Source organism: Ursus arctos, unplaced genomic scaffold (genome assembly GCF_023065955.2).
Source record: "Ursus arctos isolate Adak ecotype North America unplaced genomic scaffold, UrsArc2.0 scaffold_5, whole genome shotgun sequence".
NCBI classification, from domain to species: Eukaryota; Metazoa; Chordata; class Mammalia; order Carnivora; family Ursidae; genus Ursus; species Ursus arctos.
The window spans coordinates 6,537,226-6,609,314 of NW_026623067.1; the positions used below are offsets into that span (position 1 = coordinate 6,537,226).

At 36.5% G+C, this 72,089-nt stretch overlaps 1 protein-coding gene and 1 pseudogene across 1 annotated transcript; one reads left to right on the forward strand and one right to left on the reverse strand.

The window, feature by feature from the left end:
- Positions 1-32,931: 32,931 nt before the first annotated feature.
- LOC113261864 (olfactory receptor 2AK2-like) lies at positions 32,932-33,897 on the reverse strand (annotated as a pseudogene).
- Positions 33,898-53,548: 19,651 nt separating this feature from the next.
- Positions 53,549-54,487, forward strand: LOC113261865 (olfactory receptor 2AJ1-like). Its single transcript, XM_026508184.2, has one exon. The coding sequence runs from the start codon at positions 53,549-53,551 to the stop codon at positions 54,485-54,487; it is 939 nt and encodes a 312-aa protein (XP_026363969.2).
- Positions 54,488-72,089: the final 17,602 nt, after the last annotated feature.

The window sequence follows — 72,089 nt, forward strand, 5'->3', positions numbered from 1 at the left end:
CAATCTATAGAAACAAAGACATTATAGGTAACATGACATCATTAAAATCATATCTCTCAATAATCACTCTCAATGTGAACGGCCTAAATACTCCCATAAATGCCACAGAGTTGCAGATTGGATAAAAAGGCATGATCCATTCATTTACTGTCTACAAGAGACTCATTTTGAACCTAAAGATGCATCCAGACTGAAAGTGAAGGGATGGAGAACCATTTTTCATGCCAGTGGACCTCAAAAGAAACCTGGGGTGATAATTGTCATATCAGAAAAATTGGATTTTAAACTAAAGACTGTTGTAAGAGATAGAGAAGGACACTATATTATTCTTAAAGGATGTATCCAACAAGTGGATATGACAATTATAAATATCTACGCCCCCAACAGGTGAGTAGCAAGATACACAAGCCAACTCTTAAACAGAATAAAGAGACATATAGATAATGTACGTTAATAGTAGCAGACCTCAACACTCCACTCTCAGCAATAGACAGTTCACCTAAGCAGAAAATCAACAAGAAACAAGAGTTTTGAATGCCATACTAGACCAGATGGACCTCATAGATATATAAAGAACACTACACCCCAGAACAGCAGATTACACAGTCTTTTCGAATGCAGAAGGAATGTTCTACAGAATAGATCACGTGTTGGGTCACAAAACAGGTCTCAACCAATACCAAAAGACTGAGATTATTCCCTGCATATTCTCAGACCACAATGCTTTGAAATTGGAACTCAATCACAAGGAAAATTCTGGAAGAAACTCAAACACTTTGAAACTAAGAACGATCCTGGTCAAGAATGATTCAATAAACCAGGAAATCAAAAATCAATTTAAACAATTTATGGAGACCAACGAGAATGAAAACACAATGGTCCAAAACCTATGGGACACTGCAAAGGCAGTCCTAAGGGGAAAATACATAGCCATCCCAGCTTCACTCAAAAGAATAGAAAAATTTAAATGCTGTTTTTATATTCTCACCTCAAGAAGCTGGAACAGCAACAGAAGAACAGGTTGAACCCATGCATGAGAAAAGAGTTGATCAAGATTAGAGCAGAGATCGATGAATTAGAAACCAGGAGCACAGTAGAGCAGATCAACGGAACTAGAAGCTTGTTCTTTGAAAGAAGAAATAAGATTGATAAGCCACTGGCCAGACTTAATTCAAAAGAATAGAGAAAGGACGCAAATTAAAAAAAAATTATGAATGAAAAGGGAGAGGTCACAACCAACACCAATGAAATAGGAAGGATTATTAGAAACTTTTATCAACAGCTTTATGCCAATAAATTAAGCAATCTGGAAGAGATGGGGAACTTCTTGGAAACCTACAAACTACCAAGACTGAAACAGGAAGAAATTGATTTTTTTAAAAGACCAATTAGTTATGAAGAGATTGAATTAGTGATCAAAAACCTTCCAAAAAACAAGACTCCAGGGCCTGATGGATTCCCTGGGGAATTCTACCAAACATTCATAAGAAGAAATAATACCTTTTCTCCTGAAGCTATTTCAAAAAAATAGAAACAGAAGGAAAACTACCAAACTCATTCTATGAGGCCAGTATTAACTTGATTCCCAAACCAGGCAAAGACCCCACCAAAGAGAATTACAAACCGATTGCCCTGATGAATATGGACGCCAAAATCCTCAACAAGATCCTAGCTAATAGCATCCAACAGTACATTAAAAGGATTCAACATTCGCAAATCAAACAGTGTGATAGATCATATCAAAAAGAAAAGAGTCAAGAACCATATGACCCTCTCAATAGATGCAGAAAAATGATTTGACAAAAGACAGCATCCTTCCTGATTAAAACCCTTCAGAGTGTAGTGATAGAGGGTATATTCCTCAATTTCATAAGAGCCTTCTATGAAAAGCCTAGAGTGAATATCATTTTCAATGGGAAAAGTTGGAAGCATTTCCCTTAAAATCAGGAAGAAGACAAGGATGCTCACTCTCGCCATTATTATTCAACATAGAACTAGAAATTCTTGCAACAGCAATCAGACAACAAAAAGGGATAAAAGGTATGCAAATTGGCAAAGAAGAAGTCAAAATGTCTCTCTTCACAGATGACATGATACTCTATATGGAAAACCCAAAGGAATCCACTCCCAAACTACTAGAAGTTAAAGAGCAATTCAGTAATGTGGCAGGATACAAAATCAATGCTCAGAAACCAGTTGCATTTCTATACACGAACAATGAGACTGAAGAAAGAGAAATTGGGAAATCCATTCCATTTAAAAGAGCACCAAAAATCATACGTTATCTCAGAATTAACTTAACCAGAGACGTAAAGAATCTATATTCTAGAAACTACAAATCACTCTTGGAAGACATAGAAGAAGACACAAAAGATGGAAAAATATTCCATGCTCATTGATCGGAAGAATAAACATAGTTAAAATCTCTATGCTATCCAGAGCAATCTACACTTTCAATGACATTCCAATCAAAATACCATTGACCTTTTTCAAGGAACTGGAACAAAAAACCCTTAAATTTGTGTGGAACCAGAAAAGGCCCCGAATTGCCAAAGAATTATTGAAAAGGGAAAACACAGCTGGGGGCATCACATTGCTAGATTTCAAGCTGTACTACAAACCTGTGATCACAAAGACAGCATGGTACTGGCACAAAACCAGACACATAGACCAATGGAACAGAAGAGAGAACCCAGAAATGGACTCTTGGCTCTTTGGGCAACTAATCTGTGACAAAGAAGGAAAACCATCCAGTGGAAAAAAGGCAGTCTCTTCAATAAATGGTGCTGGGAAAATTGGACAGCTACATGTAAAAGAATGAAACCTGACCACTCTTTCACACCATACACAAAGATATACTCCAAATGGATGCAAGACCTCGATGTGAGACAGGAATCCATCAAAATCCTAGAGGAGAGCATAGGCAGCAACCTCTACGACATTGGCTACAGCAACTTTTTTCATGACACATCTCCAAAATAAAAAATGAACTTGTGGGACTTCATCAAGATAAAAACCATCTGCATAGCCAAGGAAACAGTCAGTAAAACTAAGAGGCAGCCCACGGAATGGGAGAAGACATTTGCAAATGACACTACAGATAAAACACTGGTATCCAACCTCTACAAAGAACTTCTCAAACTCAATACAGAAGAATCAAATAAACAAATCAAAACATGGGCAGAAGTCATGAACAGATACTTTTCGAATGAAGACATACCAATGCCTAACAAACACATGAAAAAATGTTCACAATCATTAGCCATCAGGGAAATTCAAATCAAAACCACATTGAGATACCACCTTATGCTAGTTAGAATGGCAGAAATTGACAAGGCAGGAAACAACAAATGTTGGAGAGGATGTGGAGAAAGGGGATCCCTCCTATTTTGTTGGTGGGAATGCAAGTTGGTACAGCCACTTTGAAAAACAGTGTGGAGGTCCCTTAAAAAGTTAAAAATTGAGCTACCCTATGATCCAGCAATTGCACTACTGGGTATTTACCCCAAAGATTCAGATGTAGTGAAGAGAAGGGCCACATGCACCCTGATGTTCATAGCAGTATTGTGCACAATAGCTAAATCATTAAAGGAGCCAGGATGCCCTTCAACTGATGACTGGATTAAGAAGATATGGTCCATGTATACAATGGAGTATTACTCAGCCATCAAAAAGAACGATTTCTCAACATTTGCTGCAACATGGACAGGACTGGAGGAGATAATGCTAAGTGAAATAAGTCAAGCAGAGAAAGACAATTATCATACGGTTTCACTCATTTATGGAACATAAGAAGTAGGAAGACCAGTAGGAGAAGAAAGGGAAGAAGAAAGGTGGGGTTAAACAGAAGGGAGAATGAACCATGAGAGACTATGGACTCTGGGAAACAAACTGAGGGCTTCAGAGGGAAGGGTGGGGAAATGGGATGGGCTGGTGATCGGTAGTAAGGAGGTCATGTATTGGATGGTGCACTGGGTGTTATACGCAAGTAATGAATCATGGAACTTTACATCAAAAACTAGGGATGTACTTTATGGTAACTAACATAATATAATAAAAAATATTATTATTAAAGAAAAAAAAGAGTCTTATTTTACACCTATCAACACCTGCAGAATGAAAGTGAGGGAATGCAGAACCATCTATCTTGCTAATGGACATCAAAAGAAACCTGGAGTAGCCATACTTATATCAGAGAAGCTAGATTTAAAACCAAAGACTAAGGGGTGCCTTAGTGGCTCAGTTGTTTAAGCATCTGCTTTCTGTTCAGGTCGTGATACCAGGGTCCTGTGATTGAGTCCCACATTTGGTTCTTTGCTCAGCAGAGAGCCTGCTTCTCCCTCTGCCTGCCTCTCCCCCTGCTTATGCTTGCCTTTTCTCTCTGTCTGACAAATAGATAAATAAAATCTTTGTGGTGCCTGGGTGGCTCAGTTGGTTAAGCCTCTGCCTTTGGCTCAGGTCATGATGCCGGGGTCCTGGGATCGAGTCCCACATCAGACTCCTTGCTTGCCAAGGAGCCTGTTTCTCTCTCTCCCTCTGCATCTCCACTTGCTCATGCTATCTGTAGTTCTCTCTCTCTCTCTCAAATAAATAAATTAATTAATAAGATCTTTACAAAAATACATAAAACCAAAGACTAAAAAGAGATGAAGAAGGGCACTGTATCATAATTAAGGGGTCTAACAAGAGGATCTAAAAAATGTAAATATTTATTCCCCCATCTTTGAAGCACCCAAATATATAAATCAATTAATAACAAACATAAAGAACTTGCTGATAATAATACAATAAGAGTAAAGAATTTAACACGCCACTTACAGCAATGGATAAATCATCTAAGGAGAAAATCAACAAGAAATAATGGCTGTGAATGACACACTGGACCAGATGGACTTAAGAAATATATTCAGAACATTTCATCCTAAAACAGCAAATACACATTCTTGTAGAGTGCACATAGAACTTTTTCCCAAATAGATCACATACTGGGTCACAAATAAGCCGTCAACAAGTACAAAAAGTTCCAGATCATACCATAAATATTTTCAGATCACAACACTATGAAACTTGAAGTTCACCACAAGAAAACATTTGGAAAGACCACAAATACATGGAGGTTAAAAAAATATCTTATTCCTGAATAGATGGATTACCCAGGAAAATATATAAGAAATTAAAAATTACATGGTAGCAAATGAAAATGAAAACATGACAGTCTACAACCTATGGGACACAGCAACGGTGCTCATAAGAGGGAAGTATATAGCAATACAAGCCCATCTCAATAAACAAGAAAAGTCTCAAAATACACAAGCTGACCTCATATCTAAATGAGCTAGAAAAGGAAAAGAAATAAAATGTAAAGCCAGCAGAAAAAGGGAAATAATAAATATTAGAGCAGAAATAAAGGATATAGAAACAAACAAACAAAAAACAGTTGAACAGATCAATGAAATTAAGAGGTGGTTCGTTGAAAGAATTAATAAAATTGATAAATCCCTAGCCAATTCATCAACAAGAAAAGAGAAAGGACCCAAACAATTAAAATCATGAATGAAGAAGGAGAGGTCACAACTAACACCACAGAAAAACAGAAACACAAACAATTATAAGAGAACATTAAGAGAATAAAATATGGGGGCGCCTGGGTGGCACAGTGGTTAAGCGTCTGCCTTTGGCTCAGGGCGTGATCCCGGCGTTCTGGGATCGAGCCCCACGTCAGGCTCCTCCGCTATGAGCCTGCTTCTTCCTCTCCCACTCCCCCTGCTTGTGTTCCCTCTCTCGCTGGCTGTCTCTACCTCTGTCAAATAAATAAATAAAATCTTAAAAAAAAGAGAGAGAGAATAAAATATGACAACAAATTATTTAATCTAGAAGAAACATAAATTCCCAGGAAAATATAAACTAATAAAACTGAAACAGGAAGAAATTAAAAACTTGAAGAGACCCAAAAGCAGCAATGAAATTGAATCAGTAATCACAAATCTCCCAATAAACAAAAGTCCTGGGCCAGATGGCTTCCCTGGAGAATTCTACCAGGTATTGAAATAAAAATTAATATCTATTCTGAAACTGTTCTAAAAAATAGAAATGGAAGGAAAAATTCCACACATTGTACATGGCCAGCTTTACCTTGATTCCAAACTCAGACAAAGGCCTCACTAGAGAAAAGAATTATAGGCCACTATCTCTGATGAACATGGATGCAAAATTTCTTAACAAGACACTAGCAAATTGAATTCAACAGTACAACAGAAAGGAATTATTCACCAGGATCAAGTGGGATTTATTCCTGGGCTTCAGGGTGGTTCAGTGTTCACAAATCAATGTAATACACCACATTAATAAAAGAAAGGATAAGAACCATATAATCTTCTCAATAGATGCCAAAAAGCATTTTATAAAATGTAGCATCCATTCTTGTTAGAAAACCCTCAACAGAGTTGGAATAGATGGAACATATCTCAACTTCATAAAGTCCATATATGAAAGACCCACAGATGATATCATCCTCAATGGGGAAAAACTGAGATCCTTTCCCCTATGATCAGAAACATAGGATGCCTACTCTCATTGTTACTATTTAATATAGTAGTGGAAATCTTAGCCTCAAAAATCAGATGACAAAAATAAATTAAAGTCATCCAAAATTGCAAGGAAGAAGTCAAACTTTTACTATTTGCAAATGACATGATACTATATGTAGGAAACCTGGAAGACTCAACCAAAAATGTGCTAGAACTAATACATGATTTCAGCAAAGGTGCAGGATATAAAATCAATGTACAGAAATCTGTCATTTCTATATACCAACAATGAAGGAGCAGAAAAATAAATCAAGGAATCAGCCCCATTTGCAATTGCACCAAAAACCATAAGATATCTAGAAATAAACCTAACCACAGAGGTAAAATGTCTGTACTATGAAAACTATAAAAGACTTAACAAAGGAATTGAAGAGGACAGAAAGAAATGGAAAAAATATTTTGTGCTCATAGATTAGAAGAACAGACATTGTTAAAATGTCTACACTACCCAAAGCAATATACACATTTAATGCACTTGTTATCAAAATAACACCAGCATTTTCCATGGAGCTAAAACAAACAATCTTAAAATTTGTATAGAATCAATAAAGTCCCTGAATATCCAAAGCAAACCTGAAAAGGAAAAACAAAACTGGAGGCATCAGGATTCTGGAATTCAAGGTATATTATAAAGTTGTAGTCATCAAGACAGTATGGTACTGGCACAAAAAACAGACCCATAAATCAGCGGAATAGAAGAGAGAACCCAGAAATGGACCTACAACTCTATGGCCAACTAATCTTTGACAAACCAGGAAAGAATATCCAATAGGAAAACCACAGTCTCTTCAATAAATGGTGTTGGGAAAACTGGACTGCCATATGCAGAAGAATGAAATTGGACCACTTTCTTACACCATGCATAAGAATAAATTCAAAATGGATGAAGGGCCTAAATGTGAGACCTGAAGATACAAATATCCTAGAGTAGAACACAGGAATCAACCTCTTTGACCTTGGCCTTAGCAACAGCTTATTAGACACATCCTGGAGGGAAGGAAAACAACAACAACAACAAAAAATGAACTATTGGGACTTCATCAAAATAAAAGCTGCTGCACGCAAAGGAAACAATGAACAAAAGTAAAAGCCAGCCTACAGAATGGGAGACAATATTGCAAATGACATAGCTGATAAAGGGTGAGTATCCAAATTCATAAAGTGTTTATCAAACTCAGCATCCAAAAACAAATAATCCAGTTAAGAAATGTGCAGAAGACATTAATAGACATTTTTCCAAAGAAGACATCCAGATAGTGAACAGATACATGAAAAGATGATCAACATCACTCATCAGGGAAATACAAATCAAAACTGCTATGAGATACTACCTTACACCTGTTTGAATGGCTAAAATTAACACAAGAAAATACAGGTGTTGATGAGGATGCAGAGAATGGGGAACCCTCTTACACTATTGGTGGGAATGCAAACTGGTGCAGCCACTCTGGAAAATAGCATGGAGAGTCATCAAAAATTTAAAACTAGAACTACCCTATGGCCTATCAATTGCACTGCTAGGTATTTATCCAAAGGATACAGAAATACAGTTCTGAAGAGGTACATGAACCCCAATGTTTATAGCAGCATTATGAATAGCTAAACTATGGAGAGAACCCAAATGTCCATTGTATGATGAACAGATAAAGAAGATACAGCATGTACATACAATGGAATATTACTCAGCCATCAAAATAATGCAATCTTGTTTGAGAGGAGGTAGATGGAGCTAGAGTGCATTATGCTTAACGAAATAAGTCTATCAGAGAAAGACAAATACCATATGATTTTCCTCACATGTGGAATTTAAGAAAGAAAACAGATGAACGTATGGGAAGGGGAAAAGAAAGAAAAAGAGAGAGAGGGAAACAAGCTATAAGAGACTTAATGATAGAAAACAAACTGAGGGTTGATGGAGGGAGGTGGATAGGGGATTAGCACTAAGGAGGGCACTTGTGATGAGCACTGGATGTTGTATGTAAGTGATGAATCACTGAATTGTACTCTTGAAACCAATATTGCACTGTAGGTTAACTAGCTGGAACTTAAAAACTTGAAAAAAGTAAAATAAATAAATAAATAAATAAATAAATAAATAAATAAATAAATAAAATAAATAAATAAATAAAAAACAAAGGTTTCCTTAAATTTCAGAAGCCATCACCTTTAGCTATGGCCTGAGAGATACAGATGAGTGTGCTATCTTTCTAGCCAATGCCAAAATAAAGGAAAGGAAAATGTGTCATGTTTATTTATGTATTATTTGTTTGAGAGAGTGAGAGTCGGGGGATAGGGGCAGAGAGAGAGGGAGAGAGAAACTTTAGTAAACTCCATACTGAATGCAAAGCCCATCACAGGGGTTGATCACACAACCCTGAGATCATGACCTGAGCCAAAATCAAGGGTGAAATGCTTAACTGACTAGGCCACCCAGGCACCCCAGTGTCATGTTTATTGAAAGTGTGCTGCTGAGCCATCATCTTGGGTGGAAGCAGTCTACCTCAATGTCAACTATTTCTTTTCTTTGTCAATTTGATTCAGAAGTCTTCAGCTTCTATACAGGACCATATTTCATGTGAAGCCTTATTTTGCGGTGAAGTGTAAAACCAAGGCTCAGTGCCTTTAGTTTTGCAGCAGTTCCAGTCATCAGGACCACTTGGTAAGATCTCTCCCAATGGGGCTCCTGGGCTATCTTTCTCTGGTAATATTTCCAGAATTCCTAATTACCATGTTCTAAAGTGTGACCAACAGGATAATTTGAATTGTGATCTACGAATGCTTCTTTAACTTGTTGACGACAAACTTGAACAAAAGACATTAGAAACTTAAAGTAGCTAATTATACTAGCAGGGAATAAAAGGATCATCAGATGGTTGAAGACACTGAAAGGATTCCAAGAATTTTCTAAGATTTTTGTTAAGGCTCATGTGATTTGCCCAGCGAAGTGGGTGCCTCAATCATTAAAGAATATAGAAGGTATACCTGAAGTGGAAAATATATTTTTAACCCTTTTTTCCCCTTGTCACTGTGAGGGCATCAGCCTTATAGCAGGGAAAGGATTTATCTATCTGGAAGACATACAAATGTTAACAAGAATATATGGTAAATCATACTAAGTAGCAGTTGAATGAAGTCCAGCTGTACCTATTCAAAGGATAGAGAGAGAGAAGGTCTGAGGCTTCTGGAGGAAACAAAACAAAACAAAACAAAACAAAACAGATCTTTTCTAGTATTAGGGAGTTAAGTCAGACAGTACTGGTAGACATTTTTTTTCTGTGTGCAAAATTATAGAAGCCTCTCCACTAAAATCTTTAATTTGATTCATTTAAAATGCCCTATGGTGGATATAAAAACTGAAAAAAAGAATAGGGACAGAGAGCTAGGAATAACCAACAGGCTGTCATGGTTTACCCATAGCCTCAACTGTTTATTTGATTTACAGATAGTTTTTACTCATCTTAATTTCTCTGATTGAGGAGCAGGCTGTTGTCATGTTACAAGGTATCAGGATAGTGAGTCTGGCACTTAGGGGTCATTCTTTGTAGAAGCCTAATGGAATGGACTTTATCCACATATATGAAAACTCCACAAATATAAAGAAAAGTTAGCATTACTTTTTTATTTGACAGTGTTGCCTGAGGCCTGTCCTGGCAGCACTCCATAAGAAGTCTCATCAAACCAGACTGGCTCAAGATAGCAAGTGCCATGACAGGAATCTCCTGACCAAATAAGGAAGAAAAGGCACCAGAGCCTGCTTCCAAGAAATTCCTGCCCCAGTGGTGAATATTCAACCCCCTCATTAACAACTGTCAATAACAGATAGAAGCCCACCCCTCTCTCTCACTGTCTCTCTCTTGCCCATGCTCAAATCTCAAGAGTGTAGTCTTTGCTTTAATAAACATTCCCACTTCTGTTGTTTGTCCTCTGTATTGCATCTGCCCTTGAATTCATTCTCATAATGAAACCAAGAATCTTTGGAAACATCCTTGGGATGATCTGGGTTGAGGCCCCAGTGACCAGGGTCTCCCCAGTCCACTTGGCAACATGCTTTTGGTGACCAAAAGGGACAGTGTAACAGCATGTTGAATGAATCTCTTCATTGGTGGGTCTCCAGCTCTTGCAGCCCTTGTGGTGGATAGTTGCTTAGTCATTCTTCTTCCTTTGTTCTTCTATCTTTCCTATCTACCTGGGAACTGGATCATGCGGTAGCATTTATGAGAGACTGATTTTAAGCATTGAAGAATAAAGGGACACTGAAATGTGTTCTTAGGTGACTAGAAACCTAGGTGAAGTGTCTGAGATGATTCCTCGTGATGTGCAGTGGTTGCATTAGGGCTTTCCATCTCACTGGCATTTAAAACCTTGGCTTATGTGGGGATGAACACATAAGGACTAGTTCTCCAGTGCTCTGAGCCACCTGGCTGTCTGTGACTTCCAGTGGGAGAAACTGAGGCAAGTGGAAGAGTGCCTCATGGCCACCTCTGGGAGTGACACAAATGCCACACCAAGATCCATTACAGCAATTCCTAGGTGACTGTCTGACATCCCCAGGCTGTCTTTATCTCATCAAAAATCTTTCTTTTGGTCCTTCTCTTATGTATTAGCATCTTGTACTTATTTCTCTCATCTTTTCTGAATGACTATGGACTTACTCCTCTCTGTCCATTTGCATGCCCACCCCTTGTCTCTTTTGTAAACAAGTTGCTGCCAAGATCATGTACTGCCTCCTAAGTCTCTTGTCTCCTTTTTATTTGTTTCTTCTGTGTGTCAGATCTGAAATATACTTTGAGAACTCTGACCTTTGTTGTATATGGGGGCTTCTTTCACATTCATTTCCAAGGCTAATGGCTATAAATGGAGCCAATTATCTATGGTTAGTTTACCTCAGGATGGGAACTTTGAAGAATAATCCAAAGCAGCTGCCAGAACTCCCTTTGTTTTGGGGGAGTTTTCCTGTTTTCTCCAGCCAGACACAGACTGCCTGTTTTCATTTTTCTTGGTGGAAAGAAAATGCGCATCTGTTCATCTATTTGAGCTGATGATCTTTAGGAATAAGAGTTCTTTTTCTCTGGAATCTGGGGTTTTATCTGCCTCCAGCCTTTCTGTCAGCACCTCACCAACTGTGCCTCCACTTCCCCTCTTCCTGTTTCTGCACAACTATGGGTGTGGCTTGCATAACTGGCTCCTACACCATCCCAGGTGCCTCCAGGGCCACTGGCTCCTGCTCTGCCTACCCTCAAACACCCCAATCTATTGGAGTACCTCCTTGTGAGGTTCAAACTGAGGCACCTCCCAAATCAGCATGAAGGGGTCCAGGGATTCCCCCAAACTTAAACCACTTACTTCAAATTTCCCCACAAGAGCCCAAGTACAATTGACAACAGGAAGCACATTGATTGATTTTTAGAGGACACAGGCACTGCATATTCACTATTCAACCTCTGAAACTAATTAAACAAAAAAGCTAATTTAAGTTTGTAGACTTAATTAAAATAGACATATCTTTAGAGTTGTCAGCATTAAATATAAAACCTATTCTTTGAAGATGTACTAAAGATCAAATAAGCTCATGTAATCTCTGTTGCAATTTGTCAGCAAGCAGATGACTTAAAATGATGGTTAATTCTGTCTGCACATAAAAGTTTTCATGGGTAATTGTTAAAAACAGTAAATAAAAAAATGTGTATAGCTTTCAAAATCTTTGGTAACCTACAATCTTGAAGTTTTGCAAAGTTAAATTATAAATTGGGTTGAATTTATTGGATATCTAAATTTTTTCCAAATAAGAGAGAATACTAAAACATTGATCATGGAACAAAGGCTTGTCTGTTTTGGGCTTCTTATTACAGAGAAACTGGGGATACTTGGGTCTATCGGTATACATGCTCTATTGCAAGTTGTACTATGAAAAAATATATCTCTAAAATATGAAAATTATAAAATATATTCAAAAATGTCTGAACTAAATAATTCTGGTGTAACAGACTGTTCAGAATTGGTTATCACTTAGTTTTCACTGGAGACTAAAGTTTCTAAAGGTAAAAATTCTAATAAATGTAATGGAGACTGCTAGAAATGATAAGAGGAACAACTCCTGTGTGTGAGAAAAATAAGATGTGTTTTTGATAAGAAAGGTAAGAAGAATGGAAATACATTTTCTTAAAGATTTTATTTATTTATTTATTTGGCAGAGAGAGAAGCAGTGAGAGAGGGAACACAAGCAGGGGGAGTGGGAGAGGGAGAAGCAGGCTTCCCGCTGAGCAGGGAGCCCAATGCGGGGCTCCATCCCAGGACCCTGAGCCAAAGCAGACGCTTATGACTGAGCCATCCAGGCACACCTAGAAATGTATTTTTGTTGAGGGGGGAAAAAGTAATTTAGTCCTAAAATGAGATTATTTTTTTTTACAGAATGAGAAGGCTTAGGACAAAATCAGAATGAAAAAGACATTTGTAGAAGGCTCGTGACTGAAAACATTTGAAAAATAATTTTATATGTGCTCAGGACTGACTCAGGCTGAAATGAATAAGTTTTAAAAAGCAAGCTGTTAAAAGATTAAATTCTGATTTTCTGTTTAAAAGACACAGTTTCTTGGATTGATGGTCTGCTCATGATGAGAAATTATAAACAAAGTCTTCTTTTTTGTCTTTACTACCCAGAAACCCAAAGTTGTTGTTGTTGTTATTTGCAAAAAGCAGTTTATTACATTCACAGCTGGGAAAGCTAATAAACTTTGGAAGATGTTTTCCATCCCAGTCCAACTCAAGTGATAGTGTCTACATCTTCATTTAACAGAAAATAAATCTCAGAGAAAGAGATTAATCTCTAAATCCCTGTCATTCATCTTCAAGGGCAAATTAGGTAATTGCTTGCTTCTTGTTTCACCATTTCAACAGTTCATAACATTCTCCTGCAAAGCCTACTTCGCTTAAGTCTCTGGAAGTGTGTCTTTACATTGAGTACATGAGGGGTGGTTTAAAGAACTGACTTTGATGTTTCATGAACTAAGTTATAGCCAATTCAAATGCAATGAAACATCATTCAACTACAAAATTCATTTTGGCCCAAACTAAGAAAAAGGGGAATTTTTCCTTGTTTTTGTCAGGTCTTTGATAACTTAAGAGAACTGAAACTTCTCAATATTCTCAATATTAAAGCTAAAAGAGCTAATGGCTGTACAATAAACTTCTGTACAATTCTTATTACCACCTTGGTTAAATACAAAGTTTATAATCATCTGTAGTCCTGCTTAGGCATGTACTCTAATACCTTCTGAGGTTTTTAACAAAAATTTCCAAGTATTCAAATTCTAAAAGAAGTCTTCTTGACTAATTAGGCTTGTTAATTTGGTTTGTTAAGTTACATGGGAAACATCAAACAATTAATGATAAAATGTTTGTAGATTGTATTGAATGGGTAAATGCTACAACCGTTTTAGAAAATACATGAAATTCCTGAAGTTTTAATATGTCCTGGTATAAGGTCATCGTTTGACATTCTAATTATTGAAATGTTATGTGTCACAGAAATAATTGGATTTTCTTGTCAGCTGCATTATAATGAACTCTCATCAGATCTTTAACCATGTCCATTTTTTAGTCTTTTTGTCATTTATATTACTGTTCTCATGCTCTTGCAAAATGTATTCCATATTCAAGGGAGATTCATGAAGAGGACTTTCTGACAAACACATGTTTCTGATATATTTAAGATAATAAAAACTGAGTAAGAGCTTTGGAACTAATGGGAAACTGCATTCAAACAAAACAAGAATTGGGGCCCCTGTGTGGCACAGCGGTTAAGCGTCTGCCTTCAGCTCAGGGTGTGATCCCGGCATTATGGGATCGAGCCCCACATCAGGCTCCTCCGCTATGAGCCTGCTTCTTCCTCTCCCACTCCCCCTGCTTGTGTTCTCTCTCTTGCTGGCTGTCTCTATCTCTGTCAAATAGATAAATAAAATCTTAAAAAAAAAAGAATTAATAACATGGGACTGAATAAAGTGGGGAAGATGATTATAGGGTTTTTTTTTTACTCTTATTAGAAACATTATTGGTTCTCTAATGTGTTCTTCAAGATTAAGGAAGTATTCTCTTAAGATATCTATGACTTTGGGCACCTGGGTGGCTCAGTTGGTTAAGCAACTGCTTTCAACTCAGGTCATGATCCCATGGTTCTGGGATCAAGACCTTCATTGGGCTCCCTGCTCAGTGGGGAGCCTACTTCTCCCTCTCCTGATCCCCTTGCTTGTGCTCTCTCTCTGTGTCAAATAAATATATAAAATTTAAAAAAAAAGATATCTATGACTTACAAAATATGATAAAATATTTTTGTGTGAACAAATTAAATCACAACTTTTTCTCCCTAACTAAACCCTCTGAAATTCAGAAACTCTGGGTAAGACGTCTTTGTTTCATGGAAAGTACAATCATTTGCAGAAGTTCAATAAGAGTCTGTTCTCCTTATAACAGGACACCATTGGAAACATTGGTTATATTACCTAGGCTTTGACTGGAAAGTCATATTTGAGAGAGACATGGATAGACTCAGATATGACCAAAGGGCTTTAGGGAACTAAGGTTGACTTTATAGACCCAATAAAAGTCCTTTGGAAATGCCACCCTGATACCTTGCTTACAGAGTTCCCATCAGCCTTACCAGGTGAGTACAGAATGTCACTTACTGTCAGGTGCAGGAAACCTCAGGATATTTTGGGGATCTGGAGAAGAGGAATTCACCAAATCTACAGGTATTGCAAATAAATCTAAAGCAAGTGTTGGGCTTGGCTTCTGGCCTTGAGAGGCTGTTAAAGGCTCAATCTGAAGTTCCTCATAAATTTCCAGCAGAGCCCATTTATAGAAAACTTATGTGGTCAATCACTTTTGCTGCTGAGCTTACGTAATGATTAGACCAAGTCTATTAAAACTGGACTTGTTTTATAAACTAGTTAGTCTTAATTTGGTTATCTTTGATAGAAGTGAGGGTGATTTTAGAAAGGAAAACTATGTTTCAACAGCACACCTTATGGATGTTAGATTCTAGTTTCAATTGTCTTAAGTGTTTATTGGTTGACTATGAAACTGGGGTGAATCCTAAAATCTTCTGGTATCCTTAAATATCTGGCTATGACTCTTCAAAGTAATGTTTCTAATTTTGTTTCATACTCTTGACTTAGAATCATTAAAACTAAAACTGCACCCCCCCCCCACGGCCTGCAAACTGAAGCTGAACAATTTAAGGTCAACTTCAGAGAAAGTGCCACAAACTCATGTATACAAACAACCTTAGTGCTTGTTGTTCTATGGGTCCCTCAAAAGGATCACCAGGAACATTTAAACCAGAAAAAAAATCATCAGATTGCCGCTGCCTGCTTTCACTCCATCTGAGGGACTTTGAGCCTACCATCCAGAAAACTTCTCACTGCAGCACTAGGGATGTAAACACTGGGTTTTAATTTGTTTCAATCATTACCCTAGGTTTTTCTTTTGTTTCCATAGATATGTCTATTAGTTATCTATTTCTCCATCCCCTCACTTTAAATCTGAAGGTGTCTTTAGGTCTAAAATGAGTCCCTTGTAGGGCTCATATAGATTTTTTCCCCATCCATTCTGACTCCTTATGTCTATTGATTGGAGCATTTAGTCCACTACATTCAGAGTGATTTAGTCCATTACATTCAGAGTGATTATTGATAGATATGAATTTGGTGCCATTTTAGTACTAGTTGTGTCATCATTTCTGGAGATTTTCTCTGTTTCCTTCCAGTCTTTGTCACTTTTTTTTTTCTTCCCACTCAACAAGTCCCATTTAGTATTTGTTTCAGGGCTGGTTTAGTATTCACAAACTCCTTTCATTTTTGTTGGTCTGCAAAACTCTTTATCTCTCCTTCTATTCTGAATGACAGCCTTGCTGGATAGAGTATTCTTGGCTGCAGTTTTTTTTTTTCCCATTTGATATGTTGTGTACATCATGCAATGCCTTTCTTGCCTGCCAAATTTATGTGGAGAAATCTGCTGCTAACCTTATTTGCCTTTCCTTGTAAGTTAAAGAACTCTTTTGTCTTCCTGCTTTTAGGTTTTTTTTTATCTCTACATTTTTCACATTTAACTATGATATGTGTTGGTGTTGGCCAACTTTTCTTGATTTTGATGGGAGTTGGGAGTTCTCTGTGCCTCCTGGATTTGGATATCTTTTTCCTTCCACAGATTAGGGAATATTTCTGCTATAACCTCCTCAAATAAACCTTCTGCCCCCCTTTTTCTCTCTTTTCTTCTGAGAATGCTATTATTCCAATATTATTATGCATCATGCAGTTACCGCATTCCCTAAGTCTACATTAGTGATCTAATACTTTTTTTTCTTTCCTTATTTCAGCCTCATCATTTTCCATAATTGTATCTTCTGTATCACTTATTTGTTCCTCTGATTCTTCCATCTTGTAGTTATTAAATCCAATTGGTTTTGAATCTAGGTTATTGCATTTTTCATTTTGGCTTGACTAGATTTTAGGTCCTTTATCTCTGAAGTAAGGGAAACCCTGGTGTCTCAAGCCCAGCTAGTATCCTTATGATTGTTGCTTTAAATTCTGAATCAGGCATATTACTTTGATCTGTTTCAAGTAGATTCCTGGCCATGACCATTCCTTGTTCTTTTGGGATGAATTCCTCCATCTTGGCATTCTGTCTAGGTCTCTGGCTTCTTCTGTATGTTAGGACAGCCTATTATGTTTCCTGCTCCTGAGAGTCATAGCTTTATAAACAAGAGATCATATATTATCCAGGGGCTAGCTTCAGGAAGTGTCTGTGGGGTATGCTCTGTGCCCTCTACAGCTGTGCTTGCTTTTCCCTTAGGTCAGTCCTCTGCAGAATTTCTCCTTGACTGAAGCAAAGAGTGTTTGAACCTTGGCCAGAATGTGTCAAGTTTTAACTAGGAGTGCTCTAGTGTGCTTGTAAAAGAGACCTAATACTATTTCCACTAGAGCTGAAGCATTCAGATCTCTATGGTCAGTAGACATGGTGTGTGCAGGGTTTCTTTTTTTTTTTTTTCTGGTTTTCTAGGGGTGAGAACTTCTTCTCTGGTTCTCAGGCACACTTACCAGGGAAAAGCAGAGTGCAAGGGGTGGGGCATGACATATGCAATTTAGGCCACCACTATTGGTGCTGTGCTGCTTACTAAAGCAAGTTTATGCTGAGGGGTGGAGGAAGGAAATGGTACTAGCCCCCTCCCTCATCGCTGGAATTGGGAATTTGCACCTGCCACTCTCTGTTCCCAGAGCACAAACAATCTCGCCTCAATGTGTCCCTGGCATCCCTCAGATTACTGACCACACCCTGTTTTGGTCTGGACAGTCTGCCCACCTGGCATACAGTGCATGTGTGTTCTATCCCATTAAGGCCAGCTGATTTTAAAACTCCAAACTTTATGGATCTGGTGTGATGGGGATCCTTGCTAGTCCTCTGGGGGAGAAACTCACCATGCTGGGAGTGATGTAGGTTTATCCCAGAAGGGCAGTCATACTGAAGCACAGGGGCATGGAGTTTGAATTAAAGTGCATAAAGAACAAGTGTCCAAGTTAGCTGTCCTCAGCAGGTGTTTCTGTGCCTATACTTGAGGGACAGGGGAATGTAATGGCACCCCCTGGCTCTTTTGTCCCAGAGAGGCAATGCAACCTCTCCCAGTTGTACTCCAAGAAGGGGGAACCATCTCTTCCAGTGCATCCCAGAGAATTCTCTGATCATTCTGTCTGCTTCTGGACTATCTGTTCTTCCCCACGTGAGCACTGCAACACCCTTAGGGCTCCACTATGGCCACTCCACAAATCTCTAAAACTCCAGTCTCTGAGTGCTGGTAGTTGCTAAAAATCACAAGAATCAACCCCTCTTATTTTCCCAGTCAGTGGATTTGGGGAAATGTTTTCCTTGTGCATTCTCCTGTGTGCTCCTCCCTCTCTCTCTCTCTCTTCTCCATGACTAGGGCTCCCTCTGTTCCACACCACCTATGATGCATTACCCTTTCTGATCACATCTCCACATCTCCTACCTTCCAACACGTGGCCTCTTCTCTTCCTCTAGTTGTGCAGTTTCTTCTGTCCATCCTTGGATTGATTTTTTGGGTATTTGGAATGGTTTGATATTTATCTAGCTTTGTTGGAGGGATGAGGCAAGCTTAGGTTCCTCCTACTACTCTGCCATCTCAGGTCCCCTTGCAAACACTCAAAACTTAAAAAAAAAAAATATATATATATATATATAATTTAAATTCAATTAGTTAACATTTAGTGCATTTCTAGTTTCAGATGTATAGCTCGGTCATTCATCTGTTGCATGTAACACCCAGTGCTCATTACATCACGGGCCCTACTTAATGCCCATCACCCAGTTACCCCATCCCCCAACTTCTCCTTCCCTCCAACAACCCTCAGTTTATTTCCTATAGTTCAGAGTCTCTTCTGGCTTGTTTCCCTCTCTGATTTCATCTTATTTTATTTTTCCCTCCCTTCCCCTATGATCCTCTGCACTATTTCTTGTATTCCACGTATGAGTGAAACCATATGATAATTTCTCTGAACATGGAAAACATGTGTTTTTTTATAGTATGATCTTTTAATAAGGCATAAACCATGTTTACTAACTGGCCCAACTTTTTTTTTTTTTTTAGTTTCTTTGTAACAAGGAAGCCAAAAGTAGATAAACATAAGCTCATTAATTAATGATTCATTACTGGGAAATGATCAAGATATTTAATGGATATAAGCCAAGCTGAAGTAAGCAAATGAGACAAGTATGAAGGCAAAACTCTCCCTGGGAGAGAAAAGATCAATAACAAATGGATCTGGAAATGGAAACGAAGGGGGACTGCAAGTCTAAAGCCAGCAGAAGGAAGTTGATATTAAAGATTAAAGTAGACATAAATTATACAGAAACAAACAAATGAACAAACAATATGACAGATCAATGAAACCAGGAGCTGGTTCATTGAAAATAATAAAATGTATAAAGCTCTAGTCAAACTTACCAAAAAGAAAAGAGAAATTATCCTATAAATATCATTAGAAATGAGAGAGGAGAAATAACAATGAACACCACAGAAATACAAACAGTTATAAGAGAATATTATGAAAAATTATATCCCGACAATTTAGGCAACCTGAAAGAAATGGATAAATTCCTAGAAACAGGAAGAAAAACCAAAAACAAAAACAAACACAAAAACAAACAAACCAAAAAAGCTTGAGAATACAGACAACCAGCAAAGAAGTTGAATCAATAGCAAAAATCTCCCAACAGGGGCACCTGGGTGGCTCTGTTGGTTAAGTGTCCTGACTTCAACTTGGGTCATGATCTTGAGATCCTGGGATTGAACCCACATCAGGATCTGCCTGCAGCAGGGAGTCTTACTTGTTGCTCTGTCCTTCCCCCACTTGTGCTCTCTCTTTCTCTCTCTTTCAAATCAATATATCAATAAATCAATAAATCTTAAAATCTCCCAACACACAAAATTCCAGGACCAGAGGGCTTAACAGATGAATTCTATCAAACATTTAAAGAAGGGTTAAACTGTATTCTTTTCAATCTATTCCCAACAAGAGAAAAGGAAGGAAAATTTCTGAATTCGCCCAATGAGTCCAGCATTACCTTGATACCAAAACCAGAAAAAGACTACAGGAAGGAAGAACTGCAGGTCAATATCCTGGTAAAAATGGACCAAAATATTCCCATTAAGATACTATTAAACTGAATTCGATGGTACATTAAAAAAATCATTCACCATAATCAAGTGGGATTTATTCCTTAGTTGCAAGGGTAGTTAAATATTAATTTAAATTCAATACTGGAACCCAAATAATAAATTAAAAACACTATCTGCTTATTTTTTGAAGAAAAAATCATGTTCACCAATAGATAATAGATTGTAAAAAATTAATTAAATTATAATAAATTAATAAATAGAAAGTATATATGGAGCATACAGGTCAAATCATTAAAAATAATAAGCTGCTGAAAGTGGAAACTGTCAATTGGACATAAAATAATATGTTTTGAGAAGTGATGTATTCTATAGATATAAATTTGTGAGTAATCGGATTGCAAGATACTAAAATACTGCAAGATTGTATATTTCTTTTGATGTTCTGACCTAAGGACAGGGTTGAGAACACATTATCTAAAATATGGCATCTTGCCTTAATGAATATTTCAGGATGAAAGAATGTAGGAATGTCAGCTATATGAAGGACAGACTTAGCTTCCTGTGAAGGAAGTCATAATCCACCCTGTGAGAGGTGCCATCCCTCTGCATGAAAGAAAGAAATGTTTATCTACAAGACTGCAGAACAGTGAGAGCACTCCATACCTGCTAGGCTTCCTCAAGTTTTCTATATTCGACTTATATCCTTTTTTGTCCTGTCACATTTCCCATGACTTTCTACTCTTTACAAAACTAATACAAAATCACTTAGGTTTAACCGTATCTATACTTCTTCATTTCCTTATCAAAGCTCCAGTGTACTGTAAAATGTTCATCAAATATTTGTATTATTTCTTTTGTCAATTTGTCTTTTGTTACAGTGACACTATCTGATAATTAGAAGAGTAAAATAAGATATTTATCTTCCCCTACACAGTTACATTTTTGTTTTGCTTTGCTTTGTTTTTTTCTGGTTTATACTGAGTGTAACCTAAAGTTAAAGAAAAATCAATGAATATTTTATACAAAACAGAAAGAGTTCACATGTATAAGAAATTACAAACAAGGAAAACATTTGAAATTAAATAGTATTTAGATCCATTCAATTTTTGAGAATTAAAATGGCCATTCTGAATTTTGGAGATGCTGATCATTGAAGTAACATATGTTTCTCTTACAAATGAAAATTGTTATAACCACTTTAGAAACAAATTGGTATAGGACGTGGAGTTAAGATGGTGGAGGATTAGGGGTCCCCTTTTTCAGCTGGTCCCCTGAGCCAAGCTGGATAGGTACCAGACCATCCTGAAAACCCACAGAATCAGCCTGAGATGCAGGAAGATACATCTGGATCTCTACAAATGAACATCTCCAGGACTGAGTATTGAGGTAGGAAGTGGGAAGCCATGAATCCGCACACAGATACTGGAAGAGAAACGGAAGAGGGAGGGAGCCTCCATGCTCAGGCACTGGGAAGCCATAGCCACCTGCACTGGGGAGTGGCTGGAGTCACAGACGGGCACCTGCAAGAGAATAGACTGAGGCTGTGAGCCTGGGAACATGTGCACATCCAAACTGAAAACCAGAGCTCCAGTGCGCTCACGGGAACTGGACTGAGACCAGGAGCTCAGGAGTGCACACCCGTCCAGACTGAAAACCTGCACTACGGAGTGTGCGCGAACCACACTAAAACGGGGGTCCCGGGAGCACTAGCAAGGGCGGCTGCCGGCTGGCAGTGTTAGAAACACAAAGGACAGACATGCCAGCCCTGGAAGTGAGGGCTGGGACACCAGCTGAAGGGTTTTTAGCAGCACCAACAGAAACAGAGTTAAAGAGGCCAGAAGAGATCAGTGGAGAGCAGACTGCAATCTCTCTTTTCTGAGACAGAGGCTAGGATATGGCCACTGCTGCTCTGAGTCTCAAAAGAGTCACAGAAACCACCAGGGAAAGCCACCAAACAACAAAAGTTCAGAAATACCAACGCACATTGTGCCAATTCCCATACTCTCTCGAAGGGGACAAGGAGACTCTACCCAAACAGGGTTCCCTGAATATCAGCATGACAGGCCCCTACCCCAGAAGGCAAGCTGAAAAATCAAGAAGCCCACATCCCTAAGGTCCCTATAAAACAAGAGCACACTGCCTGGGTCCTGGTCAATAATTTGGGCTCTGGGCAACCCCGCAACCTCTCCTCATCAGAATGACAGGAAGAAGAAATCCCCCCCGAGCAAAGAAAAGATAATGACTTTGTGGCCGCTGCCACAGAACAGATGGATATGGATATAACCAAATTATCAGAAATGGAGTTCAGAGTAACAATGGTCAAGATGATGAGAAGGGGGAAAGAAGCATGAGAGACTATGAACTCTGAAAAATAAACTGAGGGCTTCAGAGGGAAGGGGGTGGGGGAATGGGATAGGCTGGTGATGGATATTAAGGAGGGCACGTATTGCATGGTGCACTGGGTGTTATACGCAACTAATGAATCATTGAACTTTACATAAAAAACCAGGAATGTACTATATGGTGATTAACATAATATAATAAAAATATTATCATTAAAAAAATAAATTTCCTTTTGAGTGGGAAAAAAAGATGATGTGTAGACTTGAAAAAAATAAAGAAAATATTAATGAGGATATAGAATCTCTAATAGCAGAAATGACAGCGAATCTGGCAGAAATTAAAAATGCTATAAAAACAAAGTGGATTTCAAGCTGTACTACAAAGCTGTGATCACAAAGACAGCATGGTACTGGCACAAAATCAGACACATAGACCAATGGAACAGAATAGAGAACCCAGAAATGGACCTTCAGCTCTTTGGGCAACTAATCTTTGATAAAGCAGGAAAAAACATATGGTGGAAAAAAGACAATCTCTTCAATAAATGGTGCTGGGAAAATTGGTCAGCTACATGCAAAAGAATGAAACTTGACCACTCTCTCTCACACCATACACAAAAATAAACTCCAAATGGATGAAAGACCTCGATGTGAGACAGGAAGCCATCAAAATTCTAGAGGAGATGAGAGGCTTCAACCTCTACGACATTGGCCAAAGCAAACTTTTTCATGACACATCTCCAAAGGCAAGAGAAACAAAAGATAAAATGAACTTATGGGACTTCATCAAGATAAAAAGCTTCCGCACAGCCAAGGAAAGAGTCAAAAAAACTAAGAGGCAGCCCACGGAATGGCAGAATATATTTGCAAATGACACTACAGATAAAAGACTAGTATCCAAGATCTACAAAGAACTTCTCAAAATCAATACATGAGAAACAAATAAACAAATAAAAAAATGGGCAGAAGATATGAACAGACACTTTTCCAATGAAGACATACAAATGGCTAACAGACACATGAAAAAATGTTCAAAATCATTAGCCATCAGGGAAATTCAAATCAAAACCACACTGAGATATCGCCTTACGCCAGTTAGAATGGCAAAAATGGACAAGGCAGGAAACAACAAATGTTGGATAGGATGTGGAGAAAGGGGATCTCTGGAAAACATTGTGGAGGTCCCTTCAAAAGTTATGATCTGGCCATTGCACTACTGGATGTTTACCCCAAAGATACAGACGTAGTGAAGAGAAGGGCCATATGCACCCCAATGTTCATAGCAGCTCTGTCCACAATAGCTAAATTGTGGAAGGAACCGAGATGCCCTTCAACAGATGACCGGATTAAGAAGTTGTGGTCCATATATACAATGGAATATTACTCAGCTATCAGAAAGAATGAATTCTCAACATTTGCTGCAACATGGACGGCACTGGAGGAGATAATGCTTAGTGAAATAAGTCAAGCAGAGAAAGACAATTATCATATAGTTTCTCTCATCTATGGAACATAAGAACTAGGAAGATCGGTAGGGGAAGAAAGGGATAAAGAAAGGGGGGTAATCAGAAGGGGGAATGAAATATGAGAGACTATGGACTATGAGAAACAAACTGAGGGCCTCAGAGGGGAGGGGGGTGGGGGAATGGGATAGACCGGTGATGGGTAGTAAGGAGGGCATGTATTGCATGGTGCACTGGGTGTTATACGCAACTAATGAATCATCGAACTTTACATCAGAAACTGTATGGTGACTAACATAATACAATAAAAAAATCATTTAAAAAGATGCTATGAATAAAATGCAGTCAAAATTAGATGCTCTGATGGCCAGGGTAAATGAGGCAGAAGAACGAATTAGTGAATTGGAGGATGGGATGGTAGAAGAGAAAGCTAAAACAGAAACTTGGCTCAAAAAAATCCAATTTCAAGAATGTAGGTTATAGGAGATAACTGACTCAATGAAACGCTCCAATGTCAGACTCATCGGCCTCCCTGAGGAAGTGGAGAAAGAGAGAGGTCTAAAAGAGATATTTGAACAAATTATACCTGAAAACTTCCCTAATCTAGTAAAGGAAAAGTGCATTCATGTCCAAGAGTCAGAGAGGACCCCTCCCAAATTCAACCACGACAAACCTATGCAATGTCACGTCATAGTGCAATTCGCCAATATTAGATCGAAGGATACAGTATTGAAGTATTGAAAGCTGCCAGGGCAAGGAAATTTCTCACATACAAAGGCAAAAATATTAGGATTACTTCAGACACATCTACATAGACCTACAATGAGAGAAAGTGTTGGGGGGGGCATTTTTAAAGATCTTTCAGAGAAAAACATGCAGCCAAGGACCCTTTATCCAGCAAGGCTGTCATTCAGAATTGATGCAGAGATAAGGCCCTTCCAGAATCGCTACTCACTGAACAATTTCATAACCATGAAACCAGTCCTACTAGAGATATTAAGGTGGGTTCTATAGAAGTAAGATGGCCCCAAGAGTGATACAGAACAGAAAGTTACAATCTATAGAAAGAAAGACGTTACAGGCAACATGACATCATTAATATCATATCTCTCAATAATCGCTCTCAATGTGAATGGCCTAAATGCTCCCATAAAACACCACAGGGTGGCAGATTGGATAAAAAGACATGACCCATCCATTTGCTGTCTACAAGAGACTCATTTGGAACCTAAAGATACAATGAGATTGAAAGTGAAGGGATGGAAAACCATTTATCATGCCAATGGACCTCAAAAGAAAGCTGGGGTAGCAATTCCCATATCAGACAGATTGGATTTTAAACTAAAGACTGTAGTTAGAGATAGAGAAGGACACTGTATTATTCTTAAAGGATGTATCCAACAAGTGGATATGACAATTATAAATATCTATGCCCCCAACAGGGGAGCAGCAAGATACACAAGCCAACTCTTAATCAGAATAAAGAGACATATAGATAAAAGTACGTTAATAGTAGGGGACTTCAACACTCCACTATCAGCAATAGACAGATCACCTAAGCAGAAAATCAACAAAGAAACAAGAGCTTTGAATGCCATACTAGACCAGATGTCCCTCATAGTTATATATAGAACACTATACCCCTGAAAAAAAGAAAACTCATTCTATTTGAACGTACATGGAACATTCTCCAGAATAGACCATATGCTGGGTCACAAAACAGGTCTCACTGATAGCAAAAGATTGAAATTATTCCCTGCATTTTCTCAGACCACAATGCTTTGAAATTGGAACTCAATCACAAGGAAAAATTTGGAAGAAATTCAAACACTTGGAAACTAAGAACCATCCTGCTCAAGATGATTAGTTAAACCAAAAAATCAAAAATCAATTTAAACAATTAATGGATACCAACTAGAATGAAAACACAATGGTCCAAAACCTATGGGACACTGCAAAGGCAGTCCTAAGGGGAAAATACATAGACATCCAAGCCTCACTCAAAAGAATAGAAAAATATAAAATGCAGTTTTTATATTCTCACCTCAAGAAGCTGGAACAGGAACAGAAGAATAGGCCTAAATCCACATGCAAGAAAGCAGTTGATCAAGATTAGAGCAGAGATAGATTAATTAGAAACCAGGAGCACAGTAGAGCAGATCAACAGAACTAGAAGCTTGTTCCTTGAAAGAATAAATAAGACCGATAAGCCACTGGCAAGACTTATTCAAAAGAATAGAGAAAGGACCCAAATTAATAAAATTATGAATGAAAAGGGAGAGGTCACAACCAACACCAATGAAATAGGAAGGATCATTAGAAACTTTTATCAACAGCTTTATGCCAATAAATTAAACAACCTGGAAGAAATGGATGCCTTCCTGGAAACCTATAAACTACCAAGACTGAAAGAGGAAGAAATTAATTTTTTAAACAGACTGATTACTTATGCAGAGCTGAAGCAGTAATCAAAAACCTCCCAAAAAACAGACTCCAGGGCCTGATGGATTCCCCGGGGAATTCTACAGAACATTCAAAGATGAAATAATACCTATTCTCCTGAAGCTGTTTCAAAAAATAGAAACAGAAGGAAACTACCAAACTCATTCTATGAGGTCAGTATTGCCTTGATCCCCAAACCAGGCAAAGACCCCATCAAAAAGGAGAATTACTGACCAATATCCCTGATGAATATGGATGCCACAATTCTCAACAAGATTCTACCTAATAAGATCCAACAGAACATCAAAAGGGTTATCCATCATGACCAAGTGTGATTCATCCCTGGGATGCAAGGGTGGTCCAACATTCGCAAATCTATCAGTGTGATACATCATATCAACAAGAAAAGAGTCAAGAACCATATGACCCTCTCAATAGATGCAGAAAAAGGATTTGACAAAAGACAGCATCCTTTCCTGATTAAAACACTTGAGAGTATGAGGATAGAGGGCACATTCCTCAATTTCATAAAAACCATCTATGAAATGCCTACAGCGAATATCATTCTTAATTGGGAAAACCTGAAAGCTTTTCCCTTAAGATCAGGAACACGACAAGGATGTCCGCTTTTGCCATTATTATTCAACATAGTACTAGAAGTCCTTGCAACAGCAATCAGACAACAAAAAGAGATAAAAGGTATGCAAATTGGCAAAGAAGAAGTCAAACTGTCTCTCTTCGCAGATGACATGATACTCTATATGGAAAACCCAAAAGAATCCACCCCCAAACTACTAGAAGTTATAGAGGAATTCAGTAATGTGGCAGGATACAAAATCAATGCTCAGAAATTAGTTGCATTTTTATACACGAACAGTGAGACTGAAGAAAGAGAAATTAGGGAATCCATTCCATTTACAATAGCATCAAAAATCATACAGTATCTCCTAATTAACTTAACCAGAGACATACAAGACCTATATTCTAGAAACTACAAATCACTCTTGAAAGACATAGAAGACGACACAAAAAGATGGAAAAATATTCCATGCTCATGGATCAGAAGAATTAGTATAATTAAAATGTCTATGCTACCAAGAGCAATCTACGCTTTCAATGCCATCCTGATCAAAATACCAATAACATTTTTGAAAGAATTGGAATAAACAGCCCTTAAATTTGTGTGGAACATGAAAAGGCCCCAATTCACGAAGGAATTGTTGAAAAGGAAAAACCAAGTTGGGGGCATCACGTTGCCTGATTTCAAGCTATACTACAAAGCTGTGATCTCAAAGACAAGATGGTACTCGCACAAAAACAGAAACATAGACCAATGGAACAGAATAGAGAACATAGAAATGGACCCTTGGCTCTTTGGGCAACTAATCTTTGATAAAATAGGGGGAAAAATCCAGTGAAAGAAAAGACAGTCTCTTCAATAAATGGTGCTGGGGAAATTGGACAGCTACATGCAAAAGAATGAAACCTGACCACTCTTTCACACCATACACAAAGATAAACTCCAAATGGATGAAAGACCTTGATGTGAGACAGGAATCCATCAAAATCCTAGAGAAGAACACAGGCAGCAACCTCAACATCTGCCACAGCAACTTTTTTCATGACACATCTCCAAGGCAAGAGAAACAGAAGAAAAAATGAACTTGTGGGGCTTCATCAAAATAAGAAGCTTCTGAACAGCGAAGGAAGTAGTCAAAAAAACTAAGAGGCAGCCCATGGATTGGGAGAAGATATTTGCGAATGACACTACAGATAAAAGACTGGTATCCAAGACCTACAAAGATCTTCTCAAACTCAATACACAAGAAACAAATAAACAAATCATAAAATGAGCAGAAGGTATGAACAGACACTTTTCTAAGGAAGACATACAAATGGCTAACAGACACATGAAAAAATGTTCAAAATCATTAGCCATCAGGGAAATTCAAATCAAAACCACACTGAGATACCACCTTATGCAAGTTAGAATGGTAAAAATTGACAAGGCAGGAAACAATTGTTGGAGAGGATGTGGAGAAAGGGGATCCCTCTTACATTGTTGGTGGGAATGCAAGTTGGTACGGCCACTCTGGAAAACAGTGTGGAGTTCCCTTAAAAAGTTAAAAATTGAGCTAGGCTATGATCCAGCAATTGCACTACTGGGTATTTACCCCAAAGATACAGTGTACTGAAGAAAAGGGCCACATGCATCCCAATGTTCATAGCAAGCATTGACCACAGTAGCTAAACTGTGGAAGGAGCTGAGATGCCCTTCAACAGATGACTGGATTAAGAAGATGTGGTCCATATATACAATGGAATATTACTCAGCAATCAAAAAGAACAATTTCCCAACATTTGCTGCAACATGGACGGGACTGGAGGAGATAATGCTAAGCGAAATAAGTCAAGCAGAGACGGACAATTATCATATGGTTTTACTCATTTATGGAACATAAGAAGTAGGAAGATTGTTAGGAGAAGAAAGGGAATAAGAAAGGGGGGGTACACAGAAGGGGGAATGAACCATGAGAAACTATTGACTCTGGGAAACAATCTGAGGGCTTCAGAGGGGTAGGGGTTGGGGGAATGGGAAAGCCTGGTGATGGGTATCAAGGAGGGAATGTATTGCATGGTGCACTGGGTGTTATAGGCAAATAATGAATCATGGAAGTTTATATCAAAAACTAGGGATGCACTGTATGGCGACTAACATAATATAAAAAAATAAAAGAAACAAACTGGTATAATTCCATACCCATGTCCTTTTTCATGTCCTATAATTTAGCAAATCCAGTCATATACATATGCCTGATACAAATTATTGTCTAGAGGAAACAGGGGGTGTAAACACCAATATTCATAAATGCACTATATTTAAGGCACACAACTGAGTTATATATCTTACATCGACCAAAATATAAGCAGATACTTGATAAAATTTTAGTGGAGAATTTTATCTAACAGTACAAATAAGTATAGTCTGGAGATACATTCAAGTATATTAATATAGTTAAATAGTGTCAAGTGAAGAGAAGTTCTAAAAAAAGATGACATATAGCATAAGACATTTTCTATAGAATTCAAAACCACAATGGTAAGCATTCTATAACTTTCCATGAATATATATTTGGTAATATTGTAATACAGCAAGACAATGATAGTATAGAATTTGGAACAATGGAGGAAACACGAGGACAGAATAGAAGCTCTGAAGAGATTTAATGATTTCTAAATTATTTAACAGTTTTAATTGTTGAATTGGAGGTGGGATTACAGATGAACATTATATTGTAAACCAATAAGCTATATTAAGAAAAAAAATATTTATGGATCAACTAACATAACTTATCTTGTACCAAGAATGAGCAGTCCTAACAAAATTAAAATTCCTATAAAATTTATTAACAACAGACACACAGTTGATATCAAAGTGTCTCTAAAATATTTCACAAAAATATATATATATTTTAAAATTAGCATCAAACCATTGCATTACTTCCTCCAACCCTTAAGAACCAAAAAGTTTTAATATTTGATATGAATATTTGACATTAATACTACAGTTTATATTTTATTAAAGCTAAGCATATACCTTACCAATGACCAAACAATTTTATTTCTAGGAAGATAGTAATATAATTGAGTGCGTGTTTCCACAAGAAAAATTTTGTGTAGGGAGGGTTATAAAAATTTTTATTCATAATAGCTGAAAATATCAAATGATCCCATGAATGCAATAGTTATATATTTGTACAATGGATTTCAACTCAGCTATTTAAAAAACAAAAACAAAAAAATACAGATAAAAGGCTGGTATTCAAGATCTATAAAGAACTTCTCAAACTCAATACACAAGAAACAAATAATTAAATCAAAAAATGGACAGAAGATATGAACAGACACTTTTCCAAAGAAGTCATACAAATGACTAACAGACACAGCAAAAAATGGTTAACATCATTAGCCATCAGGGAAATTCAAATCAAAACCACATTGAGATACCACCTTATGCCAGTTAGAATGGCAAAAATGGACAAGGCAAGAAACAAGTGTTGGAGAGGATGTGGGTAAAGGGGATCCCTCTTCCACTGTTGGTGGGAATGCAAGTTGGTACAGCCACCCTGGAAAACAGTGTGGAGGTCCCTTAAAATTAAAAATAGAGTTACCCTATGATCCAGCAATTGCACTACTGGGTATTTACCCCAAAGATACAGATGTAATGAAGAGAAGGGCCATATGCACCCCAATGTTCATAGCAGCATTGTCAACAATAGCTAAACTGTGGAAGGAGCCAAGATGCCCTTAAACAGATGAAGAGATGTGGTCCATATATACAATGGAATATTACTCAGCCATCAGAAAGAACTATTACCCAACATTTGCTGCAACATGGACGGCACTGGAGGAGATTATGCTAAGTGAAATAAGTCAAGCAGAGAAAGACAATTGTCATATGGTTTCACTCATCTGAGGAACATAAGGAATAGCAGGGAGATTGGTAGGAGAGGGAAGGGAATAATGAAGGGGGGGTAAACAGAAGGGGGGATGAACCAAAGGGGGGATGAACGATGAGACTATGGACTCTGGGAAACAAACTGAGGGTTTTAGAGGGGAGGGGTTGGGGGGATGGCCTTACCCAGTGATGGTTATTAGGGAAGTCTTGTATTGCATGGAACACTGGGTGTTATACACAAACAATGAATCATGGAACACTACATCAAAAACTAATGCTGTACCATATGTTAAATAACATATACTAATAAAAAAATTGTACTTTAAAATCAGGAAGAAGCAAACACACACACACACACACACACGCATTATTGCTTGTATTATTGTGGTATATTGCTTTTGTTAACATTGAGAAAAAGAAGCGGGAAGCACCAGGGAAGTTATTGTTTGCTTATATTAATAATTTTTGCATTTAATGTTGATGGGAGTTAGAATAATGACCACTGTACAGTTGAGGTACTGATAGTAAAGGATCACTAAGGAAGTGGGTGATGGAAATGTTGCTCCTATGGTTTTCCTCAACAGTAATAATGATGATTTCTTACTTCCAGTTGTTTATTCCAAGATCTTAGCCCAATTCTCTGCTTTTCATTGTTTAAAAAGATTTTATCTTTAAGTAATCTTTACACACAATGTGGGGTTAGAATTCACAACCCTGAGCTGAGGGGTCTAATGCTCTACTGACTGAGCCAGGCAGGTGCCCCCGCCCAATGCTCTGCTTTTTAAAATTATGTCACATTTCACATCATATCTTGCCATCAGCCTCAAATGTCTGTTTTCCACTAATCTCCAGAGCCTGGTCAGTTCTTGCTATTCTACCATTACCACTGGTATCCAAGGCAGTATCTTGTAACAACTGTTACAACTTAATGGACACCTAATTATGAATTTCAGTTGTCTTGAGAAGCACAGCAATGCTTGACAATTTTCTTGGATTAAAACCCAAATCCTTTTAGTGGTCAAAGTAACATTTCAAATCCAGTCTCCATTATCTTTACTCATTTCCTACAATTAATGTCTTGATTTTCATTGGCTTTGATTTTGCACCTTGATTTTCATTTACTTGCCATGCTTGTTTACATTCAAGACATTTTCATTGGCTTCTTCCTATGCCTAGACCATTCCTAATGAGATATCCTTATGAATTACTAACTCATTTCAGTTCAACTTTTGACCAAATATCATTCCTATGATTGCCCACACATTGGACTATTTTATATAAAACTGCAAAACTCTGTGACTTTCCCTATGCCAATTGTTACCTTTTTTCCCCCAGTAATTACTACTGGTTGAAATACTCCAGATTTTTCACGTCTATTTTATTTTATTTTATATTTTAAATTTTATGTCTCCCTGTACTGGAATGTAAACTTAATGAGATCAGAGAATTCTGTCAGTTCTTTTCTTTGTTTACTGCCATTTCACCAGTACAGGAACTGGGCACACATAATTAAAACCTTAAATCAATTGTTGAGTGAATGCAGGAATGAGTGAACTATTTATACTGAAATATATTACAATTTTTATAGCATACTTTAAATATTATGTACTTGAATAGAACATATGCCCTCCTCATTACATTCAGATCTTAAGGAGAACATTACAAAATATATGTTTTGACATGCAAACATTGAGCTGAGAGTTGAAAAGTATTTCTAGAAGCCAAATAATTGACAATAACAACAATTTTTTTTCCAGATTGCAGTTTGGAAAACCATGTAGGTTCAATAACTATGATTAAGCCATGCTAGAGCTAGCAGGAATCAAGATATTTATCCATTTATTCCATAGATATTCCTTAGAGTTTGCATAGTCCAAAACAGTATTCTAGGCAAAGTGATCCATGCTGTTCAATATCAATCAATAAGGGTTCCCAAAGTGGCATTTCCTATCTATTATACCAACAGTCTTTTCATGGCACCAGTAACCTCTTTATTCCTCAGGCTGTAGATAAATGGATTGAGAAAAGGTGTGATGATGGTGTAAAACACTGCCACTGCCTTATCCTGTTCTGGAGAATGCAAGGAGTGTGGCCTAGTATAGGTGGAGAGACCAGTCACATAAAATAGGCTTGCCACAATCAGGTGAGAGGAGCAAGTGGAGACAGCTTTTTTCTGTCCTTTACCTGAGCTCATCTGGAACACCACAGTAAGCACACGGGCATAGGAAGCTAGAATGGCCATGAATGGCAGCAGCAGAATAATAAGCCCACTGAGGAGGATTGTATGCTCATACTGGGAAGTATCCTGACACACCAGTGGTAGTAGAGATGGAACTTCACAGAAAAAGTGGTTAACAATCCGAGACCTACAAAATGGAAGTTGAAATACATACAGCGTATGTATTAAAGCATTGCTAGAACTACTGGCCCATGTACATGTGACCATGAACCAACAGATCTTCTTGCTCATGAGTACAGCATAGTGCAAAGGGTGACAGATGGCTACATATCGATCATAGGACATAAAACCAAGAAGAAGGGCTTCAGTCCCAGCAAGGGCCAAGAATACAAATGCTTGAATCGCACAGCCTGTAAATGTAATGTTCTTACTCTTTGTCAGGAAGTTAGTGGTCATCTTGGGCACTGTGGTGGAGATGTACATCATGTCAATAAAGGAGAGCTGACTGAGTAGAAAGTACATTGGAGTGTGCAGTCTCGTGTCCAACTGAATGACAAGGATCAGTATGATATTTCCCATCAGAGCCACTGAAAAGAGGATTACAATGGCAGCAAAGAGGAAAGAGTTCATTTGGCCATATTGGAAAATACCAGAAAGTATAAAGTCTGTTTCTTCACTTTGATTTTCTGTCTTCATAGTTTAAATTAAAACATCAGAGCAGATCATATCCCTAGATTCCATGAAAGACACTGGCTGTCCTTTAAGAGAGAAGAAAATGGTTATTATTATATGCCTCCATACCATTTCCCCAGCCACGTGAATTATCCAGAGCTTACCCTCCTTTATTTTCTTCTTTAAATGAGGGAAAACAAAATTATCTTATTACAGTAGCTTCCAGAGAGTAAGTCCTGTATGATCAGAGCTCAGTCAAAATCTTTACACACAAGACACCTTTTAGAGAAACTACGGTTTCTCAATTAATTTCCCTGAGTTCTCTCTCTCTCTCTCTCTTTTTTTTTTTTTTAGTCGTCAGGCTATTAATCCTAATAAATCCCCCAATGAACTTATGACAGTATTAACAGTAATTTATGTGTAGTTTAAAAAAATGTATATGTTTCACCCTTTTTTTATCTCTTGGATAAGTACAGAATTCAGAGGCTTTGTGTTAAACATACACAATGTTCTTTATTCAGGGGTCCTCCCATCTCTGATTCCAAAGATAATACTGCTGTAAGGATTTGAACCATTGAATGTTGTAAAAACATCTCCATAATGTTAAATCACTCTACTTTAGTCTATAGCAGCCATAACATATTATAAATACAAACATTTCAATAAATATAGAATTCTTAGGACTTTTTAAAGCATGTACAAGGTTATCTAATCAGGTTCTTTGCCTCCTCTGATTCCAAAAGAAAATACTATGCTAAGTATTAAAAACATTAAATGCTATAAAAACTTTTCCATAAACTTCAAGAAGTTAATTTAAAGCTATTCAACCTGTCATGTTTTATAAATACAAAAATATTTCACCTGAATGGTGAGGAAAATGTGCTAAAATGAATCCAGAGAATAGAAACCACTAAAAGACATCATGCATCTTCTTTCCCCAGAAAAAAAATCCATTTATGTCCAGAATCCTCCTCCAACATCCAGAAGCATTTTCTACATATAGTTAAAATTCCTGATGAGTGGTTCAATTCACTATATATTTTTTAATTTAAATTCAATTAGCCAACATATAGTACATTATTAGTTTCAGATAAATGTATTGAGGACTGACTGTTTTTTATGATATTATGTTCACTTATATGATTTTAAAAATTACAATTACCATTCCTAAGTAACTATAATTACAATGTAGCTCTGGTAGATTAAGCAATGGCTTGGGAAGTCAATATGAGCAAAGTAATTAAGAATAACACTATCCTAATGTATGTTTAATCCAAACCAGAACCTTTGGCAAGAGAGAAGTATCAATATTAAAATTTAGATTTATCATGGTAGATTTGAGAACAAGTTAAATATGAGATCCCTAAACAGAAAGTCAAAAATTCATACCTAAACAACTTTATCAAATATGCAATTATATTTGTAGTTATTCTCATCATAATAAAACTTCTGATTTTTATCACAGCTGACATGTATTTGCAAGTTGTTATTCTCCAACATTCCCTGAATTTTAAATTCTACTTTATTAAAATATTTAATGTACATTTATTTAAGGCAAAAGTTTCAAATAAATTATACCAGCAGATAGAAACTAAAGAAATGAGTAGGAATGGAAGCCAGCCATATAGAGACTGTGTTATCTCTTTCATGTTATTAGGCAGTAAAAACATAAATATCAAAATGAAATTATTAATAAAATCCTGGACTTGTTTGAAACCATACAACTCTCATAATACTTCATTGTAATAGAACTGCATAAAATTCTCACCATTTATTTTTATTTTCTGAAATCCTTTGCCTACTTTACACAATTTTATTATTTCAAAAATATTGTTGAATATAAATTAGTGATAAGCATAATGCAAAATGATAAGATTTAAATAAGAAAGAACACACCTGTTCCCTAGCCCAATCAAGAATACAAGGATATTCTAGGGTCATGCTCTCTTAAGTATGTGATACACACTGCTGTCAAACTCAGGTCCTATCTCACTGTGACAAGATGCCCTTCACCCCCTTTGTCCTTGTAAATCTGTGGTGATTCAAATTTAATATGAACAAACAAATCTCGAAAACTTAGCTCTCTGTTATTTCTACATATCATTTAAGAAATATGTTAATTGCATAGACATCTCAGAAATAGTCCCAATTAAGATAATGCACATGTTAGAAGCATAAGAAAATTCACTCTACATAATCATCAAAATGAAATGCATTTCCTTAAATAGATGTCTGAGACTAAATGCATGTTTTCTTCTTTAAATGTAAGTTGAATTAAACTCATCAAGGCACTGTAATTTCTTTTGGCTTACTTCAGAGGACTCAGAAGAATAAACGGCCATTTTGTATAGGATTGTTACTGTGAAGACTTCTTTCACCAAGCCATGCCTATGAAACCAAAGAAAAATATATTAACCTAAAATAGTATGTTTTCTTCTGAATGATAGGACATATCAATTGTCTTTAATTTTATAAAAAAAATCTAAATGCCATTTCCTTTGAGGCATATAGCTCTTTATACACAGCTGTATCTCATTCTTCTAGAGTTTTATTCTTAAAACATTGTAAAAAGAATGAAAGATATATCTGCAATAGTACATATAGAAAGAATTCCTAACCATCTACACGAGGGTAGTAATTACAGTGTTGCAGCAATTTCTTCTTTAATAAAAACTTTGATAAACTTATAGTATTTCTTGATATCACCACATATATTCTAAATAATCAAGCTATTGAATGTGGCATATCTGCATAATACAAAAAAAAAAGATTCTGAGAGAAATGCAAAAACGTTTAGGTCTCCTATTTGAGACACATTTTAGGAAATGTTAATGTACTATCAATGTTTAAGTTTATTGGTGATGTTTTTGCCTTTGAAAATAAGTCTTCAATCATTTAGCATGATAAATTCAGTTGAAAATATAATTTAAAGATACATATTCATTATCATCTCCTTATGTAAGATTTTTAACCTTTCCAGGCAAATAGGCTGACTACCTAATCATGGTGGAGACTCATATTTTGTTTCCAACAGCCCTTTTGGGGAAACTTGGTCTCTAATCCACAGTTAAGCACATTGTATACATTGCAGTTGATGCTTTTTGTAGAGCTGATGTCAGTGTGCCAAAAGAAAATAAAATTGAGTCCCAGGGAAAAGCTCAAATATTTTTGTTAAAATGAAAATAAATCAGCATATTTACCTGATAGGGTTTCAAAAAGTTCTTTACTTTTAAAATATGCATATCAATTTGGTCTCCACATAATTAATAACCAACTGATAAAAATTTGATTATTTTTGAGTTCACAATAGTTAAGAATTTCTGAGGAATTATATGACACAGGGGATGTCTAGTTAAGCAGTGCATTTTCTCTGATACAAGAATCTGAAGAACATCAGCATGGTTATGGAAGTAAGACTCAGGTTTCCAAAATTCCAAGAGGAGTAAATTGTGTCCAAGCTCACAGAGAGTAATGTATTTATTTATTTATTTTTAATTTATTTATTTGACAGAGAGAGAGCAGGAGAGGAAACACAAGCAGGGCAAGATGAAGAAGGGAGAAGCAGGCTCCCTGCTTGGAACCCTATGCTGGGCTCTATCTCAGGACACTGGAATTTTGACCACAGCCTAAGGCAGATGCTAAATGACTGGGGCACCTGGGTGGCTCAGCCATTAGGTGTCTGCCTTTGGCTCAGGTCATGATTCCAGGGTCCTGGGATTAAGCCCTGCATAAGGCTCCCTGCTCAAATCAGGCTCCCTGCTCAGTGGGGAGCCTGCTTCTCCCTCTCACACTCCCCTTTCTTGTATTCCCTCTCTCACTGCCTCTCTGTCAAATAAATAAATAAATAAAATTAAAAAAAAAAAGATGCTCAATGACTGAGCCACCCACCCTGAGAACAATTTAAATAATAGCATGGTGTTCACAGTATCTTTTTCTATAGCACTATTTACTTAATTATTTAATAAAAATCAAAATGAGGTTGAATTTAAATTTTCAACCTCTTAATTTTATTAAAGGATGCAATATGGCAAACTCGTGCTCAGATATAATTTTTAAAAGAAGAAAAAAAATGTGATGACTTGAAAGTCAAGGTAATATAGTTTAGGGATCAAAGAGAACATATGCAGATCTACTTTACCCTTTTCTTATTTTGAATATAAGATATTTCAGTGAGTTACTATTAAAATGAGGGCATATCTTCTATCCTTATTTCCTCCAATTATTTTGCATGTAATATTTAGTTGAGAATATTGATTCTTACTTTCCTATAAAATAACTTAGTTGTGAAAAGGCTTTCTCCACTAAGAAAACATCAGCAATAAATCATTGCATGTCTGTCCTCAGAGGAAAAAATAGGAATTATGTAATTTAGATCTCAGATTTTAAATAAAGTTTGAGTCCCATAAATAATCAACACTTACATTAAGGTTAGTCATTGGTGGAAATGATTTAAGACTATCACGGGACAAAACTACAATTTTAGTATCCTGAATGTACAGTCTTGGGTACTTACCTTAAGAAAAAAATATAATGGTCAGTTAAGATAATGACCTTAGAAGGGCCTTTACTAGAGAGAGGCCCTAAAGCTGACTTTTTTACTACCTTCAAGATAATTCAACATCTAAATTTAGATCTATTTTTTTAGTAATGATGGTATTTTACTTTTATTATTTGCACTTGACATTGAGAAAAATATTTTAAGTGTTTTATAAGCAACAAAAGAAATTACTTTTGATATTTAAGAATAGGTCAGAATTCCCTCCAACAAAACAAAACAAAACCTCCCTGTGTTATAAAAATGTGTGTATGCCCTTAGTTGTCCAATATTTAGCAAGAGAGTCAAAGTGGAATGTGATGATGGAGTGGAGTGGGGTGAATGGCTTACCTGCATAAATAGGATAATCAGAATTGTTGTTTGTTTTCTTTATTCTGAGGTTTACTCCTATTTTTCTTTTTTGAGTGGTGATGTTACATAGAGCTAAGAATGATTTTGGATAATTAAATTAGTAAATACAGGCAACTAATGTTATATGATATGTTAACTAACTGGAGATATATATATATATATTAATTTAATTTAATTTATATATATCATGTATTTAATTTATATATAATATATTGGATATATATTGGATAATATATAAATTGGATATATATATAGGATTATATATATTGGATAATATATAATATAAATATTTATATATATTTATATACAATTTATTATATAATTTATTATATAAAATATAATATAATATAATATAATATATAATTAAATTAATACATACAGGCAACTAATGTTGTATGCTATGTTTAACTGGATTTTATATATATATATTAAATTTATTAATTTATATTATTTATTTATATATATTTATTTATATATATAATTTATATATATAATTTATATATAAATATATATATTTATTTATATATATAATTTATATATTTATATATAATTTATTAATATATATTAAATTTATATATAATATATAATATTAAATGTATATAATATATAATATATTATATAAATATATAAAAATTATATATAATTTATATATATTTATATATAATTTATTAATATATATTAAATTTATATATATAATATATATATATATATATTAAAATTTAGTTAGTATTCCCTATCTAACATAAGTGAAAAAGAGGAATATTCTAGAGAAGTTAATATCAGGGAGCATGGAATTTTGTACTTTTATCAGTTCCTGCAATATTTTGGAAATGGCTTCTACAGACATTATTCATTTTTCCTCTTTTTAAATTCCATTTTTAATTTAAATTCAATTAGCCAACATATAGCACATCATTCATTTCAGATGTAGTGTTCAATAAATCATCAGTTGTCTGTAGCACCCAGTGCTCATCACATCATGCTCCCTCCTTAAGGCCCATTACCCAGTTACCCCATCCCCCCAACCACCTCCCTTCTAGCAATGCTGAGTTTGTTTATCAGAGTCAAAAGTTTCTCAGGATTTGTCTCTTTCTCTCTGATTTCTTCCCATTCAATTTACCCTCCCTTCCCTTTAGATCCTCTGGACTATTCCTTATGATCCACATATGAGTGAAATCATATGATAATTGTCTTTCTCTGATTGACTTATTTCACATAGCATAATACCCTCCAGTTCCATCCATGACAATGTAAATGGTATATATTCAACCTTTCTGATGGCTGAGTAATATTCCACTGTATATATGAACCACATCTTCTTTATCCATTCATCTGTTGAAGGACATCTCTACTCCTTCTGTAGTTTGGCTATTGTGGACATTCATACTATGAACATTGGGGTGCATGTGCCCCATCTATTCACTACATCTGCATCTTTGGGGTAAATACCCAGTAGTGCAATTGCTGAGTTGTAGGGTAGCTCTATTTTTAACTTCTTGTGGAACCTCCATACTGTTTTCCAGTTGGCTGTACCAACTTGCATTCCCGCCAACAGTGTAAGAGGATTCCCCTTTCTCCACATACTTACCATCATTTGTTTTTTCTTGTCTTGTTAATTTTAACCATTCTAATTGGTGTAAGGTGTATCCCATTGTGGTTTTGATTTGTATTTCCCTAATGACAAGTGATGTGGAGCATTTTTTCATGTGTCTGTTGGCCATTTATATGTCTTCTTCTGAGAAATGTCTGTTCATGTCTTCTGCCCTTTTCTTGAATTGATTATTTGTTTATTGGGTGTTGAATTTGATAAATTCTTTATAGATCTTTTCCACCCTTTATCTGTTATGTCACTTACAAATATCTTCTCCCATTCCACTGGTTGTCTTTTAGTTTTGTTAACTGTTTCCTTCGCTGTGGTGAAGCTTTTTATCTTAATGAAATCCCAATAGCTGAATTTTGCTTTTGTTTCCCTTGCCACTGGAGACATGTCTTGCAAGAAGTTGCTCTGGCTGATGTTGAAGGGGTTGCTGCCTCTGTTCTCCTCTAGGGTTTAGATGGATTCCTGTATCACGATTAGGTATTTCATCCATTTTGAGTTTATCTTTGTGTATGGTGAAAGAGGATGGTTCAGTTTCATTTTTCTGCATTTGGCTATCCAATTTTCCCAACACCATATACTGAAGACATTGATTTTTTTTCCATTGGATATTCTTTCCCACTTTGTCAAAGATTAGTTGGCCACAGAGTTGAGGGTCTATTTCTGGGTTCTTTATTCTCTTCCATTGATCTATCTGTATGTTTTAGTGCCAGTACCATGATGTCTTGATCACAGCATTGTTTTAATAAAGTTTGAAATCAGGCATTGTGATGCCACCAGCTTTGGTTTTCTTTTTCAACATTCTTCTGGCTATTCATGGTCCTTCTTGGTTCCATACATATTTAAAGATTGTTTGTTACACTTCTGTAAAAAAAAAAAAGTCAATGGAATTTTGATAGGGATTCTATTGAATGTATAGATTGCTCTGGACAGCATAGAAATTTTCACAATGTTTATTCTTCCAATCCATAAGCATAGAATGTTTTTCCATCTCTGCATCTTCCTCAATTTCTTTCATAATTGTTCTGTAGTTTTTAGTATACAGATCCTTTACCTCTTCGGTTAGGTTTATTCCTATGTATTTCATAGTTTTGGGTGCAATTGTAAATAGGATTGATTCCTTAATTTCTATTTCTTCTCTCTCATTAAGTGTATAGAAATGCAAGTGATTTATTTGCACTGATTTTGTATCTTGCCATGTTACTTGCTGTATGAGTTCTAGAAATTTTTGGGTGTAATCTTTCAGGTTTTCCACAAGAAATATCGTGTCTTCTGTGAAGAGAGAGAGCTTGACTTCTTCTTTGACAATTTAAATTATTTGTATTTATTTATTTATTTATTAACACATTTGTGTTGAATTTTTATTTTATGACTGACCTTTGCTCCCCTTCTGATTGTCCCCCTTTCTTTATCCCTTTCTTCCCCTACCAATCTTCCAAGTTCTTATGTTCCATAGATGAGAGAAATCATATGGTAATTGTCTTTCTCTGCTTGAGTTATTTCACTTAGCATTATCTCTTCCAGTGCCATCCATGTTGCAGCAAATGTTGAGAACTCGTTCTTTCTGATGGCTGAGTAATATTCCATTGTATATATGGACCACAACTTCTTAATCCAGTTATCTGTTGAAGGGCATCTCGGTTCCTTCCACGATATAGACAATGCTGCTCTGAACATTGGGGTGCATATGGCCCTTCTCTTCACTATGTCTATCTTTGGGGTAAATACCCAGTAGTGCAATGGCTGGGTCATAGGGTAACTCAATTTTTAACTTTTTAAGGGACATCCACACTGTTTTCCAGAGTGGCTGTACCCAATCATTCTTAAGCAGAATGGCTCTTAGTTTCCAAGTGTTTGTGTTTCTTCCAAAATTTTCCTTGTGATTGAGTTCCAGTTTCAAAGCATTGTGGTCTGAGAATATGCAGGGAATAATCTCAGTCTTTTGGTATCATTTGAGACCTGTTTTGTGACCCAGTATACAGTCTATGGTGGAGAAAGTTCCATGTGCATTCGAAAAAAATGAGTATTTTGTTGTCATGGGGTGTTGTATTCTGTATGTATCTATGAGGTCCATCTGGTCCAAAATGTCGTTCAAAGCTCTTGTTTCTTTGTTGATTTTCTTTTTAGGTGATCTGTCTATTGCTGATAGTCGAGTCTTGAGGTCCCCTACTATTACCGTATTATTATCTATATGTATCTTTATTCTGGTTAAGAGTTGGCTTGTGTATCTAGTGCTCCCCTGTTGGGGGCATAAATATTTATGATTGTCATAACCACTTGTTGGATACATCCTTTAAGAATAATATAGTGTCCTTTTGTATCTCCACCTACAGTCTTTAGTTTAGAATCTAATCTGTCTAAGAATTGGTACCCCAGCTTTCTTTTGAGGTTCATTGGAATGGAAAATGGTTCTCCATCCCTTCACTTTCAGTCTGGATGTATCTTTAGGTTCAAAATGAGTCTCTTGTAGACGGCATATGAATGGGTCATGTCTTTTTATCCAATCTGCAACCCTGTGTCATTATGGGAGTATTTAGGCCATTCACATTGAGAGTGATTATTGAGAGATATGATTTTAATGATGTCATGTTGCCTGTGCTTTGTTTCTATAGATTGTAAATTTCTGTTCTGTATCACTCTTGGGGACTTTTTACTTTTATAGAACCCCTCTTAATATTTCTTGTAGGGCTGGCTTGGTGGTCACATATTATTTCAGTTTCTGCCGATCTTGGAAGGTCCTTGTCTCTCCATCAATTCTGAATGACAGCCTTGCTGGTTAAAGGACCTTTAGCTTCATGTACTTCTCAGATAGAGCTTTGAAAATACCCTACCAATGCTTCCTGCCATGCAGGTCTCTGTAGGCAGGTCTGACATTATTCTGATGCTCCTCCCTCTGTATGTGAGGATTCTCTTCACCCTGGCCACTTTCAGGATTGTATCCTTGGATCTAATATTTGCAAATTGCACTATTATATGATGTGGTGTAGGTCTGTTCTCACTGATCTTGGGACGGGTCCTCTCTGCCTCTTTGACACAAATGCTTGTTTCCTTTGCCAGATTGGGGAAGTTCTCAGCTACAATTTATTCAAATATCTCCTCTAGACCTCTCTCTTTCTCTACCCCCTCATGGATGCTGATGATTCTGACATTGGAACATTTCATTGAGTCAGTAATCTCCCATAATCTACATTCTTGAGATTGGATTTTTTTTATCCAAATTTCCATTTTTTTTCTTCTTTTCTATCATCCCATCTTCCAATTCACTAATTCGTTCTTCTGCCTCATTTACCCTGGCTGTCAGAGCATCTAGTTTAGACTGCATTTGATTCATAGCATTTTTGATTTCTGCCAGATCTGCTCTCATTTCCACCCTTAGAGATTCTATATTCTTGTTAATATTTTCGTTAATATTTTTTCAAGCCTACACATCATCTTGACCATTGTTACTCTGAACTCCATTTCTGACAATTTGGTTGTATCCATATCCATTAGTTCTGTGGCAGAGGCCACAGTCTCCATTTCTTTCCATTGTTGGGGTTCCTCCTCCTTGTCACTCTGATGAGGAGAGTTTGTGGGGATGCACAGAGCCCAAATTATTGACCAGGATGCAGGCAGTGTGCATTTGTTTTATAGGGACCTTAAGGATGTGGGCTTCTTGATTTTTCAGCCTGCCTTCTGAGGGAGGGGCCTGCTGCACTGATACTCAGGCAACCCTGTTTTGGTAGAGTTGCCCTATCCCCTGTGATGGGGAATGGGGTTGGGCACAATGTGATCTGGTATTTCTGGGCTTTTGTTCTCTGGTGGCTTTCTCTGGTGATTTTTTGTGACACTTCTGAGAGTCAGAACAGGAGCGGCTGTATCCTAGCCTCTGTCTCAGAACAGAGAGATCGCAGTCCACTCTCCACTGAGCTCTCCTGGGCACTTTAACTCTGTTTCTGTTTGTGCTGCTAAAACCCCCTGCAGTGTCCCAGATTGTGGGTCCCACAGCCACTCTCCCAGCCCTCCCTCCCAGGGCTGGCATGTCTCTGTCCTTTGTGCTTCTAACACGGCCAGTCACCCCCAGTCCCCACTTGTGCTCCCGAGCTCCCTGTTTCAGTGTCGTTCATGCACACTCTGAAGCTTCGGTTTTCCGCCTGGTCACGCAGGCGCTCCCGAGCTCAGGGTCTCAGTCTGCTTTCTCATGGGTGCCAGTCTGCTAGTCTGGTCTGCTCCCCAGTGCAGGTAGCTACTGCTTCCTGGCACCCAAGTGCGGCAGCTCCCTCCCCCTTCCTTGTATCTTCTGTTAGCTTTGCACAGATTCACGGCTCCCTGCTTCGTTCCTGAATACTCAGTACTGGAAACATTTGTGGAGATCCAGATGTATCTTCCTATGTCTTGGGCTGATTTCATGGGTAGTCAGGATGATCTGGTAGATATCCAGCTTGATTCAGGGGACTACCTGAAAAAAGTTCCCCTACTCCTCCGCCATCTTTTTCTCCCCCTCCTTCCCTAGAACTTCTATCTGATAAAAGATACAGGCCATACACAGTTCCTTTAACAGACAGTGTGCTCTCAAGTCCTAAAGAATGGAAATAAAATATACTAAGAAGAGAGGGTAAAATGGGAAAGGGTTCAGAAAGGTAGGATTTTTTATTTAATAAATTCTTCATCTCACTTTATTTAATCAATCTGAAATATTTAATAATTCTGAATTTAATCAAGCTGAGCTCCCTTCTTTCTGTGACACTGGTATTTTTCTACTGTACCCTAAGGAATGCTCTCTGTCTCGGTGCCCCCACCCCACTTCACACAAATGATTTCCTCATGTTCCCTTCACTTCCCTCCCCAGCTGTTCTCTGAGGACATGACAACCCATGTCACCCATCAAAAGGTGGCTATTTTCTCCTCCAGAATCTACATGACATAAGACTCCAACGTGGTAGGTGTCCTCCCTGCTTCTCTTTGGTCCTCCCAAACTATCTATCTCACTTATACCTGCAAATTCTTGGCTTCTTTGAAGCAAATTCCTGTATGGGGCGTCACTCCATGCCTCTCAATCATTCTGGAAGAAGTGACATTGAAACATACACCCAAATGGTGTGAGCGATGGCTAGGCACCAATGAGGAGGTTCTTGCTGGTAGCCTCTGGGGAGCCAGTGAGCCCAGTTGTTAGATGTGAAATAATTCATCAACAATGTTCTGTCTTGGGTGGTGTGAAATTCATAACATTTAATTAAGTGAGAGAAGAGGGCCCTTGGGATACGTTAGGGGCAAGTCAGGAAAGGATCAGTAGGTCCCATTCAGGGTGCATAGAGCAACCATAAACTCAGACAGTACAGCTGTAGATGAAACAGGATGCACTGACAGAGCTGTCCAGTTCTACACAAGAAAGAGAAGCAAGGAAGAATGGTCTGAAGAGAGCAAGGATGTCTCCATAGAAGGATATTTTTACATGAAATGCTAGATGTTGGAAGACTTCAAAGACCTTAGAAATGATGGGAAAGACTGTTTATGTGTAAGAAAAAAATATGGATGTAGCAAAGATGCAAGAAAGACAATGTCATGTAAATTATAAATACTTTAGTTTCCATGGATATGAGAACTAGAGATAGGGAGATTTTATGTTTTTCCTTGTTTGATTGGTTATTTTACTGTTTTTTTTAATGTAAATGGAATGGAATGTGCATACAGTATAACCTAGCAGATTATCTGCATGCTCAAAACAGTGTTCCAGAAAGAATAAAATAGACTAGACAAAAGTGTATTCATAGGGGGAGGTATTGGAGGCAGACATTTACTTGAATTATTATTACAATATAATCTTTTGTACTTCTATGTCATAAAAGCCTGTGTTATGCATTTTGAATAAAACACACTGGAATTATCCTAGATCTGCTATCCCAAAAACATATAACCCAAGGGGAATGTTAAGGAGAGCAAGAACATATCACAGGGAAACCTCTTGTCTTTTCCCTTTCCAAATTATTCTTTTAACAATTTGGTGAGTTATTTTTCATTAATTTTCACACATTATCATGATGAATAAATTGTCTGGTAGCTCACAGGTTTTTGCTCCTAAATTCCTGGGTTTTATTTCCTGTATAACTCTTTCAGAAAGAATTCAGGACCACACATCATCACATGTAAGTGAAACTCACAAGACAGAGGAGTGAGAAGAGTGTGTGCTTCCAGTCCCCAAACTCTTCCAATGTCGTTGTCTAAAATGTACTTCATTGGCCACAGTCTTCTGACTTCAAGAAGAGCTGTGAAGTGTGTGATCATATGTGGACGGTACTGAACCCATACAGATGTAGACATTCTACTGACAAAGGATAGAATAGATGCTGTAGAGTCACCATGACAACACACGGAATGTAGCATCATGAGGAGGAATAACCGATTGAGAAGGGAATTTATGTATGGAGAGAAGATAGGAGATGGTGGTTTTTATATGGAAGAGTGCAGATATAAAGGAAAATTGAGATAACTCTTTGTTTTGTTTTGTTTTGTTTTGTTTTCTGATTTCTGGCTTGGGCTCTTGTAAATGGCGGTATGAATGGTGACACCTGCTTCAGGGGACTTTGGCAGTTCATTGTTGGGCACGATTAATTCAATGTCACTGTGAGAGAATACTCACAGGACTCCCTTAAACTGTCACGGCATCAACGACAAATAGATGTAAGATCACCATGCAATGATTCTTTGGTGTATGATTTTGTGTCCTGAAAGGTCAAAAGGACAAAAACAATAGTTAATTTTAATGTCAAATGGGTAGTATAGAATAAAATTGTGGACAGATCAGCTGATTGATTCCATAATAAGGAACAATGTTTCTCTCTCACACACACACCTGTATGTGTGTATATGGGTGGGAAACAAACCACACATTGTCATTCAAACATACTATATTTCCATTTCCCCCAGAGAGACTCATGGACTGATTTCACCAGACAGTGAGTACACAATATCACACCACTGAATTGTATTTCTTTATTCAGTTATATACTCTCATTTCCTGAATACTACTCTCTCTAATATATAAAGAAGTAACCATAACAATAATAATAATAAAGTAATTGTAGAAATACTAATATAGTAATTTTAGAAACAATAATAATCAAAACTATAGTAATAATCATTGCCTCTGTATAACTACTAAGTGCTAAGCTCTGTTCTGTGTGTGTTATATAATGTGTAGCCTCAATTAATCTTCAAAACAACCTTTTGAGGCAAGTATCATTATCTTCCTGATTTGATAAAAATTAATTTTAGATGAAATTTCATGTCTGATCAATGTGTTGTTTTACAATAAGACATAATAGGAAATATTTTAAAGAAACTGTACTTTCATTAAATTTTCTAGTTTATCACTTCAAATCATAGAAGTTTTTAGATTATATTACTACTTTCTTAATATTATTTGGGATCAGTAACATTCCCATTCCTAGGCAACGTCACATTATTACACATATATGGTATGGATTTTCCATGTCAACTCCTTTAAATAAGCAATGATTTTATTCCATCCATATTTAGGGAAACCCATTGCCAGACTTCTACTTCTTCTATGAAATTCCATTACAGTGAATTATCAGTAGCAACCCCTTAACTGGACTCAGTTGCACACCAACCATGTAAGTCTGATATTTGAATTTTTATCATAGAGCTCATAATTCCTATATCAATTAGGTCATTGCAATCTTAGGTATTTAGAATATATCCAAAAATAAAAGCAGCATTGTCTTTTAGTGTAATATGTAAGTGTGTACATTGGACTTAATGTTCCCCAGGATTCCTGTATCAAATGCTGTTTAAAATAAACATTTTTCAGGAAGAAAGCATTTGTTATTTTTGTCTTTTGTCTTACAGTTGAAACTTTAATATAAAGTTAGAGTGTATGGGTGCTTCGGTGGTTCAGTTGGTTAAGTACCTGCCTTTGGCTCAGGTCAGGATTTCAGGGTCCTGGGATCAAGTCCTGCATTCAGCTCTCTGCTCAGCAGGGAGTCTACTTCTCCCTGAACCTCTATTGTCATCTCTCTCTCTTGAAATAAATAAATACATAAAATATTTTTAAAATGATGTAGTGTAGAGGTATATAAATAATTCAAGGAATGTGTAGCTTTACTGATATTATTGAATAATTTCCTTCTACTTAAATGTAAATCATCTTCTATTTTAAAGAAATACTCTGAATGTTTTATTTTTATACTGAGAGATTTGACAGAGAAATAAAAAATTATTTTGAATCTAGTTAAGTCAAAATTAATGGCTACATAGTGCATTTTGAAAACCCTGACAAATGTAAAATAGTAAAAATTATTTGAGTGTAGTACATTCACTGAGTAAAAGGTATTAACACCTTTTACCTGAGAAAAAAAGATTGGAATATGACAGGGTTTATAGCTAAAAACATGGTATCTAAAGATGGCAGCATCTTCTATAATTAGTCTACAAACTTCTAGAAGATAAGAGAGTGTAAACTGCATGTTACATCTCTTCACTTAAATTTAGAATTATTAGACAAAGAACATTTGATGCCATCTGGAAAGAAAAATACTTTATTTTTGATAAAAGTTGTGCATATTTGGAAGCATTTACATGACATATAACATGTGTTTTCTCAGTTTTTAGCTTAGTGTTATGAAGCTCACCACTAGAGCATACCATTTTGGATTCAAAAATATATTTCATTCAACATTCTGGCTGCCAAAGAAGATGTCATTGTATCCATTATTCTAGCATTGTGGGAAGATATTCCAGGTGCCTGATTGACTGGTTAGGTAAAGAGTCCTAAAGAATGGTTGCAGAAACTTCAGGTAAGTTTATGAGAGTGGAAATAAGCTAGTAGAAGTAAGATGATGAAGTATTTAGGGAATTACTAATAATTATGGAGTCCTTCCAATATCTGAAGACAAAATATAGACATTCTTGTGGAGACACCACAAACTTATAATTGATACATTGTGGAAAACTTTTGATATCATAGTCCATAGTCAAAAATTCCCTCAACAAGAATTTTTTTGAGAACATACAATAGGCCAGGGACTGTTACATAATGGGGATTCTGTAGAAAAGACATTACCCATACTTCTTAACAATAAATGGAGAATGGATTTTTGAATAAGAATGAGTGTAACAAATAAAATATTAATAGATAGCTGATTAATATTCCATTGTATGTATGGACCACAACTTCTTAATCCACTCATCTGTTGAAGGGCATCTTGGTTCCTTCCACGATTAAGCTATTGTGGACAATGCTGCTATGAACATTGGGGTGCATATGGCCCTTCTCTTCACTCCTGAACACTTTAGGATAAAAATAGAAGGCATCTCATTAAGCAGTAATTGATTAAGATCTAAAAGAAAGTATCATAGTGACTGCTTTGAAAGTTAAGATGATTACCTTAGCTTTATCCTATATTCACGTGTACTCCACTTATGTTTAGGTTTATCATTCAAACAAAATACCTTCAATTCTATTCTAAACTGTTCCCCTTTTCCTTGACTTGTCCCAACAACTCCCTATTCCTAGCCAGAGTACCCAGTCAACGTTCTCAGATATAATTCTAGGAGTATACACTCCCCAAGTTGCCAGTATTCAATAAACCTCAGGATCCAAGACGAATCAATTTCCTAACTTTTGATTATGCTGTAACTCTTCACAACATCATCAAACAATAATCATATGGAGTCTGTCAAGGCAATGTGACTACTAAAAATGTCAATAAGAGCCCATATTCCACCTCTCTCAATCGCTACAGCCAGACACTTGAGTAAAGAGCAGTGCGGAGTTGTGAATAATACAACATAACATTATTTTGAAGTCATATGAAAATAAGCACACATTATTTTATTTATTTTTAATTTTTTTAAAGATTTTATTTATTTATTTGACAGAGATAGAGACAGCCAGCGAGAGAGGGAACACAAGCAGGGGGAGTGGGAGAGGAAGAAGCAGGCTCATAGCGGAGGAGCCTGATGTGGGGCTCGATCCCCTAACGCCGGGATCATGCCCTGAGCCTAAGGCAGACGCTTAACTGCTGTGCCACCCAGGCGCCCCTAAGCACGCATTTATAATCCATCTGTTACTAAGTATTAATCTCCTTCCATCTAGTCAAATCAACAGTTAATAGTGTAAAATCTCCATTAGGTATGAAAGGAAAAAAATGCAGAAAATCTACAAGAGTAATTTAACATTTCTAGGACTAAAACAATTAAATGGAGATACTTCTTTACTCTAACACCTGCCATTTTTTTAAAGATTTTATTTATCTATTTGACAGAGAGAGAGACAGCCAACGAGAGAGGGAACACAAGCGAGAGAGGGAACACCAGCAGGCTCCCAGTGGAGCAGGGAGCCCAATGTGGGGCTGGGATCACGACCTGGGCTGAAGGCAGACACTTAATGACTGAGCCACTCAGGCGCCCCTAATTCCTGCCATTTTTAAGTATTGCCAGAAGCCCACCATTCTCAAAGAACGCTTTCTTAAAACATCATCTAACCATAATCTTGGTAATTTGCGACTTTGTTCTAGGAAGAAACAGTAGGGAAAAAAAAAAAAACACAAGAAAGAGTATCTCAAAGGCTCAAGTAAGTCTGAAAACCACAACCTTGATCTGTATATTGAAGAACAACTTCAGCAATATTAGAGTAGAGCATCCCCAGCATTACAGATGTGCCACAATACTGATACTCATCCCCAGTGTTTTACTTCATCCACCTTAGTGTGTGATTCAAAAATTATTTTCTATGTGTACCGCCTGAGAAAAGGTTGAGAGGCACCAATAGAATACATTAAAGGAGTTAAAACCTCAACTTCAAAGTACTCTCCAATGAAAAAGCCAAAGTCTACCCTTACTTGATGCTGATTCTGAAGACTATTTCCCTTTTATCAAGTAATCACATCCTGTATTACATTTCTATAATTTGTATGTTTTTAAAGTAGTTCTCACAGCTTATGTAATCTTAGCAGCAATAATATCCTGGCATAAGATAAAGAAATCTGAAAACTTTTAGGTAAGGACATGGTTAGAGCAGCATTATATATAGTATACTTTTTCCTAAGCACTCTAACTGAAATCCCCAAAATATCCATTTCCTAACTCCCTTCCTTGCTTTCTCTTCATAGCATTATCACCTTCTAATATAATATGCAATTAACTTAAGTATTTGGTTCTTATCTGTCTCCCCCAACTAGACTATTATATCCATAAGAGCAGAAATCCTTGTTGCTTTTGTTCACTGCTCAATCTCCAGCACCCTGATCAGTACCAGACAAAGTGGGCCCTTGAAAAATAATTTGAGTGAATAAACAAATTTCATAATTTGGTTGCAGTTTCAAAAAAAATATTAATAGAAAAAGGAAAAACAGAAAGACAAAATTATTATTTGTTACTATGATTATTATTATTATTAGGACATTATTTTTGGCAGTGGGAAAAAGTCAACAACTTTGGATAATGATATATTGAATTTGAGTTGTCAGTAATATTCATAGATTTTAGATTTTAGAGACTTACTTACCAGTTTCTAGGAATCATCACTGCCCTTAAATCTCAATTTATGTCCATACCAAATTTTACTGAGCTGTAGATCAAACCAGTTAAAACAGCAAGAACTACTTAAACATGCGTACATCTGCAACTTTGTTCAAATGTTAATCTTTAAATATTCCTAAAATTATAGCAAAATAGTGTTCACATTCCAGGGCATTAAATTATAATTAGGTTTATTTCATAATGAAGAATCTTGATTTCAGTAAAATACAATAAAAAAGAAAAATGCAAATCAATACAAAACAAATAGAAATGCAAATTGTATTTTATCAGGGACTTATTTGTACATTTGCATCCCTAAACTGAAAACCAAAACAGATTTCATTCAAACTTATGAGTAGTCCTAAAAGATAGCAAATGACTTGTTTTATATTTGTTATTTAGTTTTCATGATCTGCATCAGTATTTTCCTAAATTGTACCACTGTGTGTGTGTATGTGTGTGTGTGTGTGTGTCTGTAAATGTGTATATGTGTATATCTACTTATTGAGGAATAGATCATACATACTCAGTTTGTGCACATAATATTAAAGGGAACAGTTAGCCACTATCCACATATAAATAATATCATTCTTTAGGAAACACTATGACTCCCTATATAAAGAATTAATAAAATATAATTCAATTTCTAGAATTTAATAAAACTGGCCAAAGTAAAATATAGTCATATTTTAACTGAATGAAATATTCATTTTAATACTGATATTCGAATTACAGGTTTACATTATGATAATTCTATAGCATTTCATTAATATTTTAGAAAATTGAGAAATAATACATTTCATTTTCTTTAAGCTTTATCCAAATAAAAAATGAAACAGAAAATTGAGTTCCATATCCTATTAATTTATTCACATATTTAAAATACTGTATGGTGAATAACATAATAAAAAATTTAAATAAATAAATAAAATACATTTTTGAGTAACTATTATGTACCAGGCCTCATTTTAGCCATTCAGCTTATACAGGGGTCAAAACAAAGATTTTCACTTAGGAAGATGAAGTTCTGGTCAGTTAGAATGACAATAAACAATAAATATAGTTCATAATTTAATTTAATATGTAAAAGATGAAAAGTGATTTTCAAGATACATCAAAGGACAGTACAGTAAGGAGAAAAAGGCAAGTTGGGGTGGGGGATACTGAGATTTTAAGTACACTGTTCAGGGGCACCTGGGTGGCTCAGTAGTTAAGCATCTGCCTCTGGCTCAGGGCGTGATCCCAGAGTTCTGATATCGAGCCCCATGTCAGGCTCTTCTGCTGGGAGCCTGCTTCTTCCTCTCCCACTCCCCCTGACTGTGTTCCCTCTCTCGCTGGCTGTCTCTCTCTCTCAAATAAATAAATAAAATCTTAAAAAAAAATAAGTACACTGTTCAGGGATTGGTATCCTTTAAAAGGTGACATTTGACAAAAGACTGAACTTGATTTATGAATATGGAATTAAGACTCTGAGACTACATGGAGCTAACAGCTTACTCAATATATCAAATACTATCAGCTGATTCAAAAAAATGAATGGCCATGTTGCAAAAGCTGGTTGAGAATTTATTGATTTTAATTGCAAAACATGCAGCACTCTCATTTTATTATGCTTCTAAATGTAAATGAATTTGAGATTTACACATTGCATTTTAGTTCTATTTTTTTTTTCTATTTTAGGAAAAAGAGTGGAATTCATGATGGGGCATGAGAATCACAGTTTCACCAGTGATTTCATTCTTTTAGGACTCTTTTCTTCTTCCCAATCAAGTCTAGTTTTCTTCTCCTTTATATTCATCATTTTTATTATGGCTGTGACAGAAAACACAGTCATGATCCTCCTTATCCTCAGGGACTCAAGACTCCATACTCCAATGTATTTCCTGCTCAGCCATCTGTCTTTCATGGACATCTTGCATATTTCCAACATTGTTCCCAAGATGGTCACTGACTTTCTGTCAGGCAGCAGAACTATTTCATTTGCAGGTTGTGGCTTCCAGATATTTCTATCCCTCACGCTCCTGGGTGGTGAGTGCCTTCTCCTGGCAGCAATGTCTTATGATCGCTATGTAGCCATCTGTCACCCACTGCACTATCCCATTCTTATGAATGACTATGTCCGCGTTCTCATGGCTGGAGGGTCCTGGCTTGTTGGGACTGTCAACTCCATAGTCCACACAGCTTATGCACTCCACTTTCCCTTCTGTGGCTCAAGAGCCATTGATCACTTTTTCTGTGAAGTCCCTGCCATGTTGAAGTTGTCCTGTGTGGACACAACACTCTATGAACGAGAAGCTTATGTAAGTGGCATAATTTTTCTGTTTATCCCTGTCTCCTTGATCTTTGTTTCTTATGTCCAAATTCTCCTTACTGTCTTTCAAATGAAATCATCAGAAGCACAGAAAAAGTCATTTTCTACCTGTTCCTTCCACATGATTGTGGTCACAATGTACTATGGGCCATTTATTTTCACATACATGAGACCCAAATCATACCACACACTGGGTCAGGACAAATATTTAGCAATATTCTATACCATCCTCACACCCACATTGAACCCCATCATCTACAGCTTTAGGAATAAAGATGTTCTGGAGGCAATGAAAAATATGCTCAAGTGTAACTGTCTCCATTAAAGATAGTAAGAAAAATACTTGTGTTTTCTATATTAATATTCAATACTTAGAGGTTATCCATTATTTATATCTCTAGAAAGAAAATCAGTTTCTATCTGTCAAGAGTGGAAAGTGGATATTTCCAAAACCCTGATGATAATGAACAAAGCTTTACAGTTATTTGTTTTATAAACATATACATCTTAAAATGTACTTTTCCCTCTCACTAGAATTCTGAGAAGTTATAAAAATTGACTTTTATAATACAACCACATTTTATGAGATCCATCTATCTTTATAACTTTTGTATCTTATGAAGCAGTAAAATTATAATTCCAATGTTACAACCAGATGTCAAAAATTTGTAAAAATTATAGGCAAAATGGAGGCAGGTGTTCAAAAGATAAAAACTTCTAGTTATAAGATACATAAGTTAAAAATATGCAAGTCCTGCAATATAATCAACAGCATGATGGCTATAACTAACAATGTTCTATGGTATATAAGGAAGTTGCTAAAAGAGTGGGTTTTAGAAGTTCTCATTGTAATAAAATGAACTATATCTACGTGTGGTGATAGATCATAACCAAACATTGTGACAATCATTTTACAATATATACATACATCAAAATTTAATGCTATACACCTAAGAACAGTACAATTATATCAATTATATTTCAATAAAACAGGAAAATCAATGAGTGTATCTTTATTATTTAATAAATATTAAGTGTATTATTTACATTATTAAATATGTATTTAATACAATAATACATAATGTAATACATTTAACATACTCCATGCATTAAACATTAGTTAATAATATTAGTAAGAATAACATTCATTAAGAGTTATTTAATAAAGTATTCAATTTCTATTAATGTAGGTTCTAAATAGTTACAACACTTTGTTTTTTTAAATCCACAATCCGCTACCCTATGACCCAGCCATTGCACTACTGGGTATTTACCCCAAAGGTACAGATGTAGTGAAGAGAAGGGCCATATGCACCCCAATATTCATAGCAGCATTTTCCACAATAGCTAAATCATGGAAGGAACCGAGATGCCCTTCAACAGATGACTGGATTAAGAAGATGTGCTCCATATATACAATGGAATATTACTCAGCCATCAGAAAGAATGATTACCCAACATTTGCAGCAGCATGGACGGCACTGGAGGAGATAATGCCGTGAAATAAGTCAAGCAGAGAAAGACAATTATCATATGGTTTCACTAATTTATGGAACAGAAGTAGGAAGATCGGTAGAAGAAAAGGATAAGGAAAGGGGGTAATCAGAAGGGGGAATGAAGCATGAGAGACTACAGACTATGAGAAACAAACAGAGGGCTTCAGAGGGGAGGGGGTGGGGGAATGGGATAGGTTGGTGATGGGTAGTAAGGAGGGCACGTACTGCATGGTGCACTGGGTGTTATACGCAACTAATGAATCATCGAACTTTACATCAGAAACCAGGGATGTACTGTATGGTGACTAACATAATATAATAAAAAAAAAAATAAAAAAAGAATCCTAAAATTAAAAAAAGGAAAATTATTTTGTTCAGATGCTTTTGCAAAGTTGTTACTGCAAAAATGTTTCATCATCAAGGAAACTCATGGAAAGAAGTTTGACAGGGGCGCCTGGGTGGCACAGCGGTTAATCGTCTGCCTTAGGCTCAGGGCGTGATCCCGGCGTTCTGGGATCAAGTCCCACATCAGGCTCTTCCGCTATGAGCCTGCTTCTTCCTCTCCCACATCCCCTGCTTGTGTTCCCTTTCTCACTGGCTGTCTCTATCTCTGTCGAATAAATAAATAAAATCTTAAAAAAAAAAAAGAAGTTTGACAAGTACCAGTTTCGATTAAAGTAAGATGATAAAACAACTAGTAAAAATTTATAGAACTAATAGAAAAACAGGATTCAAGAGGAATATGTATCAGTTAAGTTAGATTGAATAAGTTGAGGAGAATGATTATGATTTTGTGACATTTAAAAAAAATCAGTGCTGGTTCTTTAAAGTTTTTTTTCTCCAGATTTAAGGAAAACTTCTATTTTATGTTATGTATGACTTAGAGTCGTTACAAAGTATACCTTTTTAAAGATTTTATTTATTTATTTGACAGAGATAGAGACATCCAGCAAGAGAGGGAACACAAGCAGGGGGAGTGGGAGAGGAAGAAGCAGGCTTCCAGCAGAGGAGCCTGATGTGGGGCTTGATCCTAGAATGCTGGGATCACACCCTGAGCCAAAGGCAGACGCTTAATGACTGAGCCACCCAGGTGCCCCCAAAGTATACCTTTTTAAACAAAGATGGAATACTTACTTTTTCTCCCTACCTGACTCCTGAAAAATGGAAAATTGTTGCATATTCTCTTCATGGCAATGTAACTACTCAGTCACATAAGTCGAATAAGAATTTGTTCCCCTCCAATAGGACACACGTAGAAAAATTGACTCCATTACCAAAGCTTTGACTGGAATGGCATTGGTAGCTACAATCTGATGGCAAATCCATTGATTGCCTTCTTAAAGAAAGGTATGGGGGAAACAAAATCTAAGGAGGCGAACAGGAAAAGTACAGCAAATAAAAGTAAGGTTTATTATACAGATATCAGTTCATATTTATTCCATTAAGAATCTCTTGCAATATAGTTATTCTACCCTGACTGGCACAGAGAAGGAGACACCCTTACAAATGGATATTGCCTTTATAAATACAAATTTACTTTAAAGGGGTAACTTCTACTCTGTTTTCAGATCTTCTCGTGTCTTCTCTTTCTCAAAATAATCAGCTCCAAATAACCAAATAATCAGCTCCAAATATTTTTGGTTACCTCTATAAGTTAAACTGGTCTGTATATTTTGTGATGTCTGGCTTCATTGGTTTTATTTAATACTTGTAAGACTCATGCTTGTTTTCATCTTTCATTTTTATTGATATATGTCTTCTATGACCTTCCCACAATCTATTTACTTATTTGAAATCTATTACATCTAATACTTTAGATTTGTTGTACAAATCTACTGGTATGTTTGTGTAAGAGCTCTGATTATTTTTACACCCAGAGGTGGAATTGCTGGGTTATAGGAAAAATGTTATTTTCTAGTTTATACATAACACCGCATTGCTTTCCAAATTTGTAAAATATGCACTGCATGAGACATCTGTGAGAACTCACAATGACCAATTTTATTATCCATATTTATTATTGTCTGTATTTTTAGTTTTATTTTTTTTAAGTTTACCAATTTTGGTACAAGTAGTAGTATTACATGGTGGTGTTCCTTTATATTTCTCTGGTTATTAGTACAATATTTAATATTCTATTTTATATGAAATAACCACAGTTCGTCTATCCATTGTAATGTAAATGGACATTTGTTTTTTTTCATTTTTGACTACTTTGAATAACATTTCTATGAACCTTCTTGTACATGTGTTTTGATATACATATTTAAACATTTCTTTTCTCATAAAATTATGGGTAAAATTGCTGGTTGTCAAGGTATCAATACATTCAAATTTAGCAAATACTTTAGAAAACATTTGTGTCAATTCATATTCTTAGAACTACTGTATAAGACTTCTATCTGCTCCGTATCATTTTTCAATACTTACTGTTGGCATTCTTTTTAATTTTAACTATCCTAATAGATTAAGTGGCAAAATGCATTTTTTGTTTCAATTTCCAGTTCCTTGATTAGTAAACATATGCATTTATATAGATAAGATGGTGACATAGTAGGAGGTCCCTAGGTTTGTCTCCTCCCTTCAACATAGCTATATAACTATGTAATCATGAAATATCATCCCCTGTGCTCAACTGGTATTGCTTTTGTCAGACAAGTGTGTTTAAGAACCAGTGCATTGGTCCCCACCCTTAGAAGACCAGCACAAACCCCTGTATGCACCACTTCTACTGACCTTTTGTTCTGCAAAGCTCTGTTCTAGGGCAAATAGTATCAGGTCTCATTTAACAAGCAGACCAGAGCACACCTAGTTAAAACTCACCACACTCTGGCCATAGTCCAAACACTGTTAAATGCAGTCAAGGTGACCCCTGTAGATGATTGACTTGAGGGATAGAACAGTCAAAACACAGCAGCAGAGTGCAAATAGCACATACAAGAGACACTTCCTGAAACACCTGTCCCTGAACATTATATGCCCTCTTCCTCATAAATCCATTGCTCTCAGGAGCAGGAAATATAACACACTTTCCTAACACACAGAAGAAAATAGAGACCTAGACAAACACCAAATTGGAGGAATTCATCTCAAAAGAAAGAACAAGAAAAAGTCATGGCCAAGAATCTAATCAAAACAGATTTAAGTAATATGTCAGATCCAACTTTAAAGCAACAATCTTAAGGATACTCCCTGGGCTTGAGAAAATCATAGATGACATCAGGGAGACTGTTACCACAGAGATGAGACATATAAAAACAAAAATGCAATAACTGACATTTGAAACTGACTGGATATAATGACCACAGGGATGGAAGAAGTAGAGGAATAAAGAAGTGACATAAAAGATAGAATTATGGACAATAATGAAGCTGAAAAAAAGAAAGGAAGAGTATTCCTGGATCACAAAGGTAGACTTTGAGATCATAGTGACTCCATAAAACATAAAAGCATAGGAGTCCCAGAAGAAGAGAGAGAAAAGGGGGGAGAAGGTTTATTCGAGTAAATTATTGCTGAAAACTTCCCTAATATAAAGAAGGAAATGGACATCCAAATCCAGGACTCCCATCATCATGAAAATCAACACAAATAAGCAAACACCAAGACATATTGTAGTTAAATTTGCAAAATATAATGATAAAGAAAAACTCCTTAAAAAACAGCAAGACAAAAGAAGTCCTTCACTTACCAGGGAAGACAAATAAGGTTAGCAGCAGATCTCTCCACAGAAACTTAACAAGTCAGAAAACAGTGGCGTGATATATTCATTGTGTTCAATGAGAAAAATCTGCAGCCAAGAATACTCTATCCAGCAAGCATATTACTAAGATTAGAAGGAGAGATAAGGAGGTTCCCAGACAAACAAAAACTACAGGAATTCATTACTGCTAAACTAGACCTGCAAGAAATATTAAAGGGGGCTCTTTGAGGGGGACCGAAGTGGCTCAGTCAGTTAAGCATCTGACTTTGGCTCAGGTCATGACTTCAGGATCCTGGGATTGAGCTTCACATTGGGCTCCAGGGTCAGCAGGGAGTCTGTTTCTCCCTCTCCTCTGCCCCTGACCCAACTTGCGCTCTCTTTCTCAAATAAATCAGTAAAATCTTAATAATAATAATAATAAAAATACTTAAATAAAAAATAAAGGGGACTTTTTGAGTGGGGGGAAAAAAGACCAAAAGAGGCAAAGACTAAAAAGGAACAGAGAAAAATTCAAAACATGTAATTCAAAATCACAAAATACGTATATTTCAAAAGTTACTCTGAATGTAAATTGACTAAATACTCCTATCAAATGACATAGGGTGCCATAATGGATTAAAAAGAGAACAAAACAACTTTGTAGTACAGCTTGAACTACAGAAACGTGATGCTCCCAGCCTTGATTTCCTTTTCAACAATTCCTTGGCGATTTGGGGCCTTTTCTGGTTCCACACAAATTTAAGGGTTGTTTGTTCCAGTTCTTTGAAAAATGTCATTCATATTGTGATCAGGGTGACATTGAAAGTGTAGATTACTCTGGGTAGCATAGACATTTTAACTATGTTTATTCTTCTGATCCATGAGCATGGAATATTTTTCCACCTTTTTGGTCTTCTTCAATGTCTTTCAAGAGTGATTTATAGTTTCTAGAATATAGATCGTTTATGTCTCTGGTTAAGTTAATTCCAAGGTAACATATGATTTTTGGTGCTATTGTAAATGGAATAGATTCCCTAATTTCTCTTTCTTCAGTCTCATTGTTCGTGTATAGAAATGCAACTGATTTCTGAGCATTGATTTTGTATCCTGCCACATTATTGCATTATGCTATGTGAAATAAGTCAAGCAGAGAAAGACAATTGTCATATGGTTTCACTCCTTTATGGAACATAAGAAATAGGAAGATCATTAGGAGAAGGAAGGGAAGAATGAAGGGGGGTAAAGAGAAGGGGGAATGAACCATTAGAGACTATGGACTCTGGGAAACAAACTGAGGGCTTCAGAGGGGAGGGGAGTGGGGGATTGGAATAGGCCGGTGATGGCTATTAAGGAGAGCACATATTGCATGGTGCACTAGGTGTTATACACAAGTAATGAATCATGGAACATTGCATCAAGGACTAGGGAGGTACTGTATGGTGACTAACATAACATAATAAAAATTATTAAAAAAACAAATACAAATATGATAACTGATGTAGTATTTGTACATTTTGGCTAGTTTTTCCCAAATTTCTTTCCTAGGCACTGTTGTTTTCTGGGCTGAAGAACATCAACGATTATCTGTTTCTGCTGAAGTAGTCACTTGGTCATGAACTTCCTGGTCTGGATAGTTACTGTGTCATTCATGATGCCGGTCAAACTTAAAGCAGCCAGGGAGGAAAAAAGCATATATGTGTCTTTTTGTTTTGTTTTGTTTTGTTTTGTTTTGTTTTGTTTTTTGACGGAGAGAGAGAGCAAGCAGGGTGGAGCACCAGAGGGACAGGGAGAGGCAGGATCCCTGCTTAGCAGGGAGCCCAATGCAGGGCTTCATCCCAGGGCTCTGGGATCATGACCTGAGCAGAAGGCAGACGCTTAATCAACTGAACCACCCATGCGTCCCTATATGTGTCTTTGAAGCTGAAGTAATTCTTTTGTAGGCAACATATAGTTGTTGCTGTTGTTGTTGCTGTTGTTTTTGAATATGTATGACCACTCTATGTCTTTTGATTAGGTAATTTAATTCATTTATATTTGAAGTAATTTTCAATAATTAGGTAGGGTCTTGCTACTATCATGTTATCTTTCTCTTTTCTTTCTGTCTACATTTGAAAAGTGTTTGTTTTCCATAGTGGTATGCTTTGATTTCCTTCACTTTATCTTTTGTTGATTCACTGTACATTTTGTTTTGTGGTTACTGTAAGACTTGTGCACAACATCTGATATATGTAATAGGCTTTTACTTCAGATAATATTTTAATTTCTGCCACATGTGAAATGCAACATGCATCATGAAATAAAGGAATAGAAAATACATACAGGTTAAGGGAATATTCTTTTGTTCCAGCAAGAGAAAATCTGAGTATAATAAGGAAATCTATAGATATATGAATTTCCAGATTATCATTAAAAGCACAAGACACTATATAGTAAGGATAACAACCTTATTTTTCCTACTGGAGATATAGAAATATAGACAGAAAAGCCTACATTGATATTGAAGAGTGGAAGGTTGTCTACAGCCATACCACCCTGAATGCACCTGATCTCATCTGAAGAGTGTAAGACTTCTAAAAATATGTATTTATAGCTTGCCTGGACAAATAACCATAAACATGGTTTAATTTGTATGAGATACATAGTTGAAAGTGGAAGTGGATAATGAAATATTTTAAGGATACACCACAAACAAAAAGTCTTGCTGAGAAACAAAAATTTTTATTATTAAAAACTAATAAAAATTATGATCTCAAAACATATTTTTACTGTGATGGGAACTTGAGTATCTTTGTGTGTTGTAGCAGGGAGTTAGGCTGTCCACGGAGTAGCCTAGAGGCAGGAAGCCTGGATATGTTGTTTATACTTCTATGAAAAATCATCTAAACTAAAATAGAAATTTCTCTGTTGATGACCTCTTCTGTTATACATAGAAGAAATAGAAAACTAATTACATGAAAACACGTTTTACTCAGAGATTTCAGTCCAAATAATCTCAGGGATACACCATTTATTCAAATTAAATAAAATATGAATATTTTACCTTTTAGATATATGCACTTTTTTACTTACAACATTATGTTTTTCTGTATATTAACTCCTGAAACAACCTGCATTAAAATAATGGAGTGATTCAGGTAAGTATTTTGGGCAAATTTTTGTATTTGGCTGAATTTATGTTGTAACTGTCAATTCTCCATTCTGCCACTAAATTATATTACCCTTAGGAAACAAAACAAAACAAAATTCAGGAAAAGAAAGTTACTGTAAATAAAAATTCATATTTCAATATGTGACAAAGTCTAGGGTAGCCTTCACTCTGAAAATAGATAAAATTAAGAGAGAGAGTCATTTTAACTTTGTGATTGCAGACATTACTAGAATGGTAAATTTCTATTAGTGCTAATAATATACATTAAAATAGTAACAAAATATAACATTAATTTCTGACTTCTATTAATTTGAACTATGGTTAGAAGCACTTACATTTTTGAATTTGTTTTATTTATTTCTCATTATATAAAATATATTATTTATAAAAGTTTATTTATTTCACCAACAAATCTGGTGGGAAGAAAATCCATCCTTATCTAGGTGTATTTTAAATATATTATCCTGGCTTACCGAACATATGTGTTAATCATTTTCAAATAACCATTATCATCTATTCCTTAATTTATATATATGTTCATAAGGTAAAATATCAGCATTTTTCTAATTTTTTTGCTTGCAAAAACCACTGCTAATAAGATTATTGAGCAAAAATCTATGTAAACATGTACATTTCCATTTCAGCATAAACTTAAAATTCACCAGGAGATATGTGCATATTTAAAATTCTGAATCTTTAAAAAAATCACAAACTTTGCAATCCACATTCACCAATGTTTCAGAATATTTGATTCTCCTTGAATCTTTATTATAACTATTTCAAATACTTTCTACAATGTTTCACAAAATAATATTTCATAATCATTTAAATTTAATTGTTTAATAAAATCAAATAACTTGTCATACATTTTGTTAATTTTTTGTGCTTCTCCCAGGAAATAACTTGTCATGTATTTTATTAGTTCTTTGTTCTTCACACTCATTTTGCCCATTCATATTTTTGTGATGTGAGGAATTTATATGTTTTATGAATATACAGTTCTTGTATATATTCATATATCTTGTATATATTTTAAGCATTTATTATATACCACATATTTCAAAGTTGATTATATTTCCAGTGTTTTACAAAGTTTATTATTTCTTAAATTTCAAAATATTTCAAGTAGATTTTGTATGGTTTCTGTTTGGTGTGATACTAAGAAAAGATGACCCTCCTTTTTCAGAAAATAATAAAACCAAAACAACATTGGTCATTTTCCAGTACTTTTATAATTTAGTGTGTAAATTTTGGTATTTAAACCATTTGGGGTGAATTGGGTATTTGATGTGAGTTGTAGAATCTGATTTCTTTTTTCCAAATTGACTCACCAATTGTCCTGTTTATGCTTGTCAATAACACACTGTTATCATCATTTTTTAATAACTTTCCTTTTTTTTGCACTAAATTTATTTCTGTTATCTCTAGGGCTTTGAATTCTGATCTTCTGTCCTGTTTGTTTCTTTCTTACATGAGAACTATACTCTTTCATTTACAACAGCATTTTACGATATATTCTGATAACTAACAGTAAGTTCATGGAGGTGGTTTTCTTCTTATATTATTTGGAATAATCCACAGGCAATACAGCAACAAAGTATCATTCTCCTCAACAACATGGATAGGAAACCAAAAATCTAGGATAAGGATTATTCTATAGAACAAATGACTCAGTTTGTTTAACTGATAATATTTTATTTAATGAGTAGGATAATATAGACTAAAAGAGATTTAACAATGTATTAAATTAACTAGATACATTTCTTTTGGATTATAATTTGCACATATGTGTATATGAATCATTGAAATTTTAACATCAAATACTTTATGAAATTAAGGAATGGTAATTAAATATTTAAGAATATATCATGAAATAATATGCATGTTTAAAGATGCCCATATTGAAGAAAGAAAGAAAGAAAGAAAGAAAGAAAGAAAGAAAGAAAGAAAGAAAGAAAGAAAGAGAATAGCCCATATTGTTAGAGACAGATTTTGAAGGATGTGATGTATCAGACTTTAAAAAGTTCACTGGGTATTGGGTTATGGGAGTAAATAGAGCAGTATTTTCCTTATGATGATAATTATTGAAAATGTGTGATTTATGTATGAAGATTGATCATGATATCCCTGCATTTTGCATTCAAATGAATACCACCAAAGGAACCTAAAAAAATAGGAATTTGAATTAGAATTCCACAATTTTCATGGAGTACATAGGATGAATTAAAATTGTATGTTCTATCCTATACTTTATAATCTTCCTTGCCATGTAGAAACATAATACATTTACTTATCTCCTCCTTCACCAATTCCAGGGAAAAATTATCCATATATAAATATTACAAATTTCTTGTTGAATTTATATTCAAGACATGTAAATTTTGTTACATTTGTAATTTTATAAGAATAGAATTTCTAACTCTCTAGGGCCCTTCATTTTTCTATATTAACTGTGTATCTCCTACACTTTCTAAGCATTCTTATGGTTTTCCAGTTAAATCCAACCATATTCCAGGTTATTTATATCATATGCAAATATTGATTTTTGCTTGTTTTGGAAAAGTTAATATTTTTGTTCATTTGTTCACAGGGATATTTACCACACATATGCATGGTCACTGCTTCTAGGATGATGTTGAGAGAAATACATTACCTGGTATTTGATGTCTTGATCATATCATTGATTGAGAGTATTGAGAGGGTTTTATTTTTCATTCTATATAGCTACAGTTTTTACTATACTATAGACTTTTTTTTTATGGTCTGCACTACAAAAGAGTGTGTGTGTGTGTGTGTGTGTGTGTGATGTTTTTAGTGTTCTGCAGGAATTTGTGTTCCTTTTTAACAAAATTGTTGTTCCGTTGGTGTGACGTCATAGTTTTTCTCTAATTTAAAATCATTATTGACTCTTCTCTAACACCTTTTTTTAAGTTTAAATTCAATTAGCCAACATATAGTACATCATTAGTTTTTGATATAATGTTCAATGATTCATTAGTTGTGTATAATACTCAGTGCTCATCACATCACATGCCTTCCTTAATGCCCATCTCCCAGTTACCCCATCCCCCACCTACCTCCCTATTTGCAATTCTTGGTTTGTTTCCCAGAGTCAAGAGTCTCTCAGGGTTTGTCTCCCTCTCTGATTTCTTCCCATTCAGATTTCCCTCCCTTCCCTATTGTCCTCTGCACTATTCCTTATATTCCACATATGAGTAAAACCATATGATAGTTATCTTTCTCTGTTTGACTTTTTCATTTAGAATAATCCCCTCCAGTTTCATCCATCTCGATGTAAATGATAGGTATTCATCCTTTCTGATGGCTGAATAATATTCCAATGTATATATGGACCATGTCTTATATCCAATTTGCCAGCATAACCGTTGACTGCATCTTTAGAATAGGTTCCATATGCTCACTTCTCAACATCTCCCCTGCAGATCCTTAGGTTCAGCCACCATTGTCTCTTGCTCTGGTACCATGAAGAACTTTTACCTGCTCTTCCAATTTTCATCTTTTTTTTTCTTCTAAAATGTCTCCATGACACATCCAGAGGTATTCTCTAGAAAAATTAGCCAGGGGATATAGTTCTCTACTCAAATTTCTCCAATAGATATTATATAAAACCAAATCATATAAACGTCCATAAATTGCTTTTGGATACATCTCTGAACTTACCCATAGTATGCCCCCCCCCCACTAGATTTGTACTGCTGCCCTCTTTGCTTTTCCTTATGGTCTCAAGGTCTTTTCATTGCTGTTCCCTCCCCTAGCACTTCTTTTCTGCATAAATTGCCTTTGGCTTGCTCCCTCAGCACATTCAGATCTATTTCAAATATCACCAATAAAAGAAGTTTGGTTGACCAAACAACTTAACAGTGTCATAGCATTCAATCCATTGCCTTGCTCTTTTCAAATACATAAGTGTTGACATTAGTTTGTATTGTAATATTTGCTTATTTATATATGCACTTGTAGTACATTCCCCCATTAGAATGCAAGCTTCTGAATGTAAAAAAAAAAAAAATCTGTTTTGTTTACTCTTCTAACTAAAGAACCTAAAATAGGAGCTGACAAAAACATGAATGAAATAACTTTTAATGGGGGAGGGGTTAAGATGGCAGAGGAGTAGGGGACCCCTTTTACAGCTGGTCCCCTAAGTCGAGTTGGATAGGTACCAGACCAACATGAACATCCACGGAATCAGCCTGAGATGCAGGAAGATACATCTGGATCTCTACAAATGGACATCTCCAGCACTGAGGATTAAGGAACGAAGCGGGGAGCTGGGAAACCGCACACAGATATCGAAGATAAACAGAAGGGGGAGGGAGCTGCCACGTTCAGGCGCCAGGAGGTGGTAGCCACCTGCACTGGGGAGCGGGTGGACTTGCGGATGGCACCCGCGAGACAGCAGACTGAGACCGTGAGCTGGGAGCACGCGCCACAAGACTTCTCAAGGAACTCCGGAACTCCGGTGTGCTCACTGGAAACAGACTGAGACTGGGAGCTCTGGGAGCACACAGGGGCAGCAGGCGGCTGGTGGCTGGCGGTGTTAGAATCACAAAGGACAGAGACGGGACAGCTCTGGAAGTGAGGGCTGGGACGTTGGCTGTGGGGCGCACATCCCGGGACACTGCAGGGTTGAGCAGCACCAACAGTAACAGTTAAAGTGGCCAGAACATCAGTGGAGAACGGTCCACAATCCCTCTGTTCTGAGACAGAGGCTGAGATTTGGCCACTGCTGCTCTGACTCTCAGAAGAGGCACAGCAAACCACCAGGGAAAGCCGCCAGAGAACAAAAGCCTAGAAATACCGGCTCACAGCCTGCCCATCCCCATCCCCCCTCGCAGGGGACACGGAGACTCTACCCAAACAGGGTTGCCTGAGTATCTGCGCGGCAGGCCCCTCCCCCAGAAGGCAGACTGAAAAATCAAGAAGCCCACATCCCCGGGTGCCTGGGTGGTGCAGTCATTGGGCTCCTGTCTTCTGCTCAGGGCGTGATCCAAGCATTCCGGAAAGGACTCCCTCATCGGGCTCCTCTGCTGGGAGCCTGCTTCTTCCTCTCCCACTCCCCTGCTTGTGTTCCCTCTCTTGCTGGCTGTCTCTCTGCCACATAAATAAATAAAATCTTTAAAGAAGAAGCCCACATTCCTAAGATCCCTATAAAACAAGGGTGCAATGCCTGGGTCCCGGTCAATAATTTGGGCTCTGGACAACCCTGCAACCTCTCCTTATCAGAATGACGAGAAGGAGAAGTCCCCCCCAGCAAAGAAAAGACAATGAGTCTGTGGCCTCTGCCACAGAACTAATGGATATGGATGTAACCAAATTATCAGAACTGGAATTCAGAGTAACGATGGTCAAGATGATGTGTAGACTTGAAAAAAGTATTAACAAAAATGTTAATGAGAATATAGAATCTCTAAGGGTGGAAATGAGAGCCAACTTGGCAGAAATTAAAAATTCTATGAGCCAAATGCAGGCAAAGCTAGAGGTTCTGACGGCCAGGGTGAAGGAGTCAGAGGAACGTATTAGCAAATTGGAGGATGGGTTAGTAGAAGAAAAAGCAAAAATAGAAGCTGGACTTAAAAAATTCCATGCCCACAAATGTAGGTTACAGGAGATTACTGACTGAATGAAACGATCCAATGTCAGAATCATCGGCATCCCCGAGGGGGTGGAGAAAAACAGAGGTCTAGAAGAGATATTTGAACAAATTGTAGCTGAAAACTTCCCTAATCTAGCAAGGGAAACAAACATTCGTGTCCAAGAGGCAGAGAGGACCCCTCCAAAGCTCATCCACAACAAACCCATGCCATGTCACGTCATAGTGCATTTTGCAAATATTAGATCCAAGGATACAGTATTGAAAGCGGCCAGGGCAAAGAAATTTCTCACGTACCAAGGAAAAGGTATCAGAATTGCGTCAGACCTGTCTACACAGACCTGGAAAGAGAGAAAGGGTTGAGGGGGCATTTTAAAATTTCTTTCAGAGAAAAACATGCAGTCAAGGATCCTTTATCCAGCAAGGCTGTCATTCAGAATTGATGGAAAATAAAGACCTTCCAGAATCGCCAGTCATGAACCTATTTCGTAACCACGAAACCAGCCCTACAGGAGATATTAAGGGGGGTTCTATAAAGGTAAAAATGCCCCAAGAGTGATACAGAACAGAAAGTCACAACTGATAGAAACAAAGACTTTATTGGCAACATGGCATCATTAAAAGCATCTCTGTCGGTATTCAGTCTCAATGTCAGTGGCTTAAATGGTCCCATAAGATGCCACAAGGTTGCAGATTGGATAAAAAGAAATGACCCATCCATTTGCTGTCTACAAGAGACTCATTTTGAACCCAAAGATACATTCATACTGAAAGTAAAGGGATGGAGTACCATCTTTCATGCAAATGGACCTCAAAAGAAAGCTGGGGTAGCAATTCTCATATCAGATAAATTGGATTTTAAACTAAAGACTATAGTTAGAGACACAGAAGGGGACTATATTATTCTTAAAGGATGTATCCAACAAGTGGGTATGACAATTATAAATATCTATGCCCCCAACAGGGGAGCAGCAAGATACACAAGCCAACTCTTAACCAAAATAAGGAGACATATAGATAAAAATACATTAATAATAGGGGACCTCAACACCCCACTATCAGAAATAGACAGAACACCCTTGCAAAAACTAAGCAAAGAATCAAAGGCTTTGAATGTCATACTCGATGAGATGGACCTCATAGATATATATAGAACACTACACCCCAGAACCAAAGAATACTCATTCTATTCTAATGCCCATGGAACATTCTCAAGAATAGACCATGTTCTGGGACAGAAAACAGGTCTCAACCGATACGAAAAGACTGAACTTATTCCCTGCATATTCTCAGATCACAACCCTCTGGAATTGGAACTCAACCACAAGGAAAAATTTGCAAGAAATTCAAACACTTCGAGACTGAGAACCATCCTGCTCAGGAATGATTCGATAAACCAGGAAATCAAAAACCAAATTAAACAATTTATGGAGACCAACGAGAATGAAAACATAATGGTCCAAAACCTATGGGATACTGCAAAGGAAGTCCTAAGGGGGAAATACATAGCCATCCAAGCCTCACTCAACAGAATAGAAAAATCTAAAATGCAGTTTTTATATTCTCACCTCAAGAAGCTGGAACAGCAACAGAGGGACAGGCCAAATCCACACACGAGGAAGCAGTTGACCAAAATTAGAGCAGAAATCAACAAATTAGAAACCAAGAGTACAGTAGAGCAGATCAACACAGCTAGAGGCTGATTCTTTGAGAGAATTAATAACATTGACGGACCGCTGGCAAGACTTATCCAAAAGAATAGAGAAAGGACCCAAATTAATAAAATTATGAATGAAAAAGGAGAGGTCACAACCAACAACAATGAAATTGGAAGGACTATTAGAAACTTTTATCAACTGCTTTATGCCAATATATATAACAATCTGGAAGAGATGGAGGCCTTCCTGGAAACCCATAAACTACCAAGACTGAAACAGGAAGAAATTGATTTTTTAAACAGGCCAATTAATTATGAAGAGATTGATTCAGTGATAAACAACCTTCCAAAAAATAAAACTCCAGGCCCGGACGGTTTTCCTGGGGAATTCTACCAAACATTCAAAGAAGAAATAATACCTATTCTCCTAAAGCTATTTCAAAAAATAGAAATAGAAGGAAAGCTACAAAACTCATTCTATGAGGCCAATATTACCTTGATCTCCAAACCAGGCAAAGACCCCCTCAAAAAGGAGAATTACAGACCGATTTCCCTAATGAATATGGACACCAAAATCCTCAATAAGATCCTGGCAAATAGAATCCAACAGTACATTAAAAGGATGATCCATCATGACCAAGTTGGATTAATCCCTGGGATGCAGGGGTGGTACAACATTTGCAAATCTATCAGTGTCTTATCTTTTATTCAGAAACAAAAATTCAGAAATCATATGATTCTCTCAATAGATGCAGAAAAAGCATTTGACAAAATACAGCATCCTTTTCTGATTAAAACCCTTCAGAGTGTAGGAATAGAGGGTTCATTTCTCAAGCTCATAAAAGCCATCTATGAAAAGCCTACAGCAAATATTATTCTCAATGGGGAAAAGCTGGAAGCCTTTCCCTTAAGATCAGGAACACGACAAGGATGCCCACTCTTGCCACTATTATTCAACATAGTACTGTAAGTCCTTGCAACAGCAATCAGACAACAAAAAGGTATAAAATGTATCCAAATCGGCAAAGAAGAAGTCAAACTGTCTCTCTTCACAGATGACATGATACTCTATATGGAAAACCCAAAAGAATCCCTCCCAAACTATTAGAAGTTATAGAGCAATTCAGTAATATGGCGGGATACAAAATCAATGCTCAGAAATCAGTTGCATTTCTATACACGAATAATGAGACTCAAGAAAGAGAAATTAGGGAATCCATCCCATTTACAATAGCACTAAAAACCATATGTTACCTTGGAATTAACTTAACCAGAGACGTAAAGGATCTATATTCTAGAAACTATAAATCACTCTTGAAAGACTTTGAGGAAGACACAAAAAGATGGAAGAATATTCCATGCTCATGGATCAGAGGAATTAACATAGTTAAAACGTCCATGCTACCCAGAGCAATCTACACTTTCAATGCTATCCCGATCAAAATACCAAGGACATTTTTCAAGGAACTGGAATAGTCCTTAAATTTGTGTGGAACCGGAAAAGGCTCCGAATGGCCAAGGAACTGTTGAAAAAGAAAAACAAAGCCGGGGGCATCCCAATGCCAGATTTTGAACTGTACTACAAAGCTGTGATCACAAAGACAGCATGGTACTGGCACAAAAACAGACACATAGACCAATGGAACAGAATAGAGAACCCAGAAATGGACCCTTGGGTCTTTGGGCAACTAATCTTTGATAAAGCAGGAAAAAACATCCAGTGGAAAAAAGACAGTCTCTTCAATAAATGGTGCTGGGAAAATTGGACAGCTACATGCAAAAGAATGAAACTTGACCACTCTCTCACACCATACACAAAAATAAACTCCAAATGGATGAAAGACCTCGATGTGAGACAGGAATCCATCAAAATCCTGGAGGACAACATAGGCAACAACCTCTATGACATCGGTCAAAGCAACCTTTTTCATGACAGGTCTCCAAAGGCAAGAGAAACAAAAGATAAAATGAACACGTGGGACTTCATCAAAATAAAAAGTTTCTGCACAGCCAAGGAAACAATCAAAAAAACTAAGAGGCAGCCCCCGGAATGGGAGAATATATTTGCAAATGATGCTACAGATAAAAGACTGGTATCAAAGATCTACAAAGAACTTCTCAAACTCAATAAGCAAGAAACAAATAATCATAAAATGGGCAGAATATATGAACAGACACTTTTCCAATGAGGACATACAAATGGCTAACAGATACATGAAAATGTTCAAAATCATTAAACATCAGGGAAATTCAAATCAAAACCACACTAAGATACCACCTTATGCCAGTTAGAATGGCAAAAATCAACAAGGCAGGAAAGAGCAATTGCTGGAGAG

Bases quoted from the DNA above. Each gene is read 5' to 3' on its own strand.
- LOC113261865 (XM_026508184.2), top strand. From the start codon at position 53,549: ATGATGGGGCATGAGAATCACAGTTTCACCAGTGATTTCATTCTTTTA.